This window comes from Arvicola amphibius, chromosome 4, assembly GCF_903992535.2.
Source record: "Arvicola amphibius chromosome 4, mArvAmp1.2, whole genome shotgun sequence".
Classification (NCBI taxonomy): Eukaryota; Metazoa; Chordata; class Mammalia; order Rodentia; family Cricetidae; genus Arvicola; species Arvicola amphibius.
In genome coordinates this window covers 34,410,701-34,471,648 of record NC_052050.1, presented here as the reverse complement: position 1 = coordinate 34,471,648, position 60,948 = coordinate 34,410,701, and the positions used below count along the sequence as shown (strand labels likewise).

General features: G+C 40.2%; 1 protein-coding gene across 1 annotated transcript; it reads right to left on the bottom strand.

Moving 5' to 3' along the window:
* Positions 1 to 233: 233 nt before the first annotated feature.
* Dhx40 (DEAH-box helicase 40) lies at positions 234 to 41,031 on the bottom strand. The gene is made up of 18 exons (XM_038327988.2): positions 40,829 to 41,031; positions 39,853 to 40,020; positions 37,188 to 37,333; positions 35,034 to 35,153; positions 33,937 to 34,164; positions 33,489 to 33,555; positions 31,448 to 31,579; positions 24,706 to 24,805; positions 21,008 to 21,094; positions 20,688 to 20,870; positions 17,399 to 17,479; positions 15,658 to 15,815; positions 8,300 to 8,414; positions 7,251 to 7,359; positions 5,299 to 5,393; positions 3,526 to 3,595; positions 2,379 to 2,607; positions 234 to 747 (listed from the first exon to the last, which is right to left on the bottom strand). Exons 1-18 carry the CDS (start codon positions 40,938 to 40,940, stop codon positions 608 to 610), a joined length of 2,340 nt encoding a protein of 779 aa, XP_038183916.1. The 5' UTR covers positions 40,941 to 41,031; the 3' UTR covers positions 234 to 607.
* Positions 41,032 to 60,948: the final 19,917 nt, after the last annotated feature.

Here is a 60,948-nt window from a genome sequence, read left to right as displayed (position 1 = left end):
TTCCAGAAAAATCAATTTAAGGAGTAGGATTAATTTAAGAAAAAATCCTTCCATAAGCAATTTTATTTACTAATTGAGTCTTTAAATATCTATAAAGCTCTGGAGCAATTAAATGGTTAGATATCTAAGTATTGCTGAGTAAAAACCTCTTGTGTAAGTTTAGCCTTCTGAAGGAAATGATCACATACCTGATACAACACTATTCTAATAGCAATAAGAAGGCCTTGAAGAGATTTAAGGAAAATAATCTTTAATGCATCAATGTAAATGGAATACACGTTGATTAAATACAATTCAGTGTTCTTTGAAAATACCTGTGACAGCATTTTATACCAGTTAAGGCCAGCAAAACAGAAGTAAGGAAAATATTGTATCATCTTTCAATGGTTTCATTACCATTGCCTGTGATTATGCAACCCAATCTTTTCTTTCAACATGTCATTTGTTGGTATTGATGAGATGTGATTTATAAATTCTGATTTGCTTTTAGCTCACAGGCGAGGAACAGCTGCTGACCACTTCCTCTTGCAGTACTGTCTGAAATAACTGGCAAAACAAGCACATTTCCTGGCTGCTTTCCTACTTCCTGAATTGGATGGTCCACTGCTTAGCCTGTTTCCTTTAATGTGTCATTGTGGTCCTGGGTTCTCTGCTGCTTTCTCTCAAGGAAACGAGCCCGTGCATCTGAGATAGATTTGTCATCATTTCTTCTTTGCATTTTCTTTAGAACTTCTTTTGATATTCCATCTGAAAACAGTGCAAAGATATTCTGATTTTCAACATCAAGAAAAACGGGCTAGGAAGATGGTTTGGTAGCATGCACTTGTATAGCAAAATCAGAGGTGGAGACAGGCAAATACCTAGGAGCACCAAAGCCAGCTAGCCTAGAGTACATTGTAGCAAACAAAGACCCTGTAATCACCAATAACTGAGGCTGCCCTCTGACCTCTGTCCGCATGCATACACATGTTAACATATGAATACACACATCATAAACACACAAAATTTTTTTGTTTTTGTTTTTTGTTTGTTTGTTTATGTTTTTCAAGACAGGGTTTCTCTGTGGCTTTGGAGCCTGTCCTGGAACTAGCTCTTGTAGACCAGGCTGGCCTCGAATTCACAGAGATCCACCTGCCTCTGCCTACCGAGTGCTGGGATTAAAGGTGTGCGCCATCACCACCTGGCTACAAATATGTTTTTTAAAGAGAAAAGATCATCAAGGTAATTAAATGTTGTCTTGATTAAAGTCTGGCTGAAAGAGCACACGGGTGAGGATGCTGAGTTCAGTGGTACAATGTATACTTCACATGAACAAGACTCTAGGACTACCACTACAATAACAAAAAGTACATGGACCAGCAGGTAAAGGTGCTTCCTGCCAACCCTGTCAACCTGAATTTAATCACCAGAATCCATGTGACGGGAGAAGGCTAACTCTCACAAGTTGTCCTCTGCCCAAACTTATATAGAAAACACACACAAATAAATAAATAAATGTAATAAACAACAATAACAAAAAGATTCATGAAGGCCAACAAGTCAGAAAAACTAACCCTAACTGAAGCACATAGGACAGTATTATAATACTGCAATAAAACATCTAGTGATTACCATATTTAAAAACCTTTGGATGAGCCAGGCATGGTGTTTGTGTACTTGGTGATACCAACACTTGGGAGTCAGCAGTAGATAAATCTCTGTGAACTTAGGCCAGCTAGGTCTACTTAGCAATTCTCCAGTGAGCCAGAGTTACAAGGTGAAGTTCTATTTCAACAAGAAACCTTTCTGTGACTTCTTGAGCAACATGTTCTACCATCTATTTCCCAGGGATGTTAAATATAATACAATTCATCATTCTTCCTCAAAAAGTTGTGTCAAAAAGTTTTTAATGTATGTGATATAAGTGTGTTTTATACTATAGTTCATCACCACAACTGTTTATATCTTCCATCTATAGTCCTAACTGTTCAGAAAACCTGTTAGAAAAATAGAAGTTTGGAGGTAATAACTCACAAAATTTGATAAAATAAAAACAGTAAGTAAAACTGGGAAAAATAAAATTAAAAAAATGAGCCAGGCAGTGGTGGTGTAGACCTTTAATCCCAGTACACAGGAGACAGAGGCAAGCAGAACTCTTGAGTTCAAGACCAGCCTGATCTACAGAGCAAATTCCTGGACGGCCAGGACAATTACTTGACAGAAGAACACTGTCCAAAAAAAAAATAAAAACACTGGGAGAAGACGGTTTCAAAGTTAAGAGAACACCAATAATCCCAGCATTCAGGATGCTGAGACCACAGAATTACCACAATTTTAAGGCTACTCTGGCCTACAAAGTAAACCCCATCTCAGAAAAATAGAACAAACAATTCACTCACCCTTTAGCTGCTTCACATTTTCCTTATTTGTCCATTTTCTTCTTGCATCTTCTCTCATTTCACGTCTAGCCACACTGCTTAAATCATGTGCATTAAGTTCATGTAACTTGGGTAGTAAGTCTCTCACCCATTCATAACGGATTGGACATACAATTCTTGCATAGACTTTGGTGGTAACTAATACTTCATGGAAAATAATCCATTCAAGTTTGGTTTCTTGTTCATGAAGCTATAAATAAATATAAGGCTTAAATGAATATAAAAATTTTATTTAAGGATAACTATTACTAATCAGCCCTATTCTACATTAGAGCAAGAAAAAAAGGAAAGCCAGGACTATAGAGAGAGACTCTAGCTCCAAAATAAAAAGAATATCCTGAAACCTTCTGAATGTTTTATTTTCTTCCTATAAAACAGAAGTCACAGCTGGGCGGTGGTGGCTCATGCCTTTAATCACAGCACTTGGGAGGTAGAGACAGCCAGATCTCTGAATTCAAGGCCAGTCTGGTCTACAAGAGCTAGTTCCAGGACAGGCTCCAAAGCTATAGAGAAATCCTGCCTCGAAAAGCAAACAAAAAAAAAAACAACAAAAAAAAAAAACCCAAACAAACAAAAAACAGAAGTCATACGCTAACCAATACCCTTAAGCTCTACATAAAAGAGATGTAAAAATCTGAAAATGAAAACTAGAAGACACTGGTATGTTAGTACTACACTCTTATAAATGCCTACCTTTTATTGAGAATAAGATGAATTAGGGCTGGCAAGATGGCTCAATTGACCAAAGCTGATTCCCCGTGGTGGAAGGAGAAAACTGACTCCTGCAAGTTATTCTCTGGCATTAACGTGTGTATGCCTCTCCACACTCCCCCAAAATGTAGTTTTTTTTAAAAAAAAAAAGGTACTTTAAGGGCAGGGGAATGTAAAATTCCTGCCTTACATGTGCAAGGTCCCAGGTACTACAAGAGAAAACAGAACAAAAAAACAAACAAAAAAATAAAAAATAAAAAACCCACAAAGGCAATTGTTGCAAGGCAAGGTGGTGTAAGCCTATAATCTCACTACTTGGGAGGTAAAGGCAAAAGAAGCTTGAATCTAGCCTGAGCTACACAGAGATCCTATTTCAAAAAAAGAAAAAAGTACTTACTGCTGAGGAAGGGTGAATATGAACTGGACTTCCACGCCCATCCATTGTGCAAAACGTTCTGCCAACAGATCTATACATAGGAAAAACAAAGGATAAAGACTAAAATAGCAAAGCAATAAGTTAACTGTTATATAATATTTTACTACTAAAATAAGCAGAAGTTTACCTGGGGAAGAACCATTTAAGTAACAAACAATATTGTCACAAGAGCTAGTTTAAAGAAGCCATATAAACACTTGCCCAAGCTCAAATTATATATTCTCCTAATGAGTATCTATACAGTAAGAACCTCTTTTTTCATCACAATTCTAAAGAAAGGAAGCTGTTATTACAGAAGAGATTTAACTAGTGGGTTTATACCTTATACCTTTAAAAATATATATTAATGCATGCATGTGGGCAGAGGTGCATGCATGCTTTGTCATATGTGGAGGCCAAAGGACAACTTTGGAGTCAATTCACCTTCTACCCTTATTTCAGTTCCAGGGTTCAAACTGAGCTCATCAGGTTTGCAAGGCAAGCACCTTTATCCACTGAGCTATTTTTCCAGCCCTACAATTATATGTTTATGTGAAAGTAACTTCAGACTGTTAGCTCATCTCAACATTTTCTTCAATAATTTTGTACATGTGTGCATGTGCCCATGCATGTAAATAGGGAGAGCAGAGGTCAACACACACACACACAAACACACACACACACCTTTATAGCTGTCCACTTTATTTTTTAAATTAATCCCAGCACTCGGGAGGCAGAGGCAGGCGGATCTCTGAGTTCAAGGCCAGCCTGGTCTACAAGAGCTAGTTCCAGGACAGGCACCAAAACTATACAGAGAAACCCTGTCTCGAAAAACCAAAAAAAAAAAAAAAAAAACTAAAAAACAGGGTTTCTCTCTGACCCTGAATCTCATTCTGAAATAAACTAAATTTACAGAAAATTATAACGTAAAGGACAAAATATTTTTTTTTTCTAGAAGTACTGAGCAGTAAATTGCCAACCCAATACCTCACTGGTGCATTATTACCAAATGCTTGCCATTTTCCTTCCTAGTTAAGCCACTAAACCAGAAAATTAACACTGATGCATTATTAACATCAAATCCTAAGACCCCACTGACATATTACCACTGTCCTAATAATATCTTTTAAAGCAAAACGACTCAATTTAGAGTCAGTACCACCTTTATTTTTCATATCCTTCATGCTGGAACACTTGCTCATCCTGACTTTCATAGTGGTATCACTGTTCCCAGGCTCTCTCAGATGACAGTGCCAGGAGACCAGACGTAAGCCACTATCCCTGCCAACTCTGAGTATATCTAACTCCTTTCGCCATTATCCGTACAATATTTACTTATGTGATCCATAATGAATTTCCCATTACCAGTGTTCCTACTTTCCTTACAAAGATACCCTTACTTTAACCCATCTTAATTGAGTCCTGATAGTCCCTATATCTAAGCTTTGCCAGGGATGCCATTGTCTTGTTTGGCTCTTACACTCTACCTGGGGCCACAAAACTACAAAACCCCTTGTCATTTGCTTTAGATGTTGACACATCTGCCTAGTATGTACTCTCTTCCTATCCTGCCTTGACTCCAGTACCCCAGTTTGAATCACAGTACTTCCCTGTGCACAGATGATAATTATGAAAAGATTTCTTATAATTGTTATCATCACCACAGAATCTATATCAAACCTTCAATCTTTAAATATTTTACCACTGCAATTAGATACAGTAGTGTTTATGAACTTTCTCAAGCATAATGCGCACCTTCGAGCAACATTTTTGAAGTAGCCTGCACAAAGACATCTTCGTAATACTTCATGTTTAGGCCCTTCAAAAGTCTCTCTTGGGAAATCACTTTGCTGTAGAAAGAATATGTATTCAGTGAAAAAGATCACAGGACAATATGATCTAATCTTTTTTCAAAGTTCACATTCCTAAAAGCTTCTGGGTAATATATTGTAAGAAGGATTAGATTTAGCCTTGTACCCAAAATAGTCAAAAGACACACAGTATAAAATAATTGACAGAATACTATGTATCAGGCAACAAAAGGAGACAAAGACCCAAGAGACAGGAAATTAATACCAATAAAAATTCTGACTATGGCATAAGATAAAGAAAATCCAAAACCAGGCGGTGGTGATGCATGCCTTTAATTCCAGCACTATTGGGGGAGGAGGCACGCAGAGGTAGGTGTATTTCTGTGAGTTCAGGCCAGCCTGGTCTACAAAGCAAGTTCCAGGACAGCCGGGTTATACAGAGAAAGCCAGTCTCAGAAAAAAAAAAAAAAAGGGAAAAATCCAAATGGAACCCAGAAGGAAACAAAGCCAAGAGACTGAAAAGACCAAAGTGGCTGGAATTTGGAGGAAAGAGTAAATTCAGGAGAGATATTCAGAAACGACACTGGAGATCTGCAGAAAATAAGTATCTGCCCAAGTAATTAACCTCCCAGAAAAATAAGAATGCTTAGAATCTCACAGGGCTAAGAATGATGCTATAAAACAAAACAAAACCTTCTAAGGCCTGGTTTTGGATAGAGTATCTAGAAGGGGATTAGCTTTAATACCAGCACTTCGGAGGCAGAGGCAGCAGATCTGTGACTTTGGGGTGGCCCTAAGATATACATGGAGTTCCAGGCCAGCCAGTGCTACACAGTCAGACACATATACACCAAAAACAAAACAACAAAACAAAAAAAACCAAAAACTGCACATAAAATATCATGAAACATTGAGAGGTATATATATTATTTTTAAAATAGTTATTTTAAATTATGTAAATGTATGTGTCTTCATGAATATGTGCAGGTGAATACAATAGAGAGGTCAGAGGCAACGGATTCCTGGGAGCTGGAGTTACCAGCAGTAATGAATCACTTGATGTGGTACTGGGAACTCATGTGCAAGAGCAGTGTGTGTACAGTCCGTCCTGCACTATTATTCTTGCAGTGTGTGTACAGTCCGTCCTGCACTATTATTCTTGCAGTGTGTGTACAGTCCGTCCTGCACTATTATTCTTGCAGTGTGTGTACAGTCCGTCCTGCACTATTATTCTTTCTTCTTTCTGTTCTTTTTAGACAGATTCTATTAAGCCTTGGCTAACCTGGAAACATAAACTAGGCTGTCCTCAATTAACAGAGATCCATCCACCTGCTTCTGCCTGGAAGGTGCTGGAATTAAAGGTATGCACCACTAAGCCCAGCCCAGACCTGTTATCCTGATTTTAGTAATGCCTTAACAGGTATGTGCAGACGTCAAAACTCCACAAACTGGGCATTTTGTTAAGTGTTTTAAATGTATTTACATTTGCTTAGTGAGTGGACAGGTGGACACACTCATGCTGAAGCATAATTATGTGTGGAGGTCAGAGAACAACTTTTGGGAGTTCCTGAGATCAGACTTGGGTCGTTAGATTTGGTGGCTTGCACCCCTACCTGCTGAGTCATCTCACCAGCCTCACACGTAAAGCTTACTATGTGTCAACTATTCTTCAGTACAACTATTTAAAAATATTTTCATTTCTTCAGATATATTTCTGTACTGCTACTAGGATTCACTACGTCAGAAAGACGGCTGTACAAAGCAGCATGAAGACGGAAGGTGGCCGACTAGAAAAGGTGGCATAAATGAAATGTACATCACTGACAGTTCAGTATGACATTGACAGGCTTAAAATGCTAGTCAAGGAAACAAAGCAATACAAACTACAGCGATCACCTGTTTAAGTTTCCTGATCAGTTCCCGGAGTTGAGCTTCCACACGAAATGCAGAAAATAAGCACCGCCAGTGAATCCAGTGCTTTTGGCACCACGAAGCTGGAGCTCCACTACAACACAAAAATACTCGTGTCTTGAAAATACCTTCTATAAACAAAAGACAACAAAGGTCCTCATTTCCTTTACTAAAAATGGACAGCAGTCATGTGTTGTATCAGGGTTAGGGTCATTGCAACCTCAGCACTTGAGGTAAAGGCAAAAGGTTCAAGAGTTCAAGGTCATCTATTAAACAGCAAGTCTGCCGCCAGCTTAGGCTACAGAAGACCATCTCAAAAAAAGCAAGCAACCAACCAAACAACAACAACAACAGCAACAACAACAACAAACCCCAAAAGGAAACCCATAAGCAAAAGAAGAGATCTGGACAAACACTAAAAAAAAGCGTTTTAGAAAATATGACCAAAAAAAAAAATTATCAGGGGCTGAAGAGATGGCTCATCAATTAAGAACACTTGTTCCTCAATCTGGATTTGGTCCCCAGCACCAACATGGCAGCTCACAACCATCAGTAACTCCAGCTCCAGGGGATCCTACGCCTTCTTTAGTTTCTATGGGCACCATGCAAGGCTGTAGTACATATACATACAAGCAGGCAAAGCACTCATATACTTAAATCTTCTCAAAGAAGGGGAAAAATTGATAAAAAATAATGTCAGGCCCTCTGACTGAATTTTAAAAAATAATTTGTAAATGGGTTTCTTTTTACATATATAGATTAACAAATATATAATTATTTAATCTAAGTATCTCCATAAAAAATTCTGTAAAAATCATTTTCAGGAAGGATTTGAGGAAAGAGGAGAACTACTATTTTCAATAAATGGCTACTAAATGACATGACAGCCTCCTGACAATCTCACTGATGTTAAAAATACCTTGAAGTCAGTTTCATCCCATTGACCTTTACTGTCTAAGGTCATAAACAGTAAGTATGTAATGGAGCTGCAGAGCAGACTGATGTTTTTCAGAACCAAGGACCAGCTCACATACCTTGATTTGCACTGTTCAAAAATGACAGCTAAAGTTGCAAAGTCATTAAATCCTCCAGCTTTTGCTGCCAATTCTCGATGTCTCTGTTCTGCTTCCTTCTGGTACTCTGGATCAACTAAAAGACAAATCAAGAGACAGTTTAGTTTTAAGTCAAGTGCCTACATTCACTTTGCTTTCCTTTTCACCATGTTCAACAAAATCTGCCTCACTCTTGAGGTAGAATTAAATTAGCTCTTCTTAGAGAGTCCAGTTTCTTCCATGAGTATTGTAATCATCCCATGTCCTGACCCATTATCCTCCACTCCCCCTACATTGTTTGCAAGACAGATTATCTTCCTAAATAGCTCAGGGTGACCTGGAATTTGGAATGTAACCCACCATGGCCTTGAAATTCTCTTGTCCCTGCCTTCCAAGCACTGGGTGGTACAGAACTACAGAACTGTACCACCCACATAGCTATTTTTCTTCTTTTAAATGCATGCTAGAGATTTACAATAGTCAGCATTACTTCTCTCAATTCAGTTTTTAAAATAGCATCTGGAATTTACTGTCTAAAAAAATTCATGGTATATTATAAGCACAGTTAAAAGGGGTATAAGGTAAAATTTCCATGTCCAAAGTCTGTCACATGAGCAGTCTTCAGGGCTAACCACTATTAGAGATGGTCCCCAACTCAGAATAATCTAACTTTATAATAGTGTAAAAGCAATATAATTTACACTCAGTAGAAACTACATTAATCTTTTCCCAAATTTCAACACAACAATCTCTCCCAACGTTAGTACCATATTGAGCCTCTGCTCCTAGTCAGCCATGCAATTATAAGGATAAGATAAAAAAAAAATACTCCATTATACCATGCAGCTTTGTACAGTAGGTCAATTTTTAAAATAATTTATTTAACTTTATTTTATGTGCATTGGTGTGAAGGTATCATATAAGATCCCCTGGAACTAGAGTTACAGACAGCTGTAAGCTGCCACGTGGGTGCTGGGAATTGAACCCAGGTCCTCTGGAAGAATGGCCAGTGCTCTTAACCAATGAGCCATCTCTCCAACCCTAGGTCAATGTTTTTAATGCATGTTTGACTTAGGATGTTTTCAGTATCACAAGAATTTAATCAGGATATGCCCCATCATAAATCAAGGAAAATCTGTAGTAAGTTTGTGCTCTGTTAAGTATTTTCCACTTTTCTCTTTTTACCATGTGAATTCCAGGGATCAAAAGAGTGGTCAAGAGTCAGCAGGATTGCTCAGCAGGTAAAATTGCTGGCCTCAAAAGCCTGATAACTTGAGTTCAATCCCCAGAGAGAACTGACTATACAGTTTTTCTTTAGACCTCCACATACAATGCCATGACAAACATGTACATTATACACATACAAAGAAGTGATCAAGCATTGACTGCCTAAATGTATAAAGACCATACACAATTTAACTAGACATTATATAACGAGTTCAAAATAATAGGTAATTAAACTGGACCTCCATATACATTAATCATCCCTATTACAAGTATTCCCTAATTTTATAATAATGTATAACAAATATACAGAAAACTACTTAAGCTGTGAATGTATAATGTATACCCCAAGAGGTAATTATAAACATAGTATAGCAGTGTACTCAAACAGATCAACAACCATGAGCAGCAGAGAAGCCTAATCGCATATTACTATCTACTTTCCTCGATGGGTAACCCATAGCCTGACTTTTAACTCCACAGATGGGTCTTGCCTGTTCCTAACCTTTAAAAACATGTTTTTACATTTATTTTGTGTGTGTGAGCATCCACTGCATCCAATTTGGAGGTTAGAAGACAACTCACAGGGATCAGAAGCCAGTTTTCTTCTTTCATCATATGGGTCCCACTAGTGAAGCTCAAGTGGTCCATCTTAGTAGTGGGCACCACTGCCCGCTGGCCCATCTTTCCAGCCTTGCTTCTAACCTTTATATGAATGGAATCACACAGTATGTACTTGATGCATTTAGTTGCTTTTGCTCAACATCATGTTTTTAAGATTTAATTGTTTCCTTAACTTTGATCCTATTTTTCTAAATCCACTTCAAGACTGACATGCTCTCTGGTCAAATTCCCCACCCAGCACTTTATGAGATTAATCTTCATTCTTCCTGGATCCCCTGGGTTATGAAGCCATAGAGAAGCTAACATATATGGCCTGATTTTTCTGTTCATTGTAGGCAATGCTACAAACCTTCAATTGGCCTGCTATAGTCATTTACACACTAACTCAGCCTCTTATGGAGATAGCAACTTCATTCTGCAAGTTCGAAGTTGGTCTTGTCTATATAGGAAGTTTTAAACCAACTAAGGCTACACAGACCCTGTCTCAAAAAAACAAATAAAAAATGCTAGGGATATCAGTGGTATAGTGTTTGCCAAGAATGGGGACCTAAGTTTGATCCCCAGGATCCATATAATGAAAATAAACAAAATCTAAAGATTTAAATTAAATTTAAATTTTTAAATAATTTAATTTAGATTAAAATTTAAAAATTCAAATGTGGTAATCTCTATTTGTAATGACAGTACTGGAGCGGGAGGCAGAGAGAGGTGGAACTTTGAGATTAACTAGCCAGTCAATCCAAGTTGCAGGCTGTGAGAAAAAAAAAATTTTTTTTTCAGACAAGGTTTCTCTACATAGCTCTGGCTATAGAAGTCACTAAGTAGACCAGGCTGTCCTGGAACTCACAGAGGCGTGCCTGTCTCTGACCCACCCAATGCTGGGATTAAAGGTATGTACCTCCTTACCCCACCCAGGGAGAATCCTTATCCAAAAAAAAAAAAAAAAAAAAAAAAAAAAAAAAAAAAAAGGATGTTTGAAGAATGGCACCTGAAATTGTCCTCTGGCCTCCACACCCAAACACACCTACACATATACAAGCAAATAGACACAGAGTCAAAGGAAAAGCCAAAACAAAGTCCATAGGTGGCACATACCTATAATTCCAGCACTTGGGAGGAAAAGGCAGGTGAATCTCTGTGAGAGCAAGGACAGCCTGGTCTACAAGGTTCAGGCCAGCTATGGCTACACAGTGAGACCCTGTCAAATCTCTTGGTTAATTTACTAAATAAGCACATGAAAAACAATCATTTTTCAGGCATAATAGTTCACGCCTTTAATCCCAGTACTTGAGAGGCAGACAGAAATCTCTGTGCGTTGGAGAGTTCCAGGCCAGTGGGGGCTACTCAGCGAGACTATGTTTCAAAAACAAAAACCTCATTATTAGCCATCACAAAACTGGAAAGTGAAAACCAAGAAATACACAATACAGCGTATACGGTGCAAATGGTTTGGCAATACCAACTGTGGAGGAGGATATGTGCAAGATAGTTCAAGCTACTCCCACAAACAGTATTTATGGAATATTTATTTTAAGTACAACTATTTTAAGAGTAAGATTTGGCTGTTTTGTTTGTTTTTGAGATCACTATGTGGAGCGGGCTAGCTTCAAACTCGAAGAGATCAACCTGCCTCTGCATCCCTAGTGCTGGGATTAAAGGTACTAAATCCAGCTTGTTTCTTAATCATAAACTTGTTCAATAGCACAACAATTTCTTTCCCGAGATTTTTTTTAAGCTAAGCTAAATAAAAATATACAAAAGGCTCACACAAGAATTTACTCGGGAGTAGTTGCAATATTTTACTCATAAACAGCACTAAACAAAAATAATACATATGTTAATAGACAGAATAATACATAATCAATTAATTATATATTCATACAGTAGAAACTACTCAACAAAAGACCAAAATACAGACACATAAATAAAACAATACAGATGAACTTCACATGGAGTAAGTTCACCAAAAGTCAAATACACACCCAAAACTGCATACTGTATATTTCTACTTGTAATTTCAAAAAAAAAACTGACATTTAAAGAATATTCCAGCTGGGTGGTGGTGGTATGCGTTTTTATTCCCAGCACTCAAAAGGCAGAGGTAAGCAGATCTCTGTGAGTTCGAGGCCAGCCTGGTCTAAAGAGTTCTAGGTTTAGAGTTCTGTGTAAATCTCTGGATTTACACAGAGAAACCCTTTCTCAAAAAAAAAAAAAAAAAAAAGGAATGAATGAATGAATAATAAAAGAATTTAAATTCCAGAAAAGAAACCAACTTGGAGCCAGGCAGTGGTGGTTCATGCCTTTAATCCCAGCACTTGGGAGGCAGGGGCAGGCTGATCTATGAGTTTAAGGCCAGCCTGGCCTACAGATCAAGTTCTAGGACAGCCAAGGCTACAAAGAGAAACCCTGTCTTGAAAAGCGAAAACAATCAAAAAAATATTTTTTTTATGTTGGGGTGTGAGGCACGCGCGCGCGCGCGCGCGCACACACACACACACACTCTACATGTCATTCTGCAAATGGAGTTCATAGGACAATGTGTAGGAGTTTTCCCCTTCTCAGAAATAAACTCAGGTTGTCAGTTTTGGTGGCAAGTGCTCACAACATAACTCAGTCATGTCACCAATCCAAAACATTCTCTATTTTGATAGGGGTGCATGTTATATGGCTATATTCATTTCACAAAATTCAATGAATTATGCTAATGTGCATGCATTTCACTATATTCAAATTTTGCCTTTAAAATGTCAATGAAGACCTTTAAGATCACTTGATCTTGTCATCCAACCGGATTCTTTTTCTAGCCTTAACTATTGAACCCAATTAGTGTTGGGTTCAATTAGTGTTTAACCCAATTCCCTGGTTTTTGTTTTGTTTTGTTTTCTGAGAGAAGGTAAGAAAGTTTCAACACAAAAACACACAGAGAGGTGCTGGAGAGATGGCTCAGCAGTTAAGAGCATTGCCTGCTCTTCCAAAGGTCCTGAGTTCAATTCCCAGCAACCACATGGTGGCTCACAACAATCTGTAATGAGGTCTGGTGCCCTCTTCTGGCCTGCAGGCATACACACAGACAGACTATTGTATCCATAATAAATAAATATTAAAAAAACACAGAAAGAGATGTTCATAAATTCACTATATAACCCAGGCTGGCCTCAAACACCCAGAGGTCCTCCAGTGTTGCCTTATAAAATGCTGGGATTACAGGCATGTACCACTATAACCGGGTCTTTGGTTTTATAAATGAAAAACATGGGAGTCTGAGAAAGCTAAGCTCATAGTCAGGTAACAGAACAGTTAGAACACTCAATTCCTGACTTTCACTTCATACTCCCCAGTAATTTTGGAATATCTTTAGGCTTGATACTCCCTAATGAAAGCCAATCAACATTATTTATTGCACATACTATTTAACTGAAAAATTTATGAGAATTAAAATTTTGGGAAAAAATTTGAGTACATTTTAAAAATTTATTTTGTGTTTGTGCATATTTATTTGCCAAGACACGTATGTGGTAGTCAGAGGATAACTTATGGGAATTAATTCTCTCCTTTCATCATGTTCTGAATTCTGAGGAACTCAGGATGTCAGGACTGGAGAGATGGCTCAGCAGTTAAGAGAATCACCTGGTTCTTTTCAGAAGCTACATGACAGCTCACAATTGTCTGTAACTCCAGTCCTAGAGGATCCAACCCCCGCTTCTGACCTCAATAGGCTCCAAGAAAGCACATGATGCACAGATAAACATGCAGACAAAACACCATACACATAAAAATGAATTAAAAACAAAAAATAAAAACCTCAGGACATCACACTTGGCAGCAAGTGCCTTAACTCAATGAGCCATTGTGCGGGCCTAAGAATCAAAATTTTGACAGTTAAAAATGAGGTCTATTTGGGTAGGCAGCAAACTGATTCAATAACAGTACTTTTACAGAAAAATGTATTCACCATTATAATCATAGCAATGACAAATCAGTCTGGACCCAATAATTATAACCTACAAAAGGAAAGGCCAGTGGAGTACACAATCTATTGTTATAGCATTAGCTGAAGGTCTAGTGACTACTCTCCTTATGGTAAAAAGTTATGTCTCTAGATAAAAACAAAGCCAACACATGTTAAACTGTCTCATACTGACACACCAAGAAACAAAGAAAAAAAAGGGAAAATAAATGAGGCCATGGAAACCTAAAAAAAATAAGAAAAAAACGAATACTCTAAGGATAAGTGGCTAAACTACCTGTTCTTTTCATTCTAAGAAAACAAGTTAATATATTACTAATTTACCACAAAAGAACAAAGGTTCACCTTATTATCTAGCTTTATCCGTGAAGGGAAATTAACTTTTAGCTAAGAATGTTATATACTCCCTATACCAAACAACTAAGTTAAAGGATAACAAAATATAAAAACATTTACCAGTTTCCCACTCCACAGCTAACACAGGTAACCCCCCTAAAAGACTCTGTGAATTACTGGAGACCAAAGTAATCAGCCAGACATCATGTACATGGTTAGAAGCTCCACAAGGTAAGATGGCGGTTCTTCCTAACTTTACCAGATCACACTGCAATCCTTTTATGGATTTCAACTGACTCTGCAGTTCACGTGGAGAGGAAAAGAGTGAGAGCAGCCAGGGCAGTGTTGAAGGGGAGGAACAAAGTCAGGAACTCCCTTATCTAACTACGTAAGAGTGCTCAACAAGTTCAGTCAACTGCTCTATAACAGAGAAACAAAGACATTTCAACAGAGAAACTACAGTATTTTGACAAATGATCTTGAAACAAATGTATACCCAACCATTATATGACAACATTATGAGAAAATCTAAATGGCCATAATATGGAATGACCTCATTGATATACTACCAAGACCAAGATCCACAAAATTAAACAGTTATATTAGACTTCATTAAAATCAAAATCATCTGTCTGCCAAAGGCAATTCCAAAACAATGAAAGGATAAATCAAAGACTTGAAGAAAATACTTAACAGCTGGGTAGTGGTGGCTAATACCTTCAATTCAACACTCGGGAGGCAGAAGTGGCAGGATCTCTGTGAATTTAAGGTCAGCCTAGTCTACATAGTGAGTTCCTGGACATTCAGGGCTATACAGAGAAACCCTGTCTCAGAAAAAAAAAAAAAAATTTAACAAAATATATATATACTGGGGTAGATGAGGTAGTACACACCTTTAATCCCAGCTCTCAAGAGGCAGAAGCAGGCAGATCTCTGTGAATTCAAGTCAAGCCTAGTCTACAAGTTAACCATTCCCTTTAACAAGTGGATAAACAAATTCCATGTAGTAGAATGGAATACAATTCAATGATAAAAAGAAATTAGCTATCATGCCACAAAAAAGGGGGAGGATTTACACACACACACACACACACACACACACACACACACACACACACAATAAATAAATAATTAATAGATAAAATAATGTAATACAAAGAAAATCTTTAAAAATAAATAAAGTGTTTACCAGGTCTGATGAAGACATTTTCCACAGACAGCATTGCTGCTATTGGAAGCAGTAAATCTTCACAATCAAGAGAAGCAGCCTTGATCACTGCACACGTCAGATGTGGGGGGAGAGGAAACTCCACCATAGATAAACCCAATCTCGTCACATGACCATTCCTTAAGAGAAAGAAAAAGATCTTAGGACTCTGAGACAATACAAATACAATGTTCATCATTCAGAATAAGTAAGATATAATTTAATTACTTAAACATATCTCTAGAAAACCAATTCAAGGAATAAAACACCACGGTCACTGGTGAGAACAATGAAAAGTGGGTGGTGGTGGCCCACACCTGTGATTCCAGCACTCAGGAGGCAGTAGTAGGTACATCTCTGAGTTGCAGGACATCAGGGCTACACAAAGAAACCCTGTTTTGAAAAACAGGTCAAAATAAATAAATCCTCCATTATTACAAGTCTTACTTTTCTTTCCCTTTTCTTGTTGCATTCTTACTTCTTAAATAATGAATGTGTGCGCACATGAAGCAGCACGTATGTGGGGTCAGCAGACAGCCTGTAGGGATGGTTTTACTCTCTTACCTGTGGTCCCAGTGATCAGACTCAGGTCAGCCCAGATTATTTGTTTGTTTATTTTTAATTTTTCAAGACAGGGTTTCTCTATGTAACAGCTCTGGCTGTCCTGGAGCTCACTCTGTAAACCACATTGGCCTTGAACTCAAAGATCTGCCTGCCTCAGCCTCCTGGGTGCTGGGATTCAAGGCATGCACTACCACCACATGGCCTAGAAATTTTAATACATCCCCCTCAAAAAAACTATTCAATGAGATAGAAAACTGTAATATAAAAGCTATAAACATTCAACAGAGTAGAGATATTCTTGAAGAAATGAAGGGAAACCAATTAGCAAACCTTACCTCAACATACAACCATGACAATGAAGTCTTAGCATTCTTATGTAGCTAGAATAATGCTCGGCATTGAGATGGTATCCAAAATTACTTGTTAGCTAAAACCACATTTAAAAAGTGATTTAGTTGGCCATTTATTTATTTATTTATTTATTTATTGGTTTTGTGAGGCAGGGTTTCTCTGTAGCTTTGGAGCCTATCCCAGAACTAGCTCTTGTAGACCAGGTTGGCCTCCAACTCACAGAGATCCACCTGCCTCTGCCACCCCAGTGCTGGGATTAAAGGCGTGCACCACCACTGCCCTGCTTAGTTTGGCTTTTTAAAATAAACTTTCATTTCTTCTCCTTGTTTACAAAGTTTGGGGGTTTTGTTTGTTTTTTGGTTTTGTTTTTGTTTTTTTTTTTTTTTTTTAGGTAGAGCCTCTTAAGGCTGGTTTCAAATGCCATACTACAGCCTCAGGCTCCCAGATACTGGGGTCACAGATTACAGGCACACACTTCCATTTCTAGCTACAGGAAAATGTCTTTACAGTTCAGTGTTTGAGAACTGTGATAAAGACTAAGGACAGATTTTAATATCATGTAAAACAATTCATTCACATTGAAAAAAATCCTTTCTACTTCTGAAGAAAGACTTAGAACCTTCTTTAAAATAACAAATCAAAAGCCAGGCACAAAAATTCACGCCTGTAATTCTAATACTTGAGAAGCTAAGGTGTGAGGATTATATTCAAGGTCAGCATAGACTATGTGACTAAGTTTCAGGCTAGGATGAGCTACATAGCTACAAACAAAATAAGACTAACAATATGTTTATATTATATTATATACCTGTCGATAGCATCACACTGATAAAGCTGTTTAAGTGCTTCCAAAATAAGTCTCTCATTAGGCGGGTCCAAATATGGAAACCTGTGTGTTTAAATGAGATAGGAGAAAGTCAAGATTATTCACAGCAGGATTTAATACACACTTGATAGAAATTTCCTTAAAAGGTTTTACTTATCCACTTCATTTTCTTTCATTTTGTTTTGTGGACAAGGTATCTTTTTACATAGCCCTGGTTGTCCTGAACTCAACCAAGCTGGTCTCAAACTCACAAACATACCACTGCCTCTGCCTCCCCGGTGCTGTGGTTGGAGGTGTGCTTTACCATGCCCTCCTCCATTTTTCAAGTCCTCCTCTCCCTGAAAACATTCTAGTACCATGGTCAGCATTCAAAAAGAGGAAAATTTTGCTTTTCTGGAATCACATTCCTCTCATTCAAAACATACCTCATTCTCCTTGGCTAGAATACTCCCATCTTTTCTCTTTATTTATTTATTTATTTTTTGAGACAGGGTTTCTCTGTTGCTTTGGAGCCTGTCCTGGAACTAGCTCTTGTAGAACTCACAGAGATCTGTCTGCCTCTGTTGGGAGTAAAGGGTGTGCCACTACTTAATTATGACTCTAGACTTGTACTTTGTAGCCAACAACTTTCTCTTCTATAGGTCATGACAGTTTACAAAATTGTTACAAAATAGAGAAAAGTGTCAACAAGATGGATCAGTTGAGTAGGCGCTTGACATCAAGCCTGACAATATGAGCTCTATCTCCAAGATTCCATGATGGAAGAGAACTGACTCCTCCAAGTTGTCTTCTGAACTCCCCATGCACATATATGTGCGTGTGCACACACACAATCTAAATAAAGAGGAAAAATAACTGAAAGTGGCTGAAAATTTCAAGTTATCTAATAGTAACTCAGTGCTAGCTTTGATTTCAAAGAGACCTACCTGCTTCTGCCTTCAAAGAGGTGAAATTAAAGGTGTGCACCACCATGCCTGGTCTCGCAACCCACTTATTTTAATTACAAGAAAATGGCTCTGAAGATAAAGTGCTACTACACCAGGCTTACACCTGGTTTTTTTCTTCTTTTTCTTTCTTTTTTGATCTTATTCAAGATAGAGTTTTGCTGTGTATTCCACACTAGCTTTGGCTTCCCAGCAGTCTTTCTACCTTAGCTCTCCTAGTGCTAGGATTACAGGTATGTGCTCTGATAGTACATGCCTATAATCCTACCACATTATATAGCAAGTTTAAAGCCAGCCTGAAAGACACGAGATCCTGTCTCAAAAAAAATCAATGGGCAGCAAGATGTCTCTGTCAATTCTAGAGTTTTGGAAGTTGCTTACAATGCACTTCCTGTTTACTTAGGTAATATTATATCCTTCTGGAGTCTTCAATGGAGCTGAAGAGTAGATACTAATAATATAGTTTTCCTTAGTTATGACAAAAGATAAAGTAGATATAAATATTATAACTATAATTCTTACTTGATTCCTATTTTGTTATATGTAATTTTACTATGTTAAACTTAAAAACCTTCCTTTTTATTTACAGAAAAGAGGAAGTGATGTGGGATTCCCCTCTGTATGCTGTGAATATGATTGGTTAATTAATAAAGGAACTGTTTTGGTCCTATAGCAGAGCTATAGGGGAGCAGAGCTAGGCAGGAAAAACTAACCTGAATACTGGGACAAAGGAGGAGGAGTAAGAGAGACGCCATGTAGCCCCGCCGGAGCCAGACGGAACTTTAGCTAAGCCACAGCCACGTGGCGATACACAGATTAATAGAAATGGGTTAAATTAAGAAATAAGAGTTAGCCAGTAAGAAGCTAGAGCTAATGAGCCAAGCAGTGCTTTAATTAACATAGTTTCTGTGTGATTATGTCAGGGCTAAGTGGCCAGGACAAACAAGCAGCTTCCTTATTACACACAGGCTCTAACATTTCCTGACATCTGTGGACACAAAGCATGCAAGTGGTGCACAGACTTGTATGCAAGCAAAACATCCATATACATAAAATAAAAATCTTAAGAAAAAAGCAAAAGAGTAGTAGCAACATAGACAGTATTAAGTCATTTAAAATGGACCAATGCCTAGTCATTCCTATTTTTCTAACGTGGTACTCTGTAGTTCTTTGAGAGTATGCTAGGAATTAATACCAAGCTTAGTGGGCAGTTGCTTTCAGAGTCTCCTCTTCCTAAATGAGAATATTTCAAGACACTGTTTTTAAATTTAGATTTATATGAAAGTTTCCTATTTGGTCATTTAGTTCTTTCAATGGCTTGTTATTTATTTCTTATTGGCACAATTTATTAATAAAGTTAAAATTTACATGTTCTCCTCTACATTCTTAATTAGAAAATCTCTTGTCTTGAGCCAGATATGGTGGTGCACACCTATATTATCAATAGTTAGAAGTCACAATCAGGTAGATCACTGAGTTCAAGGCCAGCCTGATCTATATAGTATGTTCCAGCCCAGACAGGGATGCATGAGACCCTGTCTCATGGAGAAAAAAAAACTATAGTTTTATTTGAAAATATCTAAATTAGGCCAGGTGGTGGTGGCACATGCCTTTAATCCCAACACTCAGGAGGCAGAGGCAGGTGAATCCCTGTGAGTTCGAGGCCAGCCTGGTCTACAGAGCTAGTTACAGGATAGGCTCCAAAGCTACAGAGAAACCCTGTCTCGAAAAACAAAAAACAAAAAATAAAAATAAAAAAAAATCAAAAATCAAAAAACTTGAAAGCAAGTATTACTTTTACTTCTAGATTCCTCAATCTTTTTTTAAAAGAAACGAGTCTTTTTTTAAAATATTTATTTATTTATTTATTATGTATACAATATTCTGTCTGTGTGTATGCCTGCAGGCCTGAAGAGGGCACCAGACCCCATTACAGATGGTTGTGAGCCACCATGTGGTTGCTGGGAATTGAACTCAGGACCTTTGGAAGAGTAGGCAATGCTCTTTACCTCTGAGCCATCTCTCCAGCCCCCTCAATCTTAAATTATAGCAATTTGAGGCTGATGAAAATGTTCCGAAATCTGACAGTGGTGACTCTACTAACAACAATTTGAACTGCACACTTTAAAATGGCTAAAATACGGAGTTCTGTTTTAGGTAAATTAATATTTTTTGTTTAGTTTAAAAGCAACCAACAAGAGAACAAACCCTGGAAATAGATTAGTCTCAATTCCCAGGAACACACTAGTCAAAAGTAAAAATGATTTCTGAGACAAAACAAGGCTTCTTCCACTCCAGCCACATGTCTTTCGAGGTTGCCCACATACCTTATGACATCATGGATGGCAAGGCACTTTAATGTCAGAACTACAGATGTCAAACTAGTTCTCTTAATCTCTGGGATCACATGATCAGGCATACACTGGTTCCAAAAATCTTTACTATAAATCCGAAAGCATTTTCCTGAGGCAGTCCTGCCAGCTCGGCCACTTCGCTGTAATGCTTCACTTCTACAAAAGGAAACAAAAACAGTCCCCAAATGTTTTGTGGGTTTGCCAAGTAATTTACTTCCGATATTCAAACCAAGTAGAAATACTCTAATCAGCTAATTGTTCTTTGAATTTAAAAGCTTGATAAAGAGACTTACTTTGAAATAGGAACCACCTCCAGGATGTCCAACCCTAATCTGGGGTTGTGATTCAACTGCTTCACAAAGCCTCCATCCACTACATATCTAAGAGAATGAAAGCAAGTTAAATATCTAGAAAATAAGGGGAGATGTGTTTTTACTTTATGTGTACAGGTGTTTTCCCATGTGAATTACTGTGTACCACATGCATGTCTGTTGCCCACAAAGGCAAGAAGAGGGCCACCAGTAGATCTCCTGGAAATGGAGTTACAGACAGTTGGGAGCCATCAAATAGGTGCTGGGAATCACACCTAAGCCCTCTGGAAGTGTAGCCAGTGCTCTTCACTACTAGACTTTCTCTCCAGCCCCCAAACTTGTCCATTTTAACCACTTCAGGGTCTTCTTTCCTACTGCATTTACTGTACTATTTATGTTAAATATAAAAATTGGGATTCAACTTGGTGAGAGGATTATGGAGATATAGTAAAGGCACATGGCAACAATCCTGATGACCTGAGTTCAATCTTTGGAACCAGGATGGTACAAGGCAAGAACCAACACACACAAGTGTGCACACATATACACGCACACACACACACAAACACACAGAGTGTATTAAATAATATAAATGAATGTTAAAAAAGAAAGAAAACAAAAAGGAAGTTGAAAGTCAAAAAATGGAATCATCATTATACATAGCTGATGACAAAGTAAAGTCCTCGCAAACTAATGGTGGTGTTTCCAATGACGGAAACATTTTGGCATTTCTTCAAAAAGCTAAAATAGAATTACCATGTTATCTAGGAATTCCATTCCTAAGTACAGATACAAAAGTACCAAAAAAATATACAAACATTTGTAGATGATTATTCATACCAGAAGTAATAACAAAAACCAAGAAAGTAAAAATTCACCAAATTGTTCATTAAAACCTTATAGACTGGAGACTACAGAGATAACTCAGTAGTTTCTCTTATAGATAAACTCACACGGTGGCTCATAACCACCTGTAACTCTAGTCCAAGAGGATCCTACAGCCTTCTGGCCTCCACAGACACTGCATGCATCTGATGTATAGACATAAATACAGGCAAAACACCCATACACATAAAAAAAAAAAAAAAACATTTTAAAAAACCCTAACAGATTCAGAGCCAGCAAGATGGCTCAGTGGGTAAAGTACCCGCTTAATAGACATGGGGTTTTATTTTGAGTGAACAATATTTGGGAACTAGATCGAGGTAGTACTTAAACAAAACTATAAATGTATAAAATTTAATTTTTTTTCATTTTTACATTTATTAAAACAGGGTTCACACTGAGCTCTGAACTGTTGTAACAGATTCAAAATCTAATTCTTCAGCATCCCGTTTTAAGCCACTGCATAACAAGTTGGGTAAAACGTTAGGAATAGCACCAAGTCTATCATTTTACTAAACAACGGGAAATATACAATTACAGAAGTCAATGTACTCTACTGCTCTAACCCTTTAGAGAAATTGCTATTTTTTATTCTAAATCTTAAGTATCTATTTGTATTTTATTTTTGATACAAGGTTTCACTATATGGCCAAGCTAACTCTGTAGTCACTACATGTACCTTAAGATGGCCTCAAACTCAAGATCTCCCGGGCTCTGTTAATCCAACATACCTGGATAAGAAATCATTATTTTTATTTTTATTTACTTTTTTAAAATTTGTTTTTCAAGACAGGGTTTCTCTTGGCTGTCCCAGAACTCAATCTGTAGACTAGGCTGGCCTCGAACTCACAGAGATCCGTCTGCCTCTGCCTCCTGAGTGTTATTTATTTTTTAATGTATATAGATGTTTTGCTTCTTTGTATATATGTGCCATATGAAGGCACTGCCCACAGAAGCCAGAAGATGGCATCAGAACCTCTGGAACTGGAGGTCCATACAGTTTTGAGTAGCCATGTGGATGCTGGGAAACAAAACCAGGTCCCCTGCTGTGCTCTTCTAAATCTCTGTCTCTGTCTCTCTCTCTGTGTGTGTGTGTGTACATGTTTTACCTGCAGGCATGTCTGTATACCACATATGTGCCTGAGGCCTGCAGAGGCCAGAAAGGGGCACTGTGTCCCATGGAACTCGAGTCACAGGCAGTTGTGAGTTGCCATGTGGGAGTTAGGAACTGAACCTGCGTGCTCTAAAAGAAACAGCATGCTTAATTGCTGAGCTAACTATTCAGCCCATAATCATTATTTGTTTTCTTAAGTAGAAAAAATGTAATTTCTCTTTACTCATTCACCCAGAAGAAATATAATTGAGTCTTAGAGACTGTGAACTAGCTGTTGTGTGGCAGGCAGTATGACTTAGTGAAAGATATAAAATAAAGTATCAGAAAGGGATATAGCTTAGAAGCCTGAAGAATTTCACATTAGCTATGACTATGGAATTGAACTTTCCAGGTGATTCTCTATTAATTTTACTCAAAATCTGACTGCATTATTGATTACATCCAAAAGCAATAGGAACTTGCATCATAATTCAATTTTACAAGGAAGTGAAAGAAACACTCCCTCCAGATAAAACTACCAAATTGGGCTGGGGACAGAAAGGTGTATCAAATCATGTAAGGTTTGATAATGGCAGCTAGAAAAGCAGCTGTCTAAAACCTATGAAGCACTATAAATAATCTTGTATTTAGGAAGAAAAGGCTTCAAGTTAACAAAAAATTAATTTAAAAGATTACACAATTCAGAGTGTATTTCCTACTCCATTTCTCACTCAAAGCAATCAGAAATTATAAAATATGAAGGGTGAGCTAGGTGTGGTGGCACATACCTTTAATCATAGCACCTGGGAGGCAAAGGCAGGCAGATCTCTTGAGTTTGAAGTCAGCCTGATCTACATAGTGAGTTCCAGGGCAGCCAGGTCTACACAGTGATATTCTTTAAAGAAAAACAAAAACAAGAAAGGTGAGAATAAGTTAAGAACATTAAAAAGAGGTTGAAGAGATGGCTTAGCAGCAGTTAAGAGCAGTGGCTATACAATCATGGGCGTTCTAATCCTAGCACCCATGCAGCAAGCCAGGCACGGTCCTGGCATGCCTATAACCCTAGCAGAGCAGGGAAAGACAGAATTGATGGGGCTTGTTACCTTCCAGCCTAGATGAAAAAACAGGATCTCTAGGTTCAGTGAAAAACCCTGTCTCAAAAGGAATACAGTGGAGAACGAGAGAGGAGGACACCCAATGCCTTCAGGCCTCTGTGTATATGTACATACAAATAAAATTTAAAAAAAGAAAAAGTCGAGTGGTGGTAACCTTTAATTCTAGCACTCAGGAGGCAGAGGTAGGCGAATCTCTGTGAGTTCATGGCCAGCCTGTTCTACAGAGCTAGTTCCAAGACAGGCTCCAAAGCAACAGAGAAAACAAACAAACAAACAAAGACAAAATAAAAGAAAAAAGTAAGAAAATAAAACACTAAGAAATAGGTGAGAAAGGAATTAGTAAAAAACACAGGTTTGCAAACTCTGTAATGATTTATGTTAACTAAATGGTTTCCTTTACTTTTAGAGAATTTTCAAAAGTTTTAAACCTGGGCCAGCTCAGTGGGAAAAAGCACTTGTATGTAAGTCTGGCCACCTGAATGCAATTTCCAATACCTAAATGGTAGAAGGCAAGAACCAATTCCCTCAAATTGTCCTGACCTCCACAAGCATACATATGCACAAATAAGTTTTTAAAGAAGTTGTACCTGATCCCATCTATTGTCAAAGACGTTGCAGAAATATTGGTGGATATGACACACTTTCTAATTCCAGGTGGAGGTGGCAAAAATATTCTCCTCTGTTGATCTAAAATACACACAGAGAAAAAAAAATACTAGTTTAAGACATGCTCTTGTCAACATCAATCTTTAAAAGAAATCATTTCTTTTCATTGAAGTTGTATTTTTATCACCTCTTATTTCTTTTTCTTTACTATCCTGCTATCCTGGCACCCTCTTCATAAACCAGGCTCATCTCCAATTTAGAGATTTGCTTGCCTCTGCCCCGAGTGCTGGAAGTAAAGGTGTGTTCCACTACATCTAGCTTACCTCTTAAATAAACTAGCTGAAATAACAAAAACTATTTCTTAATGTTTCACTTTTAAGATTTTTAAATCCAGACTGGAAAGATGTCTCAGAGCTTAAAGGAACTTACTGCTTGTCCTATGGACCCAAGTTTGAATCCCAGCACTGCATCTGTTGGCTCACAACAACCTTTAACTGCAGTTCCAGAGGATCTGAAGCCCTCCTGCCTCCAAAGGTACAGACCCACCTACCTACATATAATTAAATAGAAATCTTTACAAACAGATTTTCTTAAAATATGGAATTATATACTGCTACTATTACAAAAAGATCACTTAAAGCTATGTCCTTTATCTAGGTTATAGCTCCATGTAAAGACATGTATAAAAGTATGAATTTACTTATTAGAAATCAAGGACATTCATACATACATATTCAAACTTCCTGAAGCCAATCCACAGATTCCAAACTAAGGATCTCTGTCATCCTTAAAGACTGATCATCTAGCAGGGCAATGGGTACCTTTAATCCCAGCACTCGGGAGGCAGAGTCAGGTGGATCTCTGAGTCTGAGATCAGTCTTGTCTACAGGGCAAGTTCCAGGACAGTCAAGGCTACACAGAGAAACCCTGTCTCAGAAAAAGAAAAAATATTGATCAGTTTAACAGTTTTTACTTTTGGGATATGTCTGCCTACCTAATGTCTACCTCTCCAAAGAAGTAAGGCCACACTCACTCATTACTAGCAGGGGTGGGGTAGCAATGCATGCTGTACCTCCGTGCTTGTGTCTCTGGTCTTAGAGAATAACACCAGTAATAAGTATTTTCCCCTAAAAGAGCTGCATGGATGGATCATCTTTGTCAATGACATTCAAAATCAAGAACATGAGCACAACTACTGGGACAAGAATAAAATTTTGTTTGCTTGTTTTCTGAGAAAGGGTTTCTTTGTACAGCCCTGGCTGTCCTTGAACTTGCTCTGAAGACCAGGCTGGCCTTGTCACTTCACCGCTGAGTGCTGAGATTGAAGTCATACACCAGGACCACATGCCAAGAAGAAAAATTCTTAATTTGCATTTATGTTTTTCATATTCCTTTCAATTTTTTTAAAGTGGACATGGGGAATTCTATCTTTTTAATCTTTTTTTTAATGTGGTTTATTTTTTATATTTAAAAATTTCCATCTTCTCCCCTCCTCCTCCCCCTTCCCTCCCCTCCCCTCCACCCATACCCTCCCTCCCTCCCTCTCCAGGCCAAGGAGCCATCGGGGTTCCCTACTCTATGTTAAGACCAAGGTCCTCCCAACTCCCCCCAGGTCCAGGAAGGTGATCAACCAAGCTGAGAAGGCTCCCACAGAGCCCGTCCATGCAGAAGAATCAAAGCCCAGCGCCTTTGTCCTTGGCTTCTCAGTCAGCCTCCACCGTCGGCCACATTCAGAGAGTCTGGTTTGGTCTCATGTTCCATCAGTCCCATTCCAACTGGAGTTGGTGATCTCCCGTTAGTTCTGTCCCACCGTCTCCATGGGTGGACGCACCCCTCACGGTCCTGACTTTCTTTCTCATGTTCTCTCCAGCCCCCTCCTTTCAATTTTTTATGTTTATTATTATAAATAAGTTGTGTAACAGTTTCATTAAGACACAGCAATTATGATTGCCTTCAATCCCCCAACTTTCCTAATCATGGAATAGTCAGACATACCTTAGCCCTTAGTAACCCAGCACCTGGTAAGGGACTATAATAATCAGAGAGAAAAACTGGCAGAGAAAGAAACATTCCAAATCCTACCAAGAAACAAAGATGTATTTTTAAATATTTATTTGTTTTATGTACACTGGTGTTTTGCTTGCATATGTCTGTGTGAAGGTGTCAGATCCTCTGCAACTGGAGTTACAGACAGTTGTGAACTGCCATGTGGGTGCTAGGAATTGAACCTAGGTCCTCTGGAAGAGCAGTCAGTGCTCTTAACCGCAGAGCCCAGAATAAAGATATTTTTTTAAGGACCATTTAACACTCTTACTGATATAAAGCTTCTGTGGCAGATGTGATAAAAACTAATGAAAACAGAATTCTCATCATGGAATTCCCTGTCTAAATGCTCTTACCAAAAGAGCCCAAAGCAGAAATGTACTTGTTTAGGCACAGAGTATATGTGGATAAAAGGAATACAATTCAATGTAGTGAAACCTCAACAACTGCCAATCAAGAAGGAACGAGTAGGGTGACTGTGGAATGCAATATTTCCAAGTTCAAACCCTGCCCACCCTGAGAAGTCATCTGATGCATTAAAGAAATGCCTTGAGCATTCTTTTTTCTTTTTTTAAACTAGTTTTTTTTTAATTATCAATCCAAATTTTCACTCCCTACCCTGCCTTGAGCATTATTAACAACACATGAAAATCAACCTCCTGACATGAGAAAATTTTAAATAATTACAAAATTACATCTAATAACATGCTCAGACTAGAAAGAAACTACAAACATTTGAAGGACAGATACTAGGCAACATGAGAATGACTTGTGCTAAGGAAATAGAGACGCCAACAAAAGGGGCAGAAATTGCATTCAAAGACAAAATTCAAGAGAATTTCCTTGAAATGAAGCACTGACTCTGAAGACAAAGAGTACATCAGGGGTGCTTATCATGCTTGTGATTACATAAGTAGACAAACTGCCAAAATTCAATGAATCACAGCTTTAAAATAATATTACATGTCTTATTTATTTATCATATGTAAATTATATCTCAAAAAGTTATTTTTAGGGACTGGAGAGATAGCTCAGCAGTTAAGAGCACTGGCTGCTCTTCCAGAGAACCTGAGTTCATTTCCCAGCACCCACATGGCAGCTCACCACTGTCTGTAACTCCAGGATCCAACACCCTCACACACACATACAGGCAAAACACCAACAAAATAAAAGCAAAATAAGAATGATAAATGAAGCAGGGATAGCTGAGTTAGCATATTAATCAGTATTGCAGCAATTCCACCTGAATGCCTCTTTGTACTATTACAAGCTACTATAATTATGTTCATAGGATCATAAGAACTTACACGATAGTACTCAAAAGAAAAAACAAAATAAAACCTCTAATGAGAGTTACATACAAACTCATACAACTTCATCATGTAGATAGAAAAAAATTGCATAGACTCAGAAATAATGCTGAACACAGCTTGTAGTCATAGTGAAACCAGAAGTATACTCTCAGAGGGTATATTTACCACTGAACTCGATGGCAAATTAAATCAGGGAAAATGAATTAGTAGACCACAGGGACAACTCAAAACACACACACACACATACAACTGTAGCAATGGTTAAAAAAGAAAAGAGATGATCAGCTAAAAGAACAGGGGCTGCAGAAATGGCTCAGCAATTAGGAACATTGGTTACTCTTCCAAAGAACCTGGGTTCAATTCTCAGCACCCACATGGCAGCTCACACCTGTCTATAACTCCAGTTTTAGGGAACCTGAAACCAATGGCAAAACCCCAATGCACACAAAAATTAAATATATTTTTTTAAAAGTGCCACTATTAAAAAAAAAAAAAAGATCACCTCTACAAGTTGCCATTTACTTGGATTGAAAGATTTAGGTTGATAAATGCACAAGTCAGAAAGCTGACTTAGAAACCCAAGAGGCTTACAGCTCAGGAGCAAGAGAGAAGTAGAAAAGGCTCTCAAGAGTCAGTCACGAAAGCACAAACTAAGTCTGACACGTCTCCCAAACAGAAACAGTTAAGAAAACGGCAAGTTAAAACTGAAACTTTAAGAAGCAGTCTCATTTCAGTGAGGGAAACAAAGCTGGGGAAGAAGAGCTAGCAACAGCCGCAGAAAAAGAGTAGTCACAGGGGTTAGACATACATTACCACATTTGGCTTTTTACCATGGTTTCTAAAATTTTTTACTTACAAAGTTAATTATCAAAGTCCAGAAAACAATAAGAACCTTAATAATTGCTCTTAAGCAATGGTGGAACATACCTTTAATCCCAGAGTTCAGGAGGTAGAGGCAGGTGGATCTATGTGAGTTCAAGACCAGCCTGGTCTACAGAGTGAGTTCTAGGACAGCCAGAGCTGTTGAACAGAGAAATGCTGTCCGGGGGTGGTGGGAGGATGACTGCCTTTAGGCTGGGTAGTGCTGCACACCTCTAATGGCAGCACTCAGGAGGCAGAAGTGGGCAGATCTATAAATTCAAGGCCAGCCTGGTTTACAAATGGAGTTTGAGACAGAGAAACCTTGTCTCAAAAAAACAAAACAAACAAAACAAAACCAAAAACAAGTTGTTGAGTTTGTATATTACACCCAACGGTCCACAATCAGACAGAACCTTGTAAGTTGGTCTACAGAAGTTGAATTAATTTTGGTATCTGTCCTTGAGACTTGGCCTTGGCTTGAGTTGGGAGTTTCCAGACAAATCTGGTCTAAAGAGCAAGTCCCAGGACAGCCAGGGCTACACAGAGAAACCTTGTTTCAAACTCCCCTCCCCTCAAAAAATGAAAAAAAAATTGCCTTTATGATGTAAAACAGAGATCACTATTTAATATATGATCAAGAGTCTACTATCACAAAATATTTCCAAAATATTTTCTATGTTCTATGGTTAACTACTAATGTAACTTTTAGCTTTTTTTAAAAAAATTGTTTCTCATGGGATACTTTAATGACCTTGAGATGCCAAGGATTTCATAAGCAAACCCAAAAGGGGAAATAGATAAATGTGGCTATTAAAATAACAATTCTTGCTGCAAAAGCATGCGGACCTGAGTTCAAATCCTCAGAACTCACATTAAGAAGCCAGGCATGGTCACATGTGCTTGTAATTGCAGCATTGAGTGTGGAGACAATTGGACCTCCAGAGCTTGCCAGCCAGCCTACCCAAAAGGCTGCACTTCAAATTCAGTGAGAGACCTCTCTCCGGGTAATGAGGCAAGAATAAAATGTCAGTTGCAGAGCAAAGCAATCATAAAACATGATACCATCAACATAAAAAAATGTAGGTAGAATGAAATAGAAATACTTGCTGAAGCGAATCAGGTAGTGTTGAAGTTAGAGTTCTTAATTTAAACATTCTTTAAACCATATAGATGTACTTTAGGTCAAATCTCTTTGGGTGGTTGATGTATTTCATTCAAAAATATATAATAACTGAATTCTGTAGCAGCAGAATTCAGCAGCTGGAGGAGGGATTTTAAAAAATAGTTTCTATTTTTTTATGTGTATGGATGTTTTGCCTACATATATGTTTGTGTACCTCATGTGTGTGGTGCACAAGGAAGCCAGAAGCAGGCTTCAATCCTCTAGAACTGAAGCTACATATGGTTGTGAGCCACCATATGGTGCCAGGTGCTTAACCAGGGTCCTCTGGAAAAGCAGTCAGTGCTCTTAACTGCTGGGCCATCTTTCTTCAGCCACAGCACCCCTTTAAGTTTTATAAGTTCACTCCAATAATAAAAGAAGTCTCACAGAAAAAAATTCTAGGTCTCATTCAACAACATTTATTATAGCCAAATACCCAAATAAAAGTTTGCATATCTTCTTTGAACATACACACACACACACACACCAAATACATGACTATTCTTGAAAAGCAGCCAATAAATGGCTACTTAATAGGGAATAAAAATCCACTCTGTTTACTGTAAGGCATACCAGGACACCTAAGATTTCTACCAATTTTGCAGCAATGGCAGACTAAGTATTGAGAGACTGTAGTACTCTTTTGAAAGAATGCCCAAAAAAAACTTTGTTCTGTTGGGAGACAAAAATCACTCTTAAAATACTGAGGAGATCAAAGGTTCTTGAAAGCTACCATGAAAGGACTTTAAACAAAATCAGTTCTCTCAAGGGATGATGGTTCTCTTAACATTTTACTTCATAGGGCCGGGCGGTGGTGGCGCATGCCTTTAATTCCAGCACTCGGGAGGCAGAGGCAGGCGGATCTCTGAGTTCGAGGCCAGCCTGGTCTACAAGAGTTAGTTCTAGGACAGGCTCTAGAAACTACAGGGAAACCCTGTCTCGAAAAAAAAAAAAAAAACATTTTACTTCATGATTTGGGTTAAGACCTGAGATCAATTTGTGAAATTTTTTGACCCAAAATACTAAAGATCTATATATGTTTTGTATATATACAGTAATTAATGAAAAACATTTTAAAAGGGAGCTGGAAAGATAGTTCAGTGGTCAAGAGCTCTTGCTACTCTTTCAGGGGACCAGAGTCTGGCGCCCAGTACCCCTATCAGGCAACACACTCCTGCCTATAAATATAGCGCTAGGTATGCAATGCCCTTTTCTGGCCCAGCTGGCTCCCACAAGCATGTACTCATACACTGACACACATAGAAATACATAAATAAAAAAACTAAATCATTTTTAAAAAGTCTTTAAAAGCCTGTCATATTTTCTTTCCTAGTAAGGAATTACCTGTTGTCATAGACCCATAACACGGCAATATCAATAAACCATCTAGTGTGGTGTCTTGAACATCATAATCGTAATCGACAGACTCAGCCATCTGAAAAAGCAGTTCACAACTCTTCTCTATTTCAAACTGACCTGGAATGAGAAGGAAGAACTTCAGGAACTGAATTGCAATGTTTTTGGAGCCTGTCCTGGAACTAGCTCTTGTAGACCAGGCTGGTCTTGAACTCACAGAGATCCGCCTGCCTCTGCCTCCAGAGTGCTGGGATTAAAGGAATGCACCACCACCACATGGCCTGAACTGTAAATTTTAAAGATCTTTTTTTTTTCATATTTATTTATTTACACAGTGTTCTGTCTGCTTGTATGCCTGCAGGCCAGAAGAGGGCACCAGACCTCATTACAGATGGTTGTGAGCCACCATGTGGTTGCTGGGAATTGAACTCAGGACCTTTGGAAGAGCAGGCAGTGCTCTTAACCGCTGAGCCATCTCTCCAGCCCTTTAAAGATCTTTTTAAAGTCCAGTTTAAAATTAAGGTTAAGGTTATGCTATATCATTTTTTTTAATCATGTAAGGTATGCCCAACCTCAACAACAAAATTCAAGCAGAAGTAAGTTTCTGATTTCTAAAGAAGCAAAAGTGTTAATCATCTTCAAGCCCTCATGCTGTTAAATACAGAGTTTCAGGAAGACTGAAATACACACAGGAGAAACTAGTCCAGGAAATTACTGAATTCAGGTACATTGCAAAAACTTGAACTTAACTTTCAAACAGTGAAGATACAGTTTTAAAAGTCTCACTTCAGACATTAGTACAGGCAGAGTAAGCCTGATGGAGGACTCTCATTGGTTAATTAATAAAGAAACTGCTTGGCCTGACTGGTTAGAACATAGGTGGGTGGAGTAGACAGAACAGGAAGAAGGAAGTGAGGTAGATGGATCAGTCAGATGCCTCAGGCAATCACCATGCCTCTGCTCTCTGGGTGAGACGCGATGAAGCTCCGGCCCAAGATGGACATACGCTAGAATCTTCCAGGTAAGGCACCACTTTGTGGTGCTACACAGATTATTAGATATGGGTTAATCAAGATGTGAGTAAGAGGCTGAAACTAATGGGCCAGGCAGTGTTTAAATGAATACAGTTTGTGTGTTGTTATTTCGGGGCATAAGATAGCCAGGCAGCCGGGAGCCGGGCAGGAATGCTGCCCGCACCTCCCTACTACATAAGCCATTAGCAATGAAATAACTTATTTCTGTTAGGATGCAGCTAATTAAAAAGTTAAACTACTCTTGGTAACTGCTCTATTTTTGACACCCCAATTCTGCTACAAGCTTGTCTGTAATACATAGAAACTTTATCGTATCTACACTGTGTTATCTCACCATTTCAAGGAATGACAGTTGAGATGTCTGAATAAAAGAATTAATTATTCAAAACCAGGATTACTTAGTCAAATTAGAGCTCTGTCTATAGTAAACCTCCCCCCCAAAAAAAACACTTTCCAGAGCTAATTTCTCTCTATGAAAGGGTGGTGTAGTTCATATGTTTTATTGGTGAGCCTAGCGTTCTGTGTACCTATTATCTAGCTGAGAATCATAAACAGGTAAGGCAATAGCTGAGAAAGAAGTCCAAATATCCTAGGAGAAGGGGCAGTCTGTCCACTCTGGTGTCATATTTCCTGCTTCCAAAAGAAAGACATTAACCAGGTGCAGTGATGTGTGCCTGCTCTCCCAGAATGGTCTGGGCAACATATCAAGAAAGACCTTGTCTCAAAAACCACAAAATCATTCCATTTACTTACTTATTTACTGAAGAATTGAGGGTTTTGTTGTTGTTGTTGTTGTTGTTGTTGTTATTGTCCCTCTTTGTTTTTGAACGGGGGCTTATCATAGCTCAAAGCTAGTCTTGTATGTAGTCTGATCTATCTTTGAACTTGCAGCAATAATTCTGCCTCTGTCTCCAGAGTCCTGAGGTTAGTACCATGCACCACTACACCTGGCTTAAAAACTATAGATATTATTAAACCTAGTAGAAAATGCTCACCAGTCAGAAAAACTAAAATGTCTCCAGCCATTTCATTCAAATGAATATCCATGGTCACTTTCACAATCTAAAGAAAAAAAGCAAAAATACAATAATCATATGCTGGTATAAAATACTCATTCACTACCATATCTTCTTGTTCCACAAAATAAAACAAAACAAAAAATAGGCTCCCCAGAGTCCTAGCATTCATGAAGGCAAGATGGCTCAGTAAGCAAGGTGCTTGCCACACAAGCTTGATGATCTTAATCTCTACAACCCACACAAATGTAGATGGAGACAACAACCTCAGAGTTGTCATCTGACCACCATATGCATGCCATGGCATATGTGAACCCCCTGCAAGACATCATACATACCCAATAATAAATGAAATTTGTAAAAATAAGATAAATTGCCCAAGTAAAATCACATACACAAAAGACACAAAAAGATTGCTAAGTAATACCGCTTGAATATATGCAGTATTTTCTCTGTCTCGTGGGCCAATCAAATTGCAGAATTTCTCTCTGACTGGATAGAGCCTTCCAGGTATATCAAATATGGGGCAGTTTCCAAAGAATGCAGAGAGTTTCGCTAGCTCCATAGTTGCTGACATCACCACCACTTTTAAATGTTCTTTCCTGTTAGGAGACTTATCCTGAAACAGCTTCTTCAGTAAACCAAATAAGATATCCTGAAAGAAAAGTCTAGTAAGCCACAAATGCTAGCATTTTATTATTTTACTTATTTGTTCATTTCTATTTATTTATTTTTGAAACTAAGTCTCACTGTGAAGCTCTGGTTGGCTTAGAACTCACTAAGAAAAACAGGAACCTGCCTGCCTCTGTCTCCCGAGTATAAGAAATATTTATGTTTTGAGAGAGAGTTTCAAGTAGCCCAGGGCTGATGTAGAACTAGATATATAGTCTGGAATGACCCTGAATTTCGAATCCTCCTACTTCCACTTCAAGAGTGCTGGGATTTTTATGCAGTGTTGAAGATCAACGCAGGACTTTGTACATAGTAGGCAGGCACTCTACCAACTGAGATACATCCCTAGCCCAGCTAACCTATTTTATTTTATTCTATTTTATTTTATTTTTGTTTGTTGAAAAAGGTCTCACTATGTAGCATGGGGTGGTCTGGAACTCCTCTATAGAATAGGCTGGCCTCAAGCTCTTAAGAAATCTGCTTACCTCTGCCTCCTAGTGCTAGGATTAAAGTCATCTACCATCATGCCCAATCACAACCTATTTAAAATAGACTGCTATTATAACCAAAGAATTTCTATTTCAATATAATAAAACATAAGAGGAGGCAATTCTTGATATAGTAAAAAGTTACCCCAAACAAACGACCTATTTTTTGTTTTTGTTTTTTCAAGACAGGGTTTCTCTGTGTAGCTTTGCAGCCTGTCCTAGAACTCACTCTGTACACCAGGCTGGTCTTGAATCAAAGAGATTCGCCTGCCTCTGCCTCCCATCCAAGTGCTGGGATTAAAGGTGTGAACCACCACAGCCCTGCAAACTTCTTATTATACATAAAAAAAATTGAAATACTCACTGTAGTTAAAGTTCTTTCATGAGCTTCATCCAAAATAATGACACTGAATTTGTTAAGATTTGGATCTCCCAAAATATGTTTGAGTAAACACCCATCAGTCATGTATTTGATTGCTGTTTCCTAATGTTTGAAAGCAGAGTACAGCAACTTGTAGCATCACAAAACTTCACTAAGATTCAACTAATTCCCCATCCCCAAATGCACAGATCAAATCACCACGTTAAAAGAAACATAAAACTGTCTAACAAGGATGGTTAACTATAAAAGACACCACCAATATAAACAGGAACTAAGGAGTGTCCTGAGATAAAGCACATCACCAATAAGGAGATACAAAGATGTCTGTGGAATGTGGCAAGATAAATTCTTACAGACAAGATACGGGGGATACTTTAGCATGCACAAGGCCTTATGTTCTATCCCCAGCATGGCAAACAAACTAAAAAAAACACTTTGCTGACTTGGTTAATTAAGTTGCCAAGTTTTCCACTGACTTCAAGAACATCAAGACCCAGTATTGAATAAGCTGGCTAGTCCTTGTCAACTTGACATAAACTATAAGTCACCTGAGAGGAGGGAACCTCAACTGAGAAACTGTCTCCAAAGATCAGTGCCATCCTGGGACAGATGGTTGTAGAAGGTTCTATGATAAAGCAAACTGAGCAAGCCATTGAAAACAAGTCAGTCAACAGCACTCCATGGCTTCTATGTCTATTGCTGCATCTAGATTCCTGCCTTAGTTTCCCTAAATGATGGTCTGTAACCTGTAAGCCAAGTGAACTCTTTCCTCCCCAAGTCAGTTTTGGTTAACATTTTATCACAGTAATAAAAAATAAACTAAGATAATGAATAGGCTCTGAAAACAGCTAAGTGTGATAAGAGGTATGAAGTAAATACTGTGTTATGTCACTTAGATACTTTGACTTGGCATGTTCATAGAGGTGAGAGCCACAGGGGCTGAAAGCAGTTTCTGTTTGAGATTATAAAAAAGTTCTGAAAATAGCAGTGATAGTTAAACAACACTGTAAACTGCGACTGTACCTGATGCTACTGAATTACTGAAATACACTTAAGATGATTAAAATGGCAAAGTTCATCTTATGTACATTTTAGTACTACAACAAAATAGTTTAAATATGAATGCCATCAACACTAGGTTTGAAGAGATGGCCTAGTGGTTAAGAGCACTTGCTGTTCTTGCAGAGGAGCCTAGTTTGGTTCCCTGCACCTACATGGCAACTCACAATCATCTATTAATTTCAATTCCAGGAAATCCAATGACCTCTTCTGCCCTTCTCAGGTACCAGGCATGCATGTAGCACACGAACATACATGCAGACAAAAACAATTATACACATAAAATAAATTTTTAAGGTATAATTTTTAAATGCAAATAACTTATGATTTTAAAAAAAGTATCTTAAGAAAAATAAACATTACCTTCATTTGATAATGGATACATTAGCTGAGGAAGGAGAAAAGAGGGTACTGGGCACCTAAGAGATAAAGCTTTAACCATATGCAACAAAAATTAATTCTAGGGGCTGGAGAGATGCCATAGGAGTTAAGAACACTTGCTGCTTTTTCTCAGAGAAGCGGGATTCAGTTGCCAGCATCAGTAAGGTAGATCCATCCCATCTGTAATTCTAGTTGCAGGTACCTGGTGCCCTCTTCTGGACTCCTCAGGCACCAGGCATGTACATGGTGCACATATACCACACAGACAGGCAAAATACATGCATAAAAAGTCAAAAAACATAACAAAACAAAAATACCTTACTTTTTGTGAATTCTGAGGACTGAACTCAAGTCCTCATGCTTCAAGGCAGGTCCTTTACCAACTGAGTTATCTCCCCAGGCCATACAACACCCTACCCCATCCCCACTCTTAGGGTTAGGCTATTTTTTTATTTATTTGAAGGAGCTAGCTTTTATGAAGGAGCTAGCCTACTTGGGGAGTTCCAGGACAGTGAGAGACCGTCAGTGAAAAACAAGCAACATACATACACAACATGGCACTTGAGGGGCAACACTTCAAAGTTACCCATTGACCACCACACATAAGTGAGTACACGAGATCACAGAAAGACAAACTAAGAGTTAAGGATGTAAGTTTATAGTACTTTAAAATGTATACCAGTAAAACTTTTGTACCTTGGAGCTGCAATCATCAAAACGAACTTGGTATCCTACTTTAGAGCCCAAAGTGCATTTCATTTCTTCAGCAACCCTCTGAGCAACTGATATGGCAGCAACTTTTCGTGGCTGAGTCACGCCAATCATGCCATGTTGTGAAAATCCTATCAAAACCAGAAACAGAAACACACAAAAGTAGTTAGCAATGGTTTCTTCCTACTGAACTAAAATTAAAATTGTTGCTGGTCAATCAATACAAATAGTATGAAGTTTCCAAAGGAAAATCCTCCAAATTGCAACATACTGTAGCATATTTGCAAACTACAAATAAATCTATTGGTTTAAAATAGAAATGCACACTCAGAGACCAGAAAGATGGTTCAGCAGTTAAGCATGCTTGCCTGATGACCTGAGTTCCATCCCAGATCCCACAGAGGCAGGAGGGAACTCACTTCCTAAAGTTACGCTCTGACCTCCACATGCACAGTGTGTCACACATCTGTCTATACACACATATACTGATATAAAAGGAAGTTAATTTTAAAAAATACACATGCATAGCCATTCTAAATGTACAAATATTAATTAATTGTGAGGTTTTCATTTTCAATTTTTTTTAAACATTTATTTATTTATTATATGTACAATATTCTGTCTACATGTATGCCTGCAGGCCAGAAGAGGGCACCAGACCTCATTACAGATGGTTGTGAGCCACCATGTGGTTGCTGGGAATTGAACTCAGGACCTTTGGAAGAGCAGGTAATGAATGCTCTTAAGCACTGAGCCATCTCTCCAGCCCCCATTTTTCAATTTTTAAAATCATTCATAAAGGGGCTGGAGAGATGGCTCAGCAGTTAAGAGCATTACCTGCTCTTCCAAATGTCCTGAGTTCAATTCCCAGCAACCACATGGTGGCTCACAACCATCTGTAATGGGGTCTGGTGCCCTCTTCTGGCCTGCAGGCGTACACACAGACAGAATATTGTATACATAATAAATAAATATTTTTTAAAAATCATTCATAAATAAGCCAAGATTCTGTAGGTTTGGGTTGTTTGTTTTACTTTTCGACCAGATCTCATTATGCTGTCATACTTCCCTCAAACTCCTAAGCTCTACTAATTGTCTTGGCTCCACCTCCCAAGTAGCTGGTATTATAGGCATAAAGACTGCACCTGGCTTAGGAAGTGTAAAACCGAAATCTAAACACCTCCACACTTCCTAAACTTTTCCTTGACACAGAAGTAAAACTGGACTTAAATAAACCACATTTCCATAAGTTTCTGAAGATATTTTAACCATGAAAATGGAGATGCAATATATATTAGGTAGCACTTTTTTCTTAATAACATGAAAATAATGGTATGTCTTAGTAGATGTCAAATTAGGTTTGATGCATCAGATTAGGTTAATATAAGGGCCAGGCGTGATGGAGGCCGGCAATGAAGAGTAGATGGAGGCCATTCTCAAAATAAAATTAATTAAAAGTTGGGCGGTGGATGGTGCATTCCTTCAATTCCAGCACTTGGGAGGCAGAGGCAGGAGTATGTCTGTGAGTTCTAGGCCGACCTGGTCTACAAGAGCTAGTTCCAGAACAGGCTCCAAAGCTACAGCGAAACCCTGTCTCGAAAAACCAAAAAAAGAAAAAAGAAAAAAAGAAAGAAATGAAAAAATAATTAAGTTTTAAAATATATGTTTTCGCTGGGCGGTGGTGGCGCACGCCTTTAATCCCAGCACTCGGGAGGCAGAGGCAGGCGGATCTCTGAGTTCGAGGCCAGCCTGGTCTACAAGAGCTAGTTCCAGGACAGGCTCTAGAAACTACAGGGAAACCCTGTCTCAAAAAACAAAAACAAAACAAAATAAAATATATGTTTTCGAGTATAGTGTGTATATCTCTGCACTTGAATGGACATCTTCAGGTGTCCAGGAGTGCAGAAGAGGGCATCAGATTCCCCAAAGACAGAGTTCCAGGTCCAAAGTGGGTGCTGGGAACAGAAGTCTGGACCCTAGAAAAGCAGCAAGAGCTCTCGTCTGCTGAGCCATCTCTCCAGCCCCCCTCAAAATTAGTTTTATTTTAATGTAAATCATATCCAAAATGATTTTGCTCTTTTCCAACCTTAAGACAGAGAATATTGTCATACTAGTGAAACAGACACTTTCTCGGTCATTTGTTAGCTTGATGCTGATAGAATCAGAGAATATTTACCTGATAAAGCTCTGGAGGAAGAATAATAAGAATGCCAGCAACAGAGAACACCTATCTTTTCCCTTCACAATCGCTTCAGTTCTCTTTGGATAACAAGTTAGCCTTATTCTAAGAAGAACATTACCATATATCTGCTATATTTTTCTTCTTCACCATATAACCATAGCTGGCCTGGAACTCACTATATAAACTATGTTAACCTCAAAATTCAGAGATGCCCTTGCCTCTAACAAGTGCTGGGATCGAAGTACTATCACACCCAGCCTTCTTCTATTATTACTACAGCAAATAAAAATGGAAAAAAAAAGTCACCAGCAATCCCTGAGCCTGAAATAAAGCAAAGGAGACAGAGCGAGGATGGGGAAATGGGGAAGTGGGCAAAATGGGCATTTACACACTACAGCAGTTTTACGAGACCTTAAAGTTTGGTTTTGTTTCTTTCGTGTTTCCAGGTGTATCCAAGAAGAAGATTACCTGCTTCATAAAGGTATTTAGGGAGTTGAGTTGTTTTACCACTTCCTGTATTTCCAGTAACAATGAGGAACGAATTGTCCCTCACAGCTTGAATGAGCTTTTTTCTTTGTTTTTGAATAGGAAAAGTTGGAGTTGTTCCTCCCTCCTGCGATGTGCATCCTTTCTCTTCTGTAACAACACAAAAACGGAGCAATTAAAAGACCTGTGAAGCTGTCTCTGACAACATCTCAGAACCGAAAGAAGAAAAGCAAAGAAATCACACAACTGGAAGGCTCAATTCATGACTTTCCAGTGACGTCACCTATGGACAAATCACACGTCCAAGTTTCTAAACTCAGAGTAACTTTTTGGTAAAAGTCAAACAACTTCAACATTGTTGATGTGTAACTCAAAGTACTTGACAAAGTCAGTCTAGCACTAGGCAACATGTATGCACGCATACCTCCACAGAAGCACAAAACTCAAGTTTTATTAGACAACAGAGCAAAAACCGGAACTCAGCGGAACAACTCTCAGAAGAATAAGAAGCCACCTGTATTTGCTTCTGATTCACGGTTCAAGTTAGGTCCCCGTTCAGAGTGACTGATATCCCAGAAGGCCAAGTGGTGGGTAACCATGGAAACTGGCTCCTGGAAACGGGCTCCCTTCCTACCGTACCCAAAGGCAGGCTGGCGGCCCGGCGAAGGGGAGGGGGATGAACGGGTAGAGAACAAAGGCTTTATGAGGCTGTTGAAGAGCAGAACGCATTTTGGGCGTTCGGGTCCACTTTCTTACCCCCAGGCGAGGTTTTCGCCCAACTTGGGTTTGGGACCGCCCCCCTCTAAGCCAAAGTGCTCACTGGACGCAAAGTTCGCCTTCAGACTTGAAAGACCAAGAGAACGTCTGAACCTCCTCCCCCTCCCCTCTGCCACCCAGAAATGTACTTTTCGCCCCTCAAATAACTCCCGCCGGCTGCCACGCCGTCCCGCGGACGCACCTCTGTCAGCGATGCGAACAGCTGACGGCCGCTCTTCTTGGAGCTCTCTTGGCAGTTCGCCCTCCTCCTGCCGCCTTGGCGCCCTGCCCGCGACGGCGGGAAACCGGGACATAGACCCGGTCCGGAGAAGAGGCGATCACGTCCACCGAGCTGAGGAGATGGGAGGGGAAAGGCGAGGACGCGCCCTGATGACGCGCGGGTGTTTACTTCCGCGCGTGCGACTGGCACTGACGGGAGGAGGAGCGGCTCGATGACGTGGCGGCGGCCGCTTGGACGCGCACGGGCCCGCGCTCCTGGGGGGGCCCTGGAGCTCCGCCCCCAGAGGCGCCCCGCCCACTGCACGTGCCGCCGCCGCCTGAGCCGCGAAGCCTGAGCACATGAAGGCTAGTTCACGATTTGGTTTTTTTTTTTTTTTTTTTTTTTGAACTCTAGAGTAAAGTAAGGCAGGGCGACACCTCCTTTAGGTGCCACACCATCACCACAGTCTCCTCCATCTCCACACACCCCATTGGAAGTGACCCTTTCCCAGGTGCTGCAGTCATCCTACATGTCCTCACACTCTGTGGTCCTGGGCAACTCACTACCCTCTCTCCTTTTCTGGACACACAGTGACTGAGTTTCCAGCCAACTTTTAGTGCTGTAGTTTTCAAAATTTAGGTTCTCGTGCCAGTTCATCTCCCTCCGGGAAGTCTGCATTTACATTTATTTGCATGGTTTCCACACCCTCCGAGTGGTTGGGAAGGCCCACAGGAGCCAGACTTGAAGAGCATCATTATTCATTGTACACCTGTAGGTAGCAGTGACTCGAGGTGGGAAGTCACGATCTGAAGAGGAGAGATGAATAAATGACGTTTGTTTTAGAAATAAACTTACTTTAATGGAAGTGTCTTCCTAATGAAATAAAACCGCTGAGAAGTTTACAGATACACACTCTCAAAGGTGGGGTGTGTGTGTGTGTAAGGTACTGTGGGGACTTGGTGTATAGTTCAGTGGTAGAGTACTTATCTACTCTATGGGAGGCCTTGGGGTTCAATTCCCAGTATCACACATAAACTTTATCAAAGCTGAGTGTGTGGTTTGCACCCATGGCCGTAGTACTTGGGAGGCAGAGGCAGGAAAATTGCTGTGAGTTCCAGGCCACCATTAGAGTACAGAATGAGACCCTGTCTCAGAGAAAGAGGAGGTGGATGAATGGAAGAGAGAGAAAGAAGGGAAGGGAAGGAGAGGGGAGAAGAAAGGAGAAGGAATGAAAAGGAAGGAGAGATGCTGTTGGACCAGACCTTCAGTTAAAATACCTGCTGATTCTCTAAGAAGACTCAAGTGTAACAAAATGTGAAGGAAACCACATCTTACACTTAAGACAAGATCAATATGTAGCCCAGGCTAACCTAGAACTCATCATCTTCTTGCCTCAGCTACCCAAGCGCTGTGATGTCATCATTTCTGTTTGCTTCTTGTACTTTTCAATAGTTCCTGCTGTTAAAACAAATCAAAATTTCCAGAAAAGAAACAGAAATCAATGTGCCCTATCACCCCAAGTCTTTCACCAAGCTGAAAAAGACGTAAGGTTATTAGAATCTAAAACTTTGCTTTAAAGTGTACATTATTAACTCCTTTTCAACAGAACTGACCAACAAGTTTATCTACTCTATGGGAAGCCCTGGGGTTCAACCCCTAGTATCACACATAAACTTTATCAAAGCTGAGTATGGTGGTTTGCACCCAAGGCCCCAGCACTTGGGAGGCAGAAGCAGGAGAATCGCTATGAGTTTCAGGCTGTAGTTTATCAGATTTTGGATGGTAGCAAATTGGGTGTGACCTTCTAACAGCTTGGGTAGTTCAGCAATAGCCCTGGTAATGAGAGAACACTCAGGTTTCTCCAAAGCATTAAAGCCATCTCTGAACCTTCTGATTTCCATTGGGAATTCAAGCTATTATGTCAGAAAAGAGCAAAATATGCAATTGTAGTAAGGCTATGAAGATACTGGTGGCCTCAGTATCTCAGTACAAGACCAGCTATTTCACAAAGTCCCTTTCCAAAAAAGTAGGCAGAATCATTTCAAACCAATAATGACTACCATTTACAAAGCAATTTGTAGTTAAATGTTTAAGATAAAGTATTCTTTTGATTTTTCTTTTTTCTTTTTCTTTTTCTTTTATTTTCTTTTCTTTCTTTCTTTCTTTTTTTTGAGGGAAGATCTCACTATATATTACTATATAGCCCTGGATGCCTGGAACTCAATATGTAGATCAGGTTTATTTTGAACCCACAGAAGTTTGCCTGCCCAAATGGGATTAGAGCTTACTACTCTCTGATTTTCACGTGTGAGAAAGAAACTTCCAAAATTTTCTCTTGGGAACAAATAAAGAGAGACAAGAAAGCTGGGATTCAAAATTATACTAATAATCCAATACTAGAGTGAGGACTGGAATTACATAAATGAGGTGTGTTCTTTCAGCGTTTGTAACTATTATAGAATTGACTTCATGCATTGAGAATCACCTAACAAAATAGCCAGAAGAAATCTGGAAGCCAAGAATTAAGAAAAATAAAAGCAAAGAGCCCAAATGGTAACACTGTTCTTTTCACAGCCAAGGCCAAGTAAAATATGTTACCGTTAATGGCCTAGGCCATTAATAATAGAAAGGTTATTTCTTGACCATTGCACATACAAATTACAACAGTAAACAAAACACAAACACAAAGTAAAAAATAGAAAATATGTGGATTAAATTTTGGGAGAAAGGTCTGCATTCCCGGCAACACTGAAGCTATGTCTAACGAGATTACCTTTGACTCAGGAGAAAGATGGAAAGGGATCAGCGAGGAATAAGAAGTATGGATTGTACTTTAACTGCCATTGCTTCGGTGAGCAGTTTTTCAAAACATCCTTGATTCCAAGCCATCTATTTCTGAGCATTGAGGGCTCAATGGTAAAGACTTGCAAAAGTGCAATAACATGATTACGTCGTCTTCAGGAAGGAAAGGAAATATAGGCTCCCTGCTGTGATGGTTAAAGAGCCTTCCGATTATCATTAGACTGCATGGTGAGTAAAAGCACTCACCCACCTACTCCCCCCCACACACACACATTGTACACACTCACACACGAGATATCAAATAATCAGATATTGTAAAGTAAAAGCAACACATGAAGCAAAAATATCATATATGTTATTTATATGCTACCAAGCAGAGTTACAAACACCGGACAAACAGTGGTGTGTAGAAACCCAAGAACAGGACATGGGAGCTCGTGGCTCATAGGAGGAGTGAACAATGAAATCAAAATACATGGATTTTTTTTTAATTCACTAGTTTTACTAAAGCAAATATTGCTTTCGTCATGTAATAAAGAGCAGACAGAATCTGTACTGTACATGGATGGAAAGAGAATTAGAACACAGACTGAAAATTAATGAGTTTGTTGACCCCTGGTTAGGATGAGGGAAGGGAAAGGAAGGGAGGGGAAGGGAGGGGAGGGGAGGGGAGGGGTGGGAAGGGAAGAGAGAAACAGGTGGTGACAGATGCCTCTAAGACAGCGTGAGTGAGATGATGGGGAAAGGCATGGAGAGAGTGTGGTGGCGCACGCCTTTAATTCCAGCTGGCGGAGGCAGAGGCAGGAGGATCTCTGAGATGGAGGCCAACCTGGTCTATACATCAAGTTCCAAGCCAACCAGGGCTACACAGTGAGACCCTGCATCAAAAAGAAAAGACTTGGTCAGTGATGTTACCTGAGACATAGCAGAGCGTGTTTAGGAGCATTGAAACAGGCACTGAAGAAGACACATCTTAAGAATTGTCAAGATTGGCATTAAACGTTTACAATTGGGACAAGTTTCAGCCTTTAAATATCAACCTGATTCTCTGTATTTTGCTTTCCTTTCTCTCCTTTTAGCTGATAAAGTGAGGGTCTTTCTCCCCACCTCTCACCGAGGCAAACACAGAGATCCAAGGGTATTCCTGAGCGAAGGGCTCAAATTGAGCCTTCTGGGCTTCCTTACTTCTCTCTGAAAGAAGCATCTGGAGCTTGGGAGAAAGAAGGGAAGGGGTTGCTGAGGCAGGAATTGACAGAAAGCATAAAGAACTCTCAGCTGCTGTTGTTGAAAAAGACCTAATGGAAGGGATTCAAGAAAAAACAAGCCGCTGGACGGTGGTGGCTCACACCTTTAATCCCAGCACTTGGGAGGCAGGCAGAGGCAGGTGGATCTCTGTGAGTTCGAAGTCAGCCTGGTTCTACAGAGTGAGTTCCAGGACAGCTAGGGTTGTTAACGCAGAGAAACCTTGTCTCAATAAACAAGGAAGGAAGGAAGGAAGGAAGGAAGGAAGGAAGGAAGGAAGGAAGGAAGGAAGGAAGGAAGGAAGGAAGGAAACAAGCCATCCTCAGATGTAGAACTCTTCTCCTTTAAAAGTAATCAAGAGGTGAGCAGGGGTGGTCCTGTTCGTGATCATTGTATTGAGTGTACATGTTATCAAGGAAGACAGTCCGAGGAACAGAGTGGAGCTAGCACGATGGGGAAGCTTTGTACCTAGCAAAAAAATGAACTAAGCTTTGGAAGCTGAGACAATTACAATAAATTCCAGAAAAGCTTCAAGACAGAGCAAAATACAAAGGTACTACCAGATCAGAATGCTATCAAGGAATTTTGAGAAAGATGCAAAATTAATATTTTATCTCTAGCTATGGTCTCTGTAAATCTTGCAGTTGCCTGAAGGTGGCAAGCTGGGTTTGGGAAACTTCAGCAGCAACATTATTTAAGAGAAAAATTAAACAATACTATTTCTCTAAAATGAAACAACTTTCAATAATGGGCTACAAAATCAAAAGAGTGGAAAGAAAATCAGACAAGGTCTGACAAGGTAGCCCAGTTTGACCTTGAACTCACAGAGATCCCCCTGCCTCTGCCTCCTGAGTGCTGGGATTTAAGGCATATACTACATGATTTGTATTATTTAAATTGTATAAATATTTAATATATGCACATTTAGTGGTACAACTGTTTTTCATTTTAATATTTTAATTTGTATTGTCCTTCTTGACTTTTCAATTGTAATTTCTTCACAGGAAAAAAGGGGGCCAACAAGTATTTATTACCATTAAAATCTATGCTCAGCATTATTGAAAGTCTTGTATTGAATGGTTGCACTTATTAAGATTTAATTCAAAAATAGCATTTTAACAAGTAATTTTGTGGCTCATGTCATGTATATATAGTTGTATGACCAATGTCATCAATAGATATAAAACAGAAGCTGCCTTGATGGCTCAGCACGTAAAGGCACTGCCACCAATCCCAACAATCTGAGTTTTATTCCTTGGACCCACACAGTGGGAGGAGAGAACCATCTCTCTCAGGATGACCTCTGACCTTCACACGTTTGGTGGCATCTGTATACCAACATACATATACACTTATACACAATAAGCACATATTCTTTAAATACCAAACAGTCTCATCACTTTTTTGACTGACACTTTAATTTATTTTTAATTGTGTGTGTTTGTGTGTACATGGAGGACAGAGTCTAATTTTAACACATGTCACTTCTCAGGACCCACCAGGGACCGCTGGGCCACAGGCATCCACTCTGCTGCAGAGACATTTGGCCCTGAGACATCACATGTTGATGAGGACTCTCCTCTCCTCGGCACCACCGTCTCACAGGTCCTTCTAAACAACTGGATGTGATTTTGAACAAGAGCAGGGCCAAGCAAGGGGGGTAGAAATAGAAACATTTTGCATTCACTCCAAAGGAAATATAGCCCTCAAAAGGAAGGAACTCCTTATTTAAACTAAAAAAGATTGTTATCTAAATTGATGTGTTTGTTTGGTTTTTTTTCTTCTCATTATGGAGCAAGAGAGAAGCTTACAAGTAAAATGGGGTCCATCTAAGAAAATAAAAAGTAGTAATTTCTTTGCACATTGGAATTATAATTTTGGTAAATTTCTGAGCCACTATACATACACAGGTGTGTGTGCTTATACACATTGGTGTGCTTACATACCCAGAGGACAACCTCTGGTGTCTTTCCTTAGGCACTGTTCTCCTTTTTTGAGACAGGACTTCTCACTGCCCAGGAACTCACCAAGTAGACTAGGCTGGCAGGCCAGTGAGCCTGTGGGAGGGGCGGTGCGGGGGATGGCTGTGTCTGCCTCCCCAGGGCACCACCATGGCTGGATATTTCACATGGGTTCAGCCACGCTCAATCTGGTCTTCCAAGCACTTTACTGAGTTAGCCTTGGCCATACACAGTTGTACAGGATTATTATGCCTGGTTTTCCCCTTCTGATGTTACTACTCTTCCTTAATTTGCATATATTGCTTCCCTTTTGAAATTAACTATGGTCCACGTTGTGTTGGCCGAGGACACTCCAGACATGGTGACTGCCATGTATTCTGGAAATGGCTGATGTAAAGCATATGCAAGAGTCAGTAAAATCAAGAAAAGATTTGTTTCTTTGTCCTCACGAGAAAATGCCTACCCTGCCACTCTGTGTTCCCTCCTGCTTCATTCTCCGTCTCTCTGCTTAAAATGCACTTGCAATTAGAACCATACAAAGCCATGGGCACTGTGATCGTTCCTTGCCACTGGGGCCATTCCCCCCACGGAACGCAGAACATTTAATAAGCCTGTCCGGCATCTAATAACAAAGGAGAGACACGTGGCAGATCATGATAATGATTTTGTGTCTTTATGGAAAGATGAAAGAAAAACCTGACCTTGCATAATAATCACTTTGTTATTCAGAGAAGTTAACTGGCATCTCATGAATTTTAATGTGCCATCCATTTTCTCCCTTCTCCCCACAATGCTCTGTGAGCCTTTACAGGGCTTTATTCCCTTATCTCTTACTTTCCTTCAAGGAGGTAATTATCCTACCTAAGCCAGAAGACTTCGGGGTGCTGCCTTTTTGTTGAATTGGTCAGTAAACTGGTCTACATTGATATTAAATAACCTAGAGCTAGCCCTTGTGCACCAACGGGTTTTGTACTTGTTCTGCCTTAATGCATTTTGCTTGATTTTTTTTTTAAAGTTTATTACAGAAATACCTGAGACATCCTGTGATCATAAATCCGTGCCTTTCTACGGAAATCATAATTAGTGGCATTCATGAAGGTGCAGGGTTTTGCTCAGTCTTCTCCCAGTCCTGGAGCATATGTGGTCTTTCTCCTTCATTCTTCCTTAGTGGGCAGAGTTCATTATGAAATTCAGCTCTGAGTGATGTATACACAGCATAATAAGATTCCATAAAACTCAACTCCGTTTTCGGCTATTTAAGGACATAGACTGATTCTTATCTATCTGTGGATTCAATGAAGTATCTTAGCCAAGAATTTCAAAACAGAAAGTCCTCATAAGAATTTGCATCCTATTAAGGGTAACCTTTTGAGCTGTGTGTAGTGGTGCATGCCTTTAATCCCATTACTTGGGAGTCAGAGGCAGGCAGATCTCTATAAATTCAAGGCCAGCAGACGGGTGTACCTAATAAGTTCCAGGACAGCCAGATCTACATAGTGAGACCCTATCTTGAAAAAAAAAATAGAACAAAAAAGTTATTTTTTTTTTGAAGAAAACAAGCCAGTGGTTGTGATGTGCTACAGGCGGGTGGCAGGGATTGGTTTCAAAGAGACAGAGTGGATTTTACAACATGGAGCTATTTTCTCCATATTTGACCACGGTGGTGGGTACTCTGTACAATCGTCAAAGAATTATACATTTCAAACTGGTGAATTTATTACATGTAAGTTACACCCCAATAACACCAACCAAAGATCCTACGTTGAAAACAAATGTTCCTTATAGAGAATAAGTGGCAATGAATGATGACTGGCACGCTCGTTATAGGAATGCTAATGCCAGGAAAAGTGCACGGCTGGGCGAGGATTAGAGATGATTCTGCCTTCCGTAAGGCAGTAACATTAACAGTGGTTAAGTTGATTGATTTTGGAAACACAGCCAGTTACCAAAAAGAAGGTTCAGACTTAATTTTGAGATGAGAGACAGACAGACAGACAGACAGACACACACACACACACACATGAGAGAGAGAGAGAGACAGAGAGAGAGAGAGAGAGAGAGAGAGAGAGAGAGAGAGAGAGAGAGAGACCTTTTTTCTTACCTTGCTCTGTTTTTCACTCTCACTTCAAAGCTGACCTAACAAAAGAGACCTGAGTTTGCAAGACTGGATGAATGCTCCTCCTTAGATTTCCATGTGGATGCATGTCTCACTTCACTGAGGTCCCTGCTTGGGCTTCCTTCACAAAGCGTGCTTCTTGAGCATGGCTCCTTGGACAACATCTGTCTATCCACTCCTTTTGGCTTTTGCTCAAATCATTGATTACCATCTCACATTATTTTATAGTTGTCATTAATTTAAACTTTTTAGGAGGAGGGATGAGTGGCTGAGGGAGGGTATAGCATGGTGCTTGCCTAGCATTTGCAAAACTCTTGGTTCAGTCCCTAGCAGGGAATGAAGAACGGTCAAAAGAAAGAGGGGCTGACAGGACTGGTCCGTGGGTAAGAGCACTTTCTAGATGAGCATAAAGACCTGAGCTTGAATCCCCAGCACCCATGAAAGTTATTCAGGGTCATGAACCCATGCCTGCCACCCCAAAAACAAGGGAAGTGGGAAACAGGAAGGTCTCTAGAGCTTGCACACATAAAAATAAAATTTGAAAGGAAGGAAGGAGAGAAGGAAAGAAGTAGGGAAGGAAGGAAGGAAGGAAGGAAGGAAGGAAGGAAGGAAGGGAAAAACAAAAAGTGAAAGCAGAAAAGGCTGTCCTTGGGAAAGGACCATGTGTCTTATTCACAGTGTTGGGTATGTCTTAGTCAGCTCTCTATAGTCCAGGATTATAGCAAATCACCTGAGATAAACAACTTTCTCTTTAAAAAAAATAATTTTTGAGCTGGGCAGTGGTGGGGTACTCCTTCAATCTCAGCACTCGGGAGGCAGAAGCAAGTGGATCTCTGGGAGTTCGAGGCCAGCCTGGTCTACAAAGTAGGTTCCAGTACAGCCAGACACTGTCTCAAAAAGAAATCCATTTTCAACCCTGGGGACTAGACCTAGATCCTCACATGTAGCAGGCAATCTCTCTACTATGTAGCCTGCAAAAAAAGTGATTTTGGGTCAGAGCTTTGGCTCCATGGCTTTAGGTATGTAGTGAAGCAGAGAGCACAACCTTTTAAATCAAGAGACAGGGAGCGAAAGTGGGAATAGAGAGGTGGCTGGATGTTGTTTTTAACTAAGTTGTTCTATTTATCAATAAAAATTCGGGAGTCAGATGCTGGGGTGAAAACCTGCTAGATCAGTGAAGCCGAGAAGCAACCAGATAACCTTCCTTTTTGGCCTGAGACCCAGCAAGAGAGGCATCTCTTCACTTGTCCCAAACCAAAGAAGTCCGGGAATCTCTAAGTCCCTTCCTGCTCCTTCCAGTGTGTCTCTCTATCCGTATTCCTGGCCCCTCCATACTCCCTATGGCTAATTCCTCTCAACTAATTACTGGCTCAGCATTCTGATCCAACGTTGATTTTATCAACACAGTCTTGGGGTTTCACAAATGCAATCAAATATCCAACAACAGCTGGCACCTCACAACTCCCTTGAAGGCATGTTTTTAAGGGCTTAAACGCCTCTCAGAAGGCCCCACCTCTTAATGGTGCCACCAGTTAGTTCCCAATACCTTCCTCAGGATCAAGTCTTTATTGACACGTGGACACTCGACATCTGAACTAGCACAGGGTCTAGGACCAGAATTAGTTCTTTGCACCCTCTGTCAATGAGTGAGTGGGCTTTCTGAAGCTCTCTCTGGCTAGAGTAACTCAGCCAAGTCTTGAGGTCCTCACTTGAAATTCTGACAGTTTTCACTGTATGTCTTCTTTTTAAAACTTTTGCCATATATTAACATTTAAATCACTGTGAGTTCAAAACTTTACCTATTTAGAGAAAGGCCCGCAAGGGAGAGAAGAAGTCTAAAATACCATCTTGAGAGCATAATTCTTCTGAAACTGAGCTGTGACAACACACATCCCTACTTCTAGGTCAGAGACAAGTTTCCCTAGAAAATATAGCTGTGGTAGATTGAATGTCACTGACCCCTTAGGCTCATATATTTGAACCTTGGTCCACAGTTGGGAACTGTTTGGGAAGGGTGAGGGGGTGTGGCCCTGTTGGGGGATGTGTGTTGCTGGAGGTGGGATTTTGAAACCTCAAAGTGCAACTGGAGGGCAAAGGAAGATATCTTAACTGAGAGCACTGACAGGGGTAGTCGTGTGCACCTGTTGTCTTAGCTACTCAGGAGGCCCCAGCAAGCAGATGGCAGCCCATCAGAAGAGGGCTGCATCTCTTATAAAAGGTGGCAGTGGGGGGGCAGGGTGGGTGTCCTGAGAAGATTGCTCAGCAAAAAGCCAGCACAGTTATAATCACAGTGCTGGGGAGGCAGAGGAAAGGGGTCTCTGGGACTCAATGCTCAGCCTAACCATTAGTGACTGTTTTAGTTTTTTTTTTTTTTTTAAAAAAATAAGGTATAGAAGCAATTTTGGAGAAGACATCTGATGTTGACATCTGGCCTACACACACACAAAAGATAAAATAAAAAGAGGGAGAAAGATGCAAATACATACACCAGTAAGCAGCACCCCTCCATGGCCTCTGCATCAGTTCGAGGCCAGCCTGGTCTACAAGAGCTAGTTCCAGGACAGGCTCCAAAGCCACAAAGAAACCCTGTATAAAAAAAAAAAAAAAAAACCAAAAAATAAAAAATAAATAAATAAAAAATCTAAGTAAATGAATAAATAAGCCGGGGCTGCCCTATGCTCATTTTGCTTCTGGGTGGGAAGAGTCTGCCTGAGATGAAGACAACAGCAGTAGGAAGAACAAGAGAGGTTTAATGGGAGGATTTGCACGGTTAGATCCTGATTGGCTTGAAGACACCTTCTTTTCCATTCTCTTTGATGTTAACCCTAAACTGAGTGGAATTTCTATCAATAAATTTGCCGGGCGGTGGTCATTTGATATTAAAAAATTCCCACCCTTTGCCTTCTCGATGCATTTGCATGTAGCGGGAAATACCAACATTATACTAAATAGTAAATGGGTTTCATTTAGCAACAGGGAGTTAGTACCAAACCATAAAACTTTTGTTTGTTTTTCATTTCTTTCATTGTTTTGTTTTAAGGAAAACACTTTTCAGCCCAGGTCCTTTATTTCTTTTCATGCAGTACGTCATAAATCCGTATGGCATGGGCTCCAGCAGCTCAGGCTCTCTTTCATTGGTCCTCACAGTGTGCTTCTCTGGGTGGTGCTGGCTTGAGACACTGACAAAGAGGGAAAAAAGTCAGCTAGTTGCCGGGCGGTGGTGGCGCACGCCTTTAATCCCAGCACTCGGGAGGCAGAGGCAGGCGGATCTCTGTGAGTTCGAGGCCAGCCTGGTCTACAAGAGCTAGGTCCAGGACAGGCTCTAAAAAAGCTGCAGAGAAACCCTGTCTTGAAAAACAAACAAACAAAAAAAGTCAGCTAGTTGCTCCTCAACCTCTCTGAGTTAGCACGCTTTCAGCCAAGCCTCTGACCATAAAGTTTTATTGATAAAGAGAATGATAGAGATTTAAAAACTACATTTGGTGGCAGTGGCGGGAGGTAGATCTGGCAGGATGTAACATTGTGCCCGGCCGCTACCTGCAGCTGCTGTGCCCGAGGAAGAGCATCAGGGATGTCACACAGTTGTTATAGGTTCTTGCCTAGTGTGCACATAGCTCCAGGTTTGCTCCTAAGCTCACCATAAATGCTGTGATACCAGCACTCAGGAGATGGAGGAAGGAGGGTCAGAAGTTTAAGGTTATCCTTGGCTTTTTATTGAGTTTCATGCTAGCCTGGGGTTCATTAAATCCTGTTTCAAAGAAAATTTAAATAAGGAACAGACACACCTGTAATTCCAGTTCTGTGGGGCTGAGGCAGGAATATCATAAATTCAAGGCCAGCGTCAGCTACCCAGTGAGTTCTGAGGCCAGCCTGAGCACATGAGACTGTTTCAAAAAGAAAAACAACAAAACATATTCTACAGAGAATAAAGAGGGCAATTCTGTGTTCTGGACGATTCTTGCTGCACCAGAAAAACAAATAGTCACTGTCCCACCCTGAGAGAGCACACAGTCTGAGAAAATGACCCAATTTGGAAAAATATAGATATAGTTTAACCTTAGCATTTGGTAATATTTAGTAACAATAAGCACAAGATGGATTTTTAATTTTTTTCATTTTATCCCTTATAATTTTTAGTAGCTTTATTCAATAATAAGTATCCCTTACCCTCACTAAATGAAAGAAAATGATTGAAACTTTAATTTTCATTTTAAAAGAAGTTATGTCAGTTCTAGTCTAATTTTGATGATGTGGCTTTTATCAGACAGCTGCCCTTATTGTAGATGGGACAGCATTTTTAACAGAAACTATTCTTGGTGAATATTATTTTGATCTTCAAAATAGAAAAGCCAATTTGAGGGTTGCGTATTTATCTTATGAGTGTGATGGAGCCAAGAAAATTTAGGAGAATAGGAAAAACAATCTATTTCTCACTTAGTTAATTATCAGAGCTGGCAATGACTCATATCCATGATAGCCGAATCAAAAAATCATATTGAACATAACCTTTCTTAGGGAAAAAGCTGTAGATTTTAATGAGAACACATATTTTATTTGAATAAGTTACTTATTTTAAAGCAGAGTTGGAGTTTTTTTAAATGATTTTGGGGGTGGGGTATTGGTTTTTTGAGACAGTGTTCTCTGTGTAACCCTGGCTGTTCTGGAACTCAGTATGTAGACCAGGCTGGCCTCAAACTCAGAGAGATCCTCCTTCCTCTGCCTCCCGAGTGCTGGAATTAAATATGTGAGACACCACAACTGCCCAGCATTAAATTTTAAAGTTTAGTTATTTGTGTGTGTGTGTGTGTGTGTGTGTGTGCGCACACACGCATGCGCTTGTGTGTGCGTGTGTATGTGTGCTTGCATGCATGTATGCTTGTGTGTTGGGTATGGGTGTTCCTGTAGAGGTCAGAGGTCTACTTTCAGCAGTGGGTCTTCTTCTTCTACTCTGTGGGTTCCAAGAATCCAATCGGGTCATTGGGCTTGGCAGTGAGTTTCTTTACTCCACCCCCAGCCCACAAACCATCTTGGTTCTCAAAAAAGGGATTTTTAGCATCAACTTAATCATGAGAGTTGACGGAAAGGGGACCACTCAGGGGAGCGCAAGTGTGGACGTGGCCTTCTCAAGGAACTGTCATCTGTTACCTACTTATCGTGTGTGTACACATGTTCATGTGTCGGCAGGTACATGTGGAGGCTAGGTTGATGTCTTCTTCAATCACCTTGTTTTTTGTCAGGGTTTCTCACTGAGCCTGGAGATTTCCACTCCACCAGGCTGCATGGCCTTTGAGCCCCTTGGGATCACCGGTCTCTGCCTTATCAGCACTGGGATTAGAGTGCATGCCAACACCCCTGGCTTATGTATGTAGCTGCTGGGGGTCCACATTCAGGCACTCAGCCCTTCATAGCAAGCATTTCCCCAGCCTTCTTTGTTTGTTTGTGTATTGAGACAGAGTCTCACTGTATAGTCTTGGCTGGCCTGAAACTTGCTCTGTAGACCAGACTGGCCTCAAACTAGAAATTTGCTTACCTCTGCCTCCCAATTGCTGGGATCAAAGGCATGTGCCACTGATGTGGAATTCCCCTCTGTATGCTATGAATATGTTTTATTACCATTGGTTAATAAAGAAGCTGCTTTGGCCTATGGCAGGACAGAATATAGCTAGGTGGGAAAAATAAACTGCATGCAGGGAGAAAGAAAGCAGAGTCAGGCAGTCGCCATGTAGCTGCCCAAGAAGCAAGATATGAGGTAACAAACCACAAGCCTAATGGTAAAATATAAAATAATAGAAATGGATTAATTTAAGACATAAGAGCTAGCTAGAAATATGCCTGAGCTATTGGCCAAATAGTGTTGTAATAGTTTTTGTGTGATTAGTCGGGTCTGGGTTGCTGGGAAACGAAAGTGCAGTCTCCGTTTCCATGGCACTATGCCCAGCTGTTTGTTTACACGTGAGACAGTAGGCCAAGATAGTCTCCAACTCTCAATCCTCCCACATCAACCTTCCAAACCCTGAGATCACAGATGTGTGACACTATGACTTCATTCAAAGATCAAGCTAAAATTATGAGGATTGCATTTGGAAATTATCACTGTAGGGCCATCGAGATGGGTTTATCAAAGAAGGGCATTTGTTGCCAATCCTGTTGACCTGAGTTCAAATCCCAGGACCTGCATGGTAGAAGGAGAGAACCAATTTCTGCAAGTTGTCCTCTGACCTCCACATAAGTACTGGGTCACATACACTCTCCTTCATACGGCCCCAAACAAATGTATTATTTAAAATTGTCTCTGTAAAAGCCAAGTGTGGTTGTACAAGCTTGTAATACCTAAATTGGGAGGTTAAGGCAGAATGTTGCAAATTAAATACCATTGTGGGCTACTTGGAAAGAACCTGTCGCAGAAGCCCAGCTTCTTGATAATTAGAATAACTTTAGCTCACTAGAAATACTGGTGATTAAAACAGGAAAGGATAAACTGGCTGGTAGTGGCGCACACCTTTAATCCCAGCACTTGGGAGGCAGAGGCAGGTAGATCTCTGTGAGTTCGAGGCCAGCCTGGTCTACAGAGCGAGTTCTAGGACAATCAGACCTGTTATATAGAGAAACCCTGTCTCGGGGTGGGGTGGGGGAGAGCCAGGAAGGGATAGCGACTATTGGGTCCACAGTCGTCTACATGCCTGACGCTGCTCCATTGACATCACACATTTTTCTGAAGCCTCTCAACAAGCTGTTGAGGTAGCTTCTACGATTGAAGGAACCAGCAGTGGTAAAACCAGGCTCACATTGAGCAACTGAGCTTTAGAGGAGGCCTCTCAGTCTAAGTATCAGTGAATGCAGAGCAGAGAGAACTTCCCAACCATTTTTAACCTCTAAAGATATCTATTAAGTCTCTTTGGTGGCAAAAAGTCATAAATTCTGGAAACTCATACAGAAAAGAAGTTGCTCGAAGAATGTGATGATACTACAGAATTCCGGGAAGGCTGAACAAGCAGGCTTGTGTGGAAGCTGGGGGCAGGGCAGAGCTGGAGGATCAAGGGAGGGAAAGAATGATTAAAAGCTTAAGGGGCAAGTGGTCTGCGCAGGACCTCCTCCTAGCTGGGATCCCAAACATCCACTGTTTGTCCCTTGGCTCTGGAAATGAGTTACTTTGGGTGAATGTTTAATTTACTCAACTTTGCCCATCTTAGAGCAGAAAAGACACAGGGGTCCCTGATAGCTATCTCAGGTTAGTGTGTCCAGTAGAGTAGAGCTTGGGAAACAGTCATTTTCGGTGCTGGGGATTGAACTCTGGACCCTGCATGCGCTCGACAAGGGCTCTATCACTGAGCTACTCTGTGGTTCAATGTACACATATATAAAGTAGGAATACATATAACATCTTTCTCCCTCTCCCTCTGTTTTTTTGTTTGTTTTTTTGAAAGAGAGTCTCACTATGTAACTCAGATTGAATTCCAACTCAACCTGAATTCTTGCCTTAGGCTTTCTGAGCCCGAGGTTTGCGATTACAGGCTTGAACCACCGTCATCGTCTAGAAGAATTTTACAGACAGAGATGGCTCAGCTGGTAAAGGTGTTTTGCCACCAAGCCTGATAACCTGAGTTTGCTTTCTGGAACCCTCGTGGTGGGACCCTGAAAGAGTGTTCTCTGACCTCCACATGCATGGTACATACACACTTGAACATGCATGAATGAATGGTATAAAAGTTAAAATTTACTTTTACTTACTTACTTACTTATTTATTTATTTATTTATTTATTTATTTATTTATTTATTTTATTGTTGTTTGAAACAGGCTCTCTTGTATCCCAGGCTGGCCCCAAACTTGCTATATAGCCAAGGACCGTCCAGTCTAGGTGAAATGCCCACACATTACCATGGCAGGAATCCATTTTCAGGACTGGAGTTTCCTAGGTCAGGGGTCTGGATGAAATCACTGGAGGCATTGCGGAGCTCCATCTCCCCTGGGTGTAGTTATGAGGCCTCTTTCCTAGGCATCAGAAGGAGATAAGATCAAATGGTTTCTGCCACATTGAGCAGAGTGCTACATTCTGAGGCTTCAGCCAGAAGCTCGAACCCACCTAAGGTCTTACGACACTACAAGGATTTTTGGCGGGGGTAGGAGGTGTGCATGGAGGGAAAGGAAGCAATGAAGAAGGGGGAAGTAAGGAAAAGTGAGAGGTACAGGTCAGCCAAGGCTACACAGAGAAACTTTGTCTCAAAGAACAGAGAGAGAGAGAGAGAGAGAGAGAGAGAGAGAGTCACCCATGTACACTGTTAATGACCTAAAGCATCACTGACACCTCCGCCATTACACAGGCAGCAGCTTGCATGAGAAGGCGTGTGAGGAGAAGCGTTGGAGCCGATGAGGCAGCAAGGAGAACAAGCATGGAAACAGCAGCCGGAGGCCCCATCCCATCAAAGCTCTAGAACGTTAGGACCATTCACGCAGCTAGAACGGGAAGGCTATTTGATGCCCTTTGCTGTGTCCTTGTCAACAAGATGACAGCCAGTGTGAGCTTGTACCCTGTGAGGCCAGCTATAGGGTACCAGGACCATTTGTTTTCTATCTGCGTGTGTTTGTCTGTGTGAACCCACACACCTAAGAAAGCCAGAGGATAACATCCAGTGTTTTTCTTGTCTTTCTCCACTTTCTTATTTTGTGGTTGTTTATTTTTGTCTGTTGTTAGATGGAGACTCATGGAGATCACAATGGCCTGGAACTCACAATGTAGCCAAGGGTAACCTAAACTTTTGGTCGTGCCTCAACTCCCTGAGAATTGGGATCACAGGTACAAAACACCCTACCACCTTTTAGGAAGTGCTTAAAATTGAACCTACAGCTTGATGTATACTAGGAAAGTGGTCTATCAACTCAGCCACATCTTGAATTTTATAACTTTATTTTTAAAAGATTTCATTTGGCTGGGCGGTGGTGGCGCACACCTTTAATCCCAGCACTTGGGAGGCAGAGGCAGGCGGATCTCTGTGAGTTCAAGGATAGCCTGGTCTACAAGAGCTAGTTCCAGAACAGGCTCCAAAACTACAGAGAAACCCTGTCTTGAAAAACCTTTAAAAAAAAAAAAAAGATTTCACTTGTTTTTACTGTATGCATCTCGGTGTTCCATCTTCATGTGTATGTCTGCGCCATGTTTGTGCAGTACACTCGGAGGTCAGAACAGGGAGTCAGATCCCTCAGAACTGGAGTTATGAAAGCTTGTGAACTCCCATGAGGGCGCTGGAGACCAAACCCAAGTCCTCTGATAGAGCAGTCAGTGCTCTTAACCACTGAGACATCTCTCCAGCCCCTGCCACTTTGTTGTTTGTTGCTGTGATTTGCTTGTCTGTTTTCTGGAACAGGGTCTCACTTATAGCATTGGCTGGCCTGGAGTTCACCATATAGACCAGAGTAGCCTCAGACTTGCAGAGATCCACCTGTCTCTGCCTCTGCCTCTGCCTCCTTAGCTGCTGCCGTATTATTTGAGGCAGGGTCACTGAGTAATGAATTTTCCAGATCTGCCTGTTTCAAGCCGTCTTCTCACAGAACTGGGGTTAGAGATGCATGCTGGTATGTCTGGCTTTTACAAAGTACTCGTTCTTGCTCAACAAGCACTTGACCAACAGAGCCATCTGCGTCATTATCCCCCCTCCATTTTTTTCAGCCAGATGTTAATCTAGGATTCTACAAAACTCATGTGACAAAGTGCAGCTAAATGTGGAAGAAGGAGAAGCCCTCTGGGTCTGTACAGTTGTCAAGCAGCTCCGGTAAATTGCTGCTTCGGGAATGCTCTTGGCCTGTTGACAACACTTCCACAATTGGGTCAGAGGTGAGAGCGAGCTGCTGCCCTCCAGTGGCTGCTATGGTAACTACATCAGTGGCTGCACTGCTCATGAAGCGCCATCAAGAAACCTACCAGGGCAGGACAGAGCAGGGGAAAGTAGATTTGTACAGCAAAAGAGCTGGTAACATTTCAGGCACTATGGCTAATATGGAGCTACTAGTAATCCCAGCTCAGCGAAAGTTGGAAAAATATGGATTACATGAACTGTAGGTTTTCAATAATTACATACTGCCTTTACAGCCAGAGAAGGTACGTGTAAAAGTGTTCATACTACACTAAAATGAATCACAAAACCTAGACATACAGAATAATTAAACCATATCTAGTGTGGCACACTTGCAATCCCAGCACTTAAGAGGCAGAACCAGGAGAATCGAGAACTGAAGGACAGCCCTGGCTAAACAGTAAATTGGAAGCCAGCCTGAGTTACAGTGAAACCCTGTCTCAAAAACAACATGGAGCGGGAAAGGTGGCTCAGTGTGTGGGGCACTTGTTTCTCTCACAGAGGACCCAGATTCAGTTCCTAGCACCCACATGGTGGGCAACAACCAAGATAACCCCACTTTCAGAGAATCTGATGCCTTCGCAAGGCCTCCACAGTCAGGGCACACATGAAGAGTACAAACATACATGCAGGCAAAACATTCATATGCATAAAGTAAAAATAAACAAATCATTGATTCTTTAAGAAACAATCGAAGGCTGGAGAGATGGCCCAGCGGTTAGGAGCACTGGCTGCTCTTCCAAAGACCTGGGTTCAATTCTCAGCACCCACATGGCAGCTCACAAATATCTGTAACTCCAGCTCCAGGGGACTCAACACCCTCACACAGACACACATGGAGGCAAAACACCAATGCACATAAAATAAAAATAAATCATTTAAAAAAAGAAACAATCAAAAACCAGCAGTATCAAATGTTATATAAAATTTAAATATTTACTTAACTTGGAAGAGGATGTTGAGAAATTGAACTCTATGCCAAAGATAATTGAGCAACTGCTATGGAAAAAAATGGAAGTGCCTCAAAAAATTAAGCATATGGTACAATATTGATACAGCACTTCCACTCCCAAATGCATAACAGCAATTGAGGTCAGGGACTTGACTAGATCATTACAGCTTTTTTTTTTTTTTTTTTTTTTTTTTTGGTTTTTTGAGACAGGGTTTCTCTGTGGCTTTGGAGCCTGTCCTGGAACTAGCTCTTGTAGACCAGGCTGGTCTCGAGCTCACAGAGATCTGCCTGCCTCTGCCTCCCAAGTGCTGGGATTAAAGGCATGCGCCACCACCGCCCGGCACAGCATATTTTTTTTTGTTGGTAACAACCAAAAAATTGAAACAACCCAAATGTCTACTGATAGACGAATGGGTAAACAAAAAAAATGTAAATACATTGAACAGACATTATTCACCTTGAAAAAGAAAAAAAGTCCTTACTCATGCTGCAACGTGAACAGGTGGCCGAGAGTTCTGCGGGGTAGGATGAGGCAGACAAGTTCACGGAGGTAGAGAGCAGAATGGCAGTGGCCAAAGAAGAGGGGGAAGGGAGAATGGCTTCTGTTTGCCAAGTACAGAAACTGTATGCGGTTTCCTTGCTGTTTTATTTCGCTTTTGAACTGGAGATGGAGCCTAGGGTTTCCTGTTTGGTAGGCAGGCACGGTAGCACTGAGCCGTAGCTGGTCCTTTCAGCAGAAATTCTCCTGGGGTTCTCTAGCTGGGTGATTGCCGTGGCCTTACACAATTATCAACGCACGTAGGGCCACTAAAGGCAGACCTTAGTCCCCTGTGCGACAGAGGATGCTCTTAGAGTCCTGATCCTCCTGCCTTCCTCCCCAAGGGTTAGGATTCCAGGAGTGAACCCCACACCTGGTCTGCGTGGAACTCAGGACCTTGCTAGGGCTAGGCAAGCGCTCTGCCGACAACACTACATCTTCAACCCTTTTGTTGTATATTTCTGCCACAATAAAAAACATGACACTGGGTTCTACACAGAACCAGTTGTGCTAGATGGGTGATAAATGCCCGAGCGTGGATGTTTTCAGTTTCTCTGATGATTCGTGAACACAATGGGATTAGAGAACCCTGCCGCTGGGGTTTGTTTTGGTCTGTTTGTTGAGCTGGGTTTTGTAGTAGTCCA

What these genes read in the sequence shown, in the direction of transcription:
- Dhx40 (XM_038327988.2), bottom strand. Translation starts at nt 40,940, where the DNA reads ATGTCCCGGTTTCCCGCCGTCGCGGGCAGGGCGCCAAGGCGGCAGGAG. An exon ending in CAGTGTGATGCTATCGACAG is followed by an intron (nt 15,816 to 17,398) that starts GTATATAATATA and finishes CTTTCTCTTAAG; the next exon opens with GAATGGTCATGTGACGAGAT. An exon ending in AAATGTGAAGCAGCTAAAGG is followed by an intron (nt 748 to 2,378) that starts GTGAGTGAATTG and finishes CACTGTTTTCAG; the next exon opens with ATGGAATATCAAAAGAAGTT.